Source organism: Protopterus annectens, chromosome 9.part0 (genome assembly GCF_019279795.1).
Source record: "Protopterus annectens isolate FY-2018-M chromosome 9.part0, PAN1.0, whole genome shotgun sequence".
Taxonomy (NCBI): Eukaryota; Metazoa; Chordata; order Ceratodontiformes; family Protopteridae; genus Protopterus; species Protopterus annectens.
In genome coordinates this window covers 1,696,217,522-1,696,289,610 of record NC_056743.1, presented here as the reverse complement: position 1 = coordinate 1,696,289,610, position 72,089 = coordinate 1,696,217,522, and positions in this window count along the sequence as shown.

Here is a 72,089-nt window from a genome sequence, read left to right as displayed (position 1 = left end):
GCTCTGCACATCACCCTTATTCTTAAAGATAGGTACCAAAACACTTTTTCTCCACTCCTCAGGCATCCCCTGACTTTCCAAAATTTCATTAAACAATCTGGTTAAAAATTCCACTGCCATTTCTCCTAAGCACCTCCATGCTTCCACTGGTATGTCATCTGGGCCAACGGCCTTTTTATTCTTCATCCTCTTCATAGCTGTCCTTACTTCCGCCTTGCTAATCTGTTTCACTTCCTGATTCACTATCCCCACATCATCCAACCTTCTCTCTCTCTCATTCTCTTCATTCATCAGCCCCTCAAAGTACTCTTCCCATCTACTCAACACATGTGAGTATGTTTCCCTCACTATCCTTTATCACCCTTACCTGCCGCACATCTTTCCTAGCCTGGTTCCTCTGTCTAGCCAATTGGTACAGGTCCTTTTCTCCCTCTTTAGTGTCCAACCTTTCATACAACTCTCCATACGCCTTATCCTTAGCCTTCACCACCTCTCTCTTTGCCATGTGCCTCATCTCCTTATACTCATGTCTACTTTCTTCATCTCTTTGACAATCCCACTTCTTCTTCACCAGCCTCATCCTCTGTATACTCTCCTGTACTTCCTCATTCCACCACCAGGTCTCCTTGCCCTCCTTCCTCTGTCCAGATGTCACACCAAGCACCTTTCTAGCAGTCTCCCTTACTAGCTCTGCTGTAGTTACCCAGCTATTCGGTAACTCTTCACTGCCTCCCAGTGCCTGTCTTAACTCTTCCCTAAACTCCACTTCACAATCACCCTTTTTTAACTTCCACCATTTAATCATTGGCACTGCTTTTACACTCCTCCTCCTCTTCTTGATCACCAGCGTCATCCTACAGACCACCATTCTATGCTGCTTAACTACACTTTCCCCTGTCACCACTTTATAGTCTCCAATCTCCTTTAGACTGGCCCTCCTACATAGGAAATAATCCACCTGTGTGCATCTTCCTCCACTCTTGTATGTCACCCTATGCTCCTCCCTCTTCTTAAAATACATATTCACCAAAGCCATGTCCATCTTTTTCACAAAATCCACAGTCATCTGACCTTCTGCATTCCTCTCCTTAACACCATACCTCCCATCACTTCCTCATTCCCCTCTGTTCACTTCACCAACATGCCCATTGAAGTCTGCTTCAATCACTAGTCTCTCACCCTTGGGTACACTCACCACCACTTCATCCAACTCACTCCCAACTTGTGGAGCATATGCACTAATAACATTCATCATTACACCATCAATTTCAAGCTTCATAAACATCACTCTATCAGACACTCTCTTCACCTCCAAAACATTCTTGGCATACTGTTCCTTTACGATAACCCCTACCCCATTTCTCCTGCCATCCACACCATAATAAAACAGTTTGAACCCACATCCTATACACCTAGCCTTACTTCCTTTCCATCTGGTCTCTTGCACGCACAATATATCAACCTTCCTTTTTTCCATCATATCAGCTAGCTCTCTCCCTATACCAGTCATACTGCCAACATTCAAAGTTCCTACCCTCACTACTACACTCCTAACCTTCCTTCTCTCTTCTTGCCTTCGGGCATGCCATCCCCCTCCTCTTCTCCTTCGGCCAACAGTAGCCCAATTTCCACCAGCACCCTGTTGGCTAACAGTACTCGTGGCGGTCATTGTTAACCCAGGCCTCGACCGATCTGGTATGGAAATATGAAATGTTTTCCACATAAGTCATTTGGCAGAGGTTTTATGCCAGATGCCCTTCCTGACGCAAGCCTCCCCATTTATCCGGGCTTGGGACCGGCACAAAGAAATGCACTGGCTTGTGCATCCCCAGTGGCTGGGTTCATTTATCCATCTCAGTACTTTATATAAATTTAATAAAGCTGCAAATACCACTGTATTTAATAGTCTTTAGTCCCCCCTTCATATCTATTGATATATAATACTCCTCTCTTTACTGGGTTTAATCTAGATCCTCATATAAATGTAAAAAATACTTCTAATAGTTGGTTTTTCATAAATTCTTGGACTCATAAACGCACTTGATAAATATGCTATCTTTCCCATCAATACTGCATTTATCAAATTAACTTTTTTCTTGTAAGATAATCTTTATGTCCTCAGTAAACAGGAAATGTCTAACACTTCCTTCAGTAGGTTTTCCCATTGTGTTCTACTTACTATTTTATTACCAAATGTTATTCCCAATATTGGCATCTCTTTCATTGTAAATTGTATTCCTCGTCTCTTTATTCTGTCTCCCAAACCATTACTTTTATCCATACTGAGTGTCATACCTATTTATTTTAAACAAACTGCTACACAAAATGTGGCTTCCTTTATCCATAAGCTGTGTTTAGTTATTATAATAATATAATCTGCATATGTCATCAAAACTGGAATGTGTGCACTTTTTTGCATTATGTACTTTGCATTTTCCATTTCACCATACTTACTGTCATATTTGTAACTAAAGCAAATAATATACCACTCAGGATAACCTTGTCTTATTCCATTACTCATCCCAGGTCTTTACTTAATGAACAATGTATTAGAATTCCTATCTTATTATTACTGTAAGCTGTCATACAAACTTTTTTTTTTTAATTTTACCACAAAAATGTTATGCTTCCATTAATTTCCATAATGTCTTGTGTTCTGCTGATTCAAAATGTTTAGTATTATCATCTACCATAAGTTTTACAGCATTTTTTCTATTTAAAATATCATCCACAATTGTTTGCTATCCATAGCAATTATTGACATTCCTTTCTTTTCATACTATATGCATTTTCTTCCATTATATTTTCCATCATATTCCCAATCTTTTTTTTTTTAATTATCTTCTAAAAAAATCTTATAATCTACGTTATTTAATACTATCAGTCTCCAACTTTTATGTCTTCTTTTTCCCCCTTTTTCCATATGAATTTTAATATTCCACTGTGCAGTTCCTTATAACAAAAAAACTTAATTTGACCATGCATTGAAAACATGTAGCAAGTATTGTTTTTGCCATCCATTTACGTTTCATATCCTACTCTATCTGTACCTTCTACTGAATCTACATTTACCTGTCTAAGCACTTTATATAATTCATATATAATAAGTTCTTTCTAAGTTTCGTTATTTACTTGAACTGATTTTTTTCACTTTCCATACTTTTATATAATTTCTTTCTTCCTTTAAACATTTCTTCCTCATAATGAACTGCAGTTCCATAATCTATTTATTTTCTTTCTAATTCTCCCCTCATATTTTTCATTTCTCTCATTACACTATCTTCCTTCACAATCTAATTCAAATATGCTGACATTTCATCCCTTTTTCCCTTGTAATAAGTATCTTTGTTTATATAACAAAGTTTTGATCTTTTCATCATTTCTATAATTCTTTTTTATCACAACACTCTTATTATTGTCTAGATTTTTAAGAGCATTTTATATAACTCTGTATATCTTTCTTTTTCTGTCTTGTTTTTTCTGCTGTTAATTTTTTATATTTATTTTTAAATATAAACCACCATTTGACCAATTAAAATAGAATGTCTGCATAGTAATATGGTCTCTGTATAGTGTATGATTTCTTCTTTTCATTTTTCATTCCATTATTTTTCATTTATTCTTTTTATCTCCTTTCCTATTTTATGTATTCTGTATTTTCATGTATCTCTCCATCCATATTGCTAAATGATCTGTAAATCCTATTACAATTGCCTCCCCTACTTGCTCCCACAGATATTGTAAAATAATCTATTTCTGATTTAAGAATGTCTCTTTTAACATCCAGAGTTTTCTATTCCATATTACCAATGTACCAGATTTCATAACTTCTACCATTTTTCTTATATCTTATTCTTTCTTCTTTTTTGCTTCTTCAATCATAATTAGAATTGCCTGTTATTATAATATTCATATTCACTACTACATAATCCAACAATTGTTGAAATAACTTCTTTCTGTACACATAAGATAAGCATACAAAGCAATAATTCTATATGTTTTTGGTTGCCATCTCATCAATAATAGTTAATCTTCCAATCCTTACTAGGGTTACATCTAATATCTTTACTGCTTTTCTACATAATACTGCTATTTCTAAACAATATTCTTTTCCTAAATTCCAAGTTATATTTCCATCCCATATTTTTTTTTGCAGTCTTTCTTCATTTATTAAGCATCTTACTCCTTCTAATACAGTTTTGTCCACATCACATTTGTTTCACCATTCCTATCCTTCTTACAATGTTTTATACTGTTTACATTTACTGAAAAAATTTTTAAATTATTACTTTCCCTTTTCATTAATTTAAAGGAAATCATTAATCCTTCCTAATTTACGTTACCTATTACCCATTTCCTTTCTTGTTTTCTTTTAAATGTATTCTTTAAACTTCCTTTTCCTATCTTTCTCTATTCATCCAGTAGAATTATTTTCTTCCTTTCACCACCTTCCAGTTTATATCTTCTTCATCACTGATTTCTGAATCTTTCTCTATCTCCTTTCCGTCTTCTTGTTCATCATTTTTATCCTTTTTGTTTTCTAAATTATTTTTTTATTTCAATTTCCAGTTGTTTTTCATTTTGTTGTATATCTGTCCCTTTTTTCACTATCATTTACAGTCCATCCATAAATGGCCAACTTGTTTACATTTATAACATTCTTGTTCACATTTCCTTGCATCATATCATGTTTTCCAGATATATAGCATTTCGTATTATCACAAATGTTCATAAGATGTCCTTCTTTCCCACAAAAAGCATGCTTTTTGGTTGTCCCCAATGTTTTACAACACCCCAATTACCATCAACATTTATAACACTTGGAATATGCAAATACTTTTTAAATCTTTTTCAAAGTCTCTATTTTTACTTCTGTTTGAAAATGTATATTTATTTATTTTTTGTTTGTTTCTCAAAAAAAAAAACTTTTATGACACTATTCCAAGAATTATCACTGTGTCTCTTTTCATACTCCCATAAACATTTTTCCATTCCATGAACAGCCTCAAAATAATGTCACAAAATGTATATTTATTAAGATGAAATATCTTACCTCTTGGACTTTCACACCCAAAGGTAAAATTATAGTTCCCATACTTCATGTCTGTTCAATTCATGTAAAAGTATACATACCTCATATTTGTTTAATTAATTATTCTTACTTTGTATTGTTACCACAAACTTCTTTTTCATGCTGTCATCTTTTTTTTTCTTTTTCCGCAGCACTGCTTCCAGCGGTGTCAGGATGTTTTTTTTTTTTTTGTTAAGCACCCCCTTTTTGGTTTAATGCTAGGTCTTCCTCTTGGATTTTTCTCAATTATCTCTCCCCAGGAAGTCTCTCTCCATTTTCTGTGTCACTGTGGTTCAGCATATCTTGTAATATATCATCCAACAACCTTTCCAACTGGAGAATGTTATCAACACATTCTTCCCTTGCCATCTCCTCAGATTCTGCAAACAGGTTTTCTTCAAAATAAAACTCAGAATCTCTGCAGACATCTTCCTGTGAGCTATCATTTGTCTCTGCTCCTTCAGTCTCTTTCTCCATGCTGTACATTGTCCTCCCAGCCACCACTGTGTTAGGAATGGGATGTGCACACATATTTGGGGTTAGTACTTCCACAAATACCATTCTCTAGTGAGGAGGAGAAGGTCCTCGATGCCCTGGCCAAATATCCCCTAGTAGTATAAATGCCATCTTGGGTCTCCCCTGAAAAGAGGCTACTAGCCTAGCGGGAATAACAATGGTTAAATAAAAATAAATAAATAAAACATTCCCATTTCTAACCTACTGGTACTTTTCCTGTAATAACTTTATAAAATGAACACCCAATTTATTAACTGAAAATAACTGCAGCATAGTGTGGTGTAATAGTCTCAGCCAATTATTCTCTTGGAATTTTCTGTAATCTAATGCAGTGTAATAGTTCAGTCCTTTTCTTCTTCATTTTATTCACTGTAAATATTGTATTTGTTTTTATTTTATTTTCATTTCTTTCTTTCCTTAAAATGTAATTATGATCCATGGGCTCCCATGATGCCTGAAAAGGGTCCTTAGAACACCATGTTTACCCAGTTAACAAATGTTGAAAAAAATAACTCTGTAGTGGGTCTCTTCAAAAACTGAGCAGTCAAAAGATAGGAAAATATATCCTTTTATATTAACACGTAGTGCTTCAATCACAAATACTGTGTAATGATTATTCAGGGAATTGTAACTTATAGAGAGTGGGTACAGGAGAGAATGATTTTTCATGCATGGTGACTGGAAATGAAAGTCTAACAAAGCTGTACTTTGACACTTAGTCATAGCTCAGCATTTATTTTAATGCATTTATGTTGTTTTTTCAGCACTTTTGCACTGTGACAACCTGACTGACCTGACAATGCATAGCAACTTTCAGTAACAGTTCTGTCACTGTCTGTCTGCGAGGTGTAGAGGAATTCAAACATGTGTGTCTTTATTTGCACTGTCCCGAGCAGACAGAGAAACTTCAGAAGAACTGACAAAATCAGTGCAGCAGTCTAGGGGCATAAGAGTGCTGACTGGCCAGTGCCCTGTTTATCTAAAGCTCCATGCCTTGTAATATATCATCCCACAACCTTCCCAGCTGGAAAGTTGTAACAACACAGTCTTCCCTTGCCATCTCTTCCAATTCTGCAAAGGTTAAACAGATAAAAGAAATCTCAATATAAACAGCTTTAAATAATTTACTCCAGAATATTGTTACAACAATATTTCAAAACTAAAAAACTCTTTATGTATCATCAGTTCTTAAGACATTATCAAAATTTCAGAAACATTTTTTTTCAAAATACAGTTATCAAATATTATTTATATATCTTGTCTTTGATATGTTACTCAACAGCCTTCACATATTCTGAAATATTTCCTGTTAGTCTCCAAATCACATCTTTATTTTTAATATGAAAGATGCTGAATAAAAAAGGCCTGTTGTATGCTGAGTTTCCTTGAATGCTGCCGCTATCCCCTTGACAGCTAACCCCCTTCCCATTTTCCAGTTGTACCAGGGCATATTTTAACCATTTTCCTCCAAAAGCGCATTTCCCTGTGTTACTACCCATACTGAAGTAGTTCAGTTTTTAATCATTCTCCATAAATCTCTACCTGCTCTCTCTCTTTGCTCTCCCTACGTTGTTTCGGTTACAACTCACACATTTGCACCTTGGTTCTGTAGAGTACAGCTTCTGTAATTTCCTTCTTATAAATGCATTTGAAATCCTGTTTCCAGTATGACTCACAGACAAGTGAATTAAGTCTTCTGCACCAGTGTAACTCTCATAAACAGTTGGGCTTTAATAGCCCTGCTTATCCTATTACGCCTTATAGGTTATCACGGAATCCATTTTGTTGTAGCAGTCAGCTTTTATTGAAGCCCTTCTTGTTCACTAAGCTTCGTCAGCTTCTGGCTTTGGGAATAAAATGCCTCTCTGATGTCTATTAGAGTTTTGTTCAGCAGATTTCATCCTGTCATTTGTAGTTTAATATATTTTTCTTCGGCCCGTTACAGTGTAATAATTTGCTGATCTCTGTTTTTCTCCTTTCTCCCTAAAGTAAAATCCATTTCAGTGCCTAGTTACAGGCTGTTTTTTGAAGGGTTAGCACTGTAATGATACAGTAATCTAAGTGTACGGAAACATGACCACATACTAAGCATTGGTATTAGGTCATAATTTCACTTGTCATTTGGAGGCAGTTTGATTTAATCTTATTCTGAGTGACTGTGTACATTAAAATATTTTGTTTTGAAAGTTGTCCTGAAAAATCTTCTGACATAATGAGGGAAACAAATACTTATTTATTTAGTTTAGATTTAAAAGATATACATATTTACAATGACAGGTTTACAGTCAAAGTTATGATAAAACAATGTTAATACGAAGGGAAAGGGTGAACGTTGCATGCAAAAGTAAGGGTAATACATACAGGTTTAAAAAGCATTTGTGGATTGTCTCAAAAAATGGTCATGCTTTAAAACAGTAGGGGATTTTCTTTAAGCTGTAGTGAGCCTTTAAATAAACAGTAGTCAGAGAGGACAGAAGAGACCGGGCTTTGTTTTAACAACAGACAAAAGGAAGAGTCAGTCGAGATAGAATCTGCTGAATGCTGTTTTAATTTACTACAATTAAGCTTTAAAAAATATCTTAAATAGTCATAAAATTATCAACATTCTGCTGCTTACAGAATATTTCATGTATTTGTTTTGTCCAGACTCTCAAAAGTGTTAAATCTTACCTAGAAAATTAACCCAGCTCCCCTTGTTTTCCACACTGACATGGACATGGTTGTACAATGACCCTTTTTCCAGGACTGGTTTTATCAGTCACTCTTGTTTCCTATTACTTAGATTTAAGTCAATTTGTTTTTCCTGTCTACATTTTCCTGCTACCATGCTGTCAGAGTTCAGCTCTTACAATGAATGTCATTCTGTCATTAGTTCATCAGCAATTCTAAGATCTTTTTGCATTCAAGCTTTTTTTGCAGTTTTCTCCATGTTTGTATACATGATAGTTTTGTCATTAATACCATCATTTTATTCTCTCTCACCTTTGCATCCACAGTGAGCCTCAGTTTAGTGCACTTTCCTTGCAGACTGACTATAAACAAATATGAATTCACGTAATGTTGGATTCAAAACTGTATCTGAAACTCTTAACTTAAAATGAGAATGTTTTAGATTTACTTTAGACACCTCTGGAACATATGGCCTCTGCAAGGAGGCTGGTTTGCTGCTTACAAAACAGTGATGTATTTCAGCTTGCTGAGGCTTTACTTCCATGGCATGTTAAGTGGCAGTCTGGGTTAAATTATGAAAAGAAGATTTATTATCCACCGAAGCACTGTCAGGTGTTGGGGGTGGTGGGAGTGGGTGGATAATGGATATATGAATTGGCAGATAGCCTCAACTGCAAATAGTGCTAGAAAGTTTAGCACATAAGCCCTTCAGTAATATATTGGCCAGTCAAAATGAAGAGACATGACTGGAATTCTGCATGGCTGGGAGTTAAGAAGGACTCATATTATATTTAAAAAATGAATTAGGAATCCTCATAAGCAGTTAATTTGTACGTGTATCATCTGCACACTAACTGAATCTACATATTTCCTTAAAGTGAATAGGCTGGAATTTTTAGATATGTCAGCGCATTCAAACATTGCTGGAAGGCCTACTTGCAAGTTTTGTTTGTGCCTGAGATTTACTGTCTTAATGTGGTTGCGTGGCCACTATTAACAGTGTTTGTTATAAAAGCTCTAAGAAATAAGTAAATGTGTTATTATTTTGACAGCTTGACTGCTGTATGGGTAACTGTTTAAGTGAAAGGTAGACCTCTTTTTTTCAGCAACCATTACCTATTTAATAAGTAGAATATGCCATTCAGAGGTATATGCTAGACAGCTATCATACATACTTAAAAGAGTTGAATGCACCTAAGCTTTTGGGCACATGCCTTTTAATCCCCTCTAACCAAGCATTTTTACAGTGTAATGCACACCCTAAAGTGTCTTATCCCACATGTCATTGTCTGTAGCTTTCGGCATGCTTTTCAATTGCAGCCTAAGCACTGGCTTTGTCATAGCAGAATGGAAAACAGCTACTGTCATCCTGTTGCACAAAGGGGTGTGTCCATGGACCCTGAGAACTATAGACCCATTAGCCTGATCAGCTTTATATGCACGGCCATGCTACGAATCATCATGGTCCATATTAACAAAGATATAGGAAATCTCCAAATTCACGACACCACCCAGTTTGGCTTTGTCAAGGGAAGATCATGCATGCTAAACATGGTGGACTTCTTTGAGAGAGTCACCAAAGCCCTAAACGAGGACAAATTTGTGCATACGGCCTACCTAGACTTAGCCAAGGCCTTTGACACAAACCCCCACTCAGGCATCATTGATAAACTCACCCAGCTGGGTATCGACCCATTTATTGTTGGGTGGGTTGCAAACTGGCTCACTTTAGTCTGTGTCATAAAGACTGCTCAGAGGTGACCTGTGCCTTGCATACAGAGCAATATCTGACCCAGCTTTAATGGAACCATGCTGAACATTCCAAGTCAAATGGAACATGGGTTACTGGTTCAAAGGACCTTAACCTGGTATGCGATGTCAACAGAACTTGCTGGAGAGACAGATTTGTCTTACAGAGGTTGCCCCACTTTTGGAACAAGCTTCCTATTCATGTTAAACAAAGCCCTCTATTGTCCCTATTTAAGTGTAATTTGGATGATTTGATGAGTAACTCGAAATTCAACCCAGGAGTTCCAGCTTTGTCCATATTGGAAAGGAGCAATAGGTGCTGATTTTAATGTCTGCTTGAACCAGACACCCTTGGGAATATGGGTTGAACTTGGCTAGACTTGTAAGGGCCCTGGGGCTGTTAGCCTAGTAACCTCCTATGAGCCTATGTTCTGTTTTCTTTGCTTTTAAGTTTCATAAGTTTAATTGTATTCCCCCACTTGGAGATGAAAAAATACATGTATGCCCTGTGGGACATTGGAATATGTCTCTCTGCAATATCTGTTGATTCCTCAGTGCTTTATAGAATTTTTTCAGTCTGTCTGCCCAGAGTGTTTGTAATAAATATACAGCTCAGCTATGATGTTAGGTAGCATTCTATGTTGCACAGTGTTGTTGTCTCTAGAAATAAATGAGTTATTTTAAATAAAGTTCAATACAGATAGTGCTGTTCTGTCGTACAGATGGAGGTACATGGCAGCTTTTTTTATCATTACTGTCTATTTATCATGCTATGACCTTTCTGGTCCATTTTATTTATTTATATATTTTAGTTAGTTTAGTCATCTGTAAAGCAGATAATTGAACTGGTCCATCTTTGACCATTTTCAGCCATGACACAGTCCACAAGGGAAGTTCTAAATGCAAGACATATGAACAGTCTACAGCAGCCAATCAACAAATGTGTTTGGAATTACCTCTAAGTTGTTTGTTGTTACAAACTGTCTCTGATTTTATGGAAGATGTTTTAATTCTCTGAATACATTCTCCCCAGGTCTATTTGTGCATTTGGGTTTTCTCTGCTTGCTCCAGTTTCCTCCCACATTCCAAAGATATCCCATAAAACGGATGAGGGACCCTAAATGCCAATAGGTGTGACAGTGGGAATATGTGATACAAAAGAAAGATCTGGCAACCAACTTAAATTCCCCCTTTTCCCTTGAAAACCCATTGGGTAGCAATAGCTGTCCATGGGGTCAGTCTAGGCATTCAATGTGACTTGTAGAGAATGAACGATCCAATGTAACTGAATCTGCCCAACCAAAGCTGGTCAACAAAGTGAATAGACAAATATTTGTTGTCTTTTGCTCATTCAGAAGCAGGATACTAGTGCAAGGAACACTAATACCACAATTCTGTTACCAGAACAACTAACTGAATATTTAGTATATACCATAAACATTAACATCAGATGTGCCACTTATCTCAACAGTTGTTTGCAGTTCTGTACAATTCTTTGCCATTTGAATAAACTCTAGGTTCTACTTAAAATATTCTACCCTCAGTGATTGCCTTATACAGTTCAAATTTTTTTATCATTTTTTTGTCTCCACATCACTTTGTCATTGTGGTTATGCTTTACATTAACCATGCTCTCTGTGAAAAAAAATCTTAGTGTTTCCCTGAGCCATATTCATTCCTCTTGTTTTCACTTTTCTCATTCTCTGAAAGTACAGTAATGATTTCTTTGAATTTGGTGCTTCACCTTTGGTATTTAAATGCATATGAATATTATTAAATCATTAGTGTGTTTCTGCAATTATGGTACAAACCCTAAACATTTGTTACTGTCCTCACCTTCTGTTGCACCTGCCTGTTTACAGACATAAGGTGTCCAAACCTGACTACATCACTCCAACTGAGATTTCAAACATCTGCTTGTACACAGGGATGTCAACTTCCTGTTTACTACTTCTTCCTGTTTACGTCTGTTCCTTTTTCGTACTGTGTGTTCTGTTTCTCCATGTTGCCACAAACCACCTAATAGCCTTACCACACTACTTGCTTACATTTCCATCTTATTTGCCAAACTTCCTTCCTGTTCTTTATTGTGTTGCTGTCACAAATCTGTGCGTTTCCCTGCAGCTTCATTTCCTTATTAAGTACTTTGAATTTCTTGCATTTAAGCTGCTCTACTATTAACAGTTCAAGCAGCCTTGCATTTGCCACTTGACTCTCTTTATCCCCTGCCATTGTATGTTGAAGTTATGCTTTTGCTGCTGAGTCAGTTACCTCAGAGTTCCCTTAGCTTGTCACCATTTGAAGCTGTGATTCCTGCATAGTTATTTAATTGACACTGGATGACAGCATTCTGATGTTCGCTCATTCTGTCCAGATACAAAAATGAAATATCAAATCCTATTAGGTGTCTTTGTATTTTATTACTGGACGATAGATCTGTATAAGGTTGTATAACATCTGCCATGTAAATCTGGGTGAGGTAACTGCATGGCTGAAATGCATATAGCTTGTCAACAACTAATATGTCAAAACCTGTTTAAATGAGTTCACAAGACAAAATGGGTAAACTATTTATTCACTGGACCACTCCAAGTAGGTGGGACGTCTATCTCCGCAAAGAGGCCAGCTGCCAACAAAGTCCCTCAGGGATTGGTCCTGGGACAGCTCCTTTTAGGTGTCTACTTCTCTGAAGTTAAGACAATGCCCAGGGCCTCTGGATAACCACATTTTCAGACAATTGCAAATTACAAGCAGTCATTGATCCTCCTACCAACATTAATGTTCTCCAAGAAGGGGTGACACAAATAACTTGTGTCAGAGCCATGGACTAAAGCTAAATGCCAAGAAATATGTAATAGCATCCTTTGGAAAGTTTGCCACCCCTGGTAACTGGGGGTAAATCCAAAGACATGCATCTGGAGCATTTCACCCCGGGCCTCCGCTGAAAATAGGCTGTGTCCTAGTCGGACTTTCCCAGTCAACAAAATGATAAATAAAAAAAATAAAAAATAAAAATAAACTGCTGTATTGACAACACAGACATAAGTGTCAACCCAGCAGTTAGGGACTTGGGGACATACATAGACAGTAATTTAGCATTTCACCATCATGTATCCATCATGTATCTATGGTAGTGAGAAAATTATTCTATGTTGCTCAATTTAAAAACAAAGATATGGCACCTATGTCCAAGAAGGTCATTGTTCCACAGTGTTTGGCACTCCTCAGACCTATCATTGAGGACAATGACCCTTTGGTATTTAACTCGGCACATCCAACAACTGAAACATCCATAGAGGATCTTCAATGAAAGAATACAAGCAGTAAATAACATGTCCTATGCTAAGCACCTGAGAGCTCTTATCACTGTATTCTGTTTCCTACAGGCTGTTAACAGGAGATGTATATCTGATATGTAAAGCATCTTTGGACCCTACTCTGAAAGAACTCCTACATATCTGCAAAACAAATAACACCAGAATTACATCTTCTAAAGACCTAAATCTTGCCTGTGATATAAATAGGACCTGCTGAAGAGACAGGTATGTATCCCAGAGACTACCCCTTCTCTGGAACAGGCTTCCCATCCATGTGGACTTCCACACTGACAATATTTTAAAACAGAATTAGAATTTTGGCACCAATTCTTAGATCATGTACTTCATTTTGACTTATGGACTTCCAAGAAAGTGAGTACATTTTCTCTTCTTGCCCCTGTTGCAAGATTTCAGCCTGACTGAAGTTTGTAGATCTTTGAAAGCTGACTGATGGATTGCTGTATGTATCTTTTATCCTGGAATGGTGTAGCAGTTTTTCCTTGCTAACAGCTACAGCTGATTGTATGCTTTGTTGTAATCACTGGCCAAGAGCTAGTGTGAAAGATGAATGTTGCCATGGCACTACGTTTTACTTTTTTCATCTATTAAAGCATGGGATTGCATCACTGTTGATATAACCTGTATTTAAACAAAGAAAACTAAGCCTTAAAAACTATTCTTCACATCACTGGATGACACATCCGTTGGAAAACTAGAGCCATATCTTGATAGGAGTCCGCATTGATGAAGGGGGATTGTGAACAATGGTGAATTTGAACAACTTTGAAGTTAATGCATGATGGAAACAGCAGCATAAAGTTGTAAAGGAGATCTTTGGTATTTTAATTTCAATTGTATATCTTTGTAGCAGCCAGTTATAAAACAAATGTAGGTGATTGTGTACCAATAATTATGTCATGGCATGTGTCAAGCTTAAAACACTCAGTGATTTGAAGAAAATAAAAACAGGGTTACTGCTGCCCTTACAAGCACTACAGACAAATAATACCACTCAAGCGACAAGGCTCCTACTGCCATTACAAGCACTACAGACAAATAATACCACTCAAGCGACAAGGCTACTACTGCCCTTACAAGCACTACAGACAAATAATACCACTCAAGCGACAAGGCTACTACTCCCCTTACAAGCACTACAGACAAATAATACCACTCAAGCGACAAGACTACTACTGCCCTTACAAGCACTACAGACAAATAATACCACTCAAGCGACAAGGCTACTACTGCCCTTACAACCACTACAGACAAATAATACCACTCAAGCGACAAGGCTCCTACTGCCATTACAAGCACTACAGACAAATAATACCACTCAAGAGACAAGGCTACTACTGCCATTACAAGCACTACAGACAAATAATACCACTCAAGCGGCAAGGCTACTACGGCCATTACAAGCACTACAGACAAATAATACCACTCAAGCGACAAGGCTACTACTGCCCTTACAAGCACTACAGACAAAAAATACCACTCAAGCGACAAGACTACTACTGCCCTTACAAGCACTACAGACAAATAATACCACTCAAGCGACAAGACTACTACTGCCCTTACAAGCACTACAGACAAATAATACCACTCAAGCGACAAGGCTACTACTGCCATTACGAGCACTACAGACAAATAATACCACTCATGCGACAAGGCTACTACTGCCCTTGCAAGCACTACAGACAAATAATACCACTCAAGCGACAAGACTACTACTGCCCTTACAAGCACTACAGACAAATAATACCACTCAAGCGACAAGGCTACTACTGCCCTTACAAGCACTACAGACAAATAATACCACTCAAGCGACAAGACTACTACTGCCCTTACAAGCACTACAGACAAATAATACCACTCAAGCGACAAGGCTACTACTGCCATTACAAGCACTACAGACAAATAATACCACTCAAGCGACAAGGCTACTACTGCCATTACAAGCACTACAGACAAATAATACCACTCAAGCGACAAGGCTACTACTGCCCTTACAAGCACTACAGACAAATAATACCACTCAAGCGACAAAGCTCCTACTGCCATTACAAGCACTACAGACAAATAATACCACTCAAGCGACAAGACTACTACTGCCCTTACAAGCACTACAGACAAATAATACCACTCAAGCGACAAGGCTACTACTGCCATTACAAGCACTACAGACAAATAATACCACTCAAGTGACAAGGCTACTACTGCCCTTACAAGCACTACAGACAAATAATACCACTCAAGCGACAAGACTACTACTGCCCTTACAAGCACTACAGACAAATAATACCACTCAAGCGACAAGGCTACTACTGCCCTTACAAGCACTACAGACAAATAATACCACTCAAGCGACAAGGCTACTACTGCCATTACAAGCACTACAGACAAATAATACCACTCAGCGACAAGGCTACTACTGCCCTTACAAGCACTACAGACAAATAATACCACTCAAGCGACAAGGCTACTACTGCCATTACAAGCACTACAGACAAATAATACCACTCAAGCGACAAGGCTACTACTGCCATTACAAGCACTACAGACAAATAATACCACTCAGGCGACAAGGCTACTACTGCCATTACAAGCACTACAGACAAATAATACCACTCAAGCGACAAGGCTCCTACTGCCATTACAAGCACTACAGACAAATAATACCACTCAAGCGACAAGGCTACTACTGCCATTACAAGCACTACAGACAAATAATACCACTCAAGCGACAAGACTACTACTGCCCTTACAAGCACTACAGACAAATAATACCACTCAAGCGACAAGGCTACTACTGCCATTACAAGCACTACAGACAAATAATACCACTCAAGCGACAAGGCTCCTACTGCCATTACAAGCACTACAGACAAATAATACCACTCAAGCGACAAGACTACTACTGCCATTACAAGCACTACAGACAAATAATACCACTCAAGCGACAAGGCTACTACTGCCATTACAAGCACTACAGACAAATAATACCACTCAAGCGACAAGGCTACTACTGCCATTACAAGCACTACAGACAAATAATACCACTCAGCGACAAGGCTACTACTGCCATTACAAGCACTACAGACAAATAATACCACTCAAGCACAAGGCTACTACTGCCATTACAAGCACTACAGACAAATAATACCACTCAGCGACAAGGCTACTACTGCCATTACATGCACTACAGACAAATAATACCACTCAAGCGACAAGGCTACTACTGCCATTACAAGCACTACAGACAAATAATACCACTCAGCGACAAGGCTACTACTGCCATTACAAGCACTACAGACAAATAATACCACTCAGCGACAAGGCTACTACTGCCATTACAAGCACTACAGACAAATAATACCACTCAGCGACAAGGCTACTACTGCCATTACAAGCACTACAGACAAATAATACCACTCAAGCAACAAGGCTACTACTGCCATTACAAGCACTACAGACAAATAATACCACTCAGCGACAAGGCTACTACTGCCATTACAAGCACTACAGACAAATAATACCACTCAGTGACAAGGCTACTACTGCCATTACAAGCACTACAGACAAATAATACCACTCAAGCGACAAGGCTACTACTGCCATTACAAGCACTACAGACAAATAATACCACTCAAGCGACAAGGCTACTACTGCCATTACAAGCACTACAGACAAATAATACCACTCAAGCGACAAGGCTACTACTGCCATTACAAGCACTACAGACAAATAATACCACTCAAGCGACAAGGCTACTACTGCCATTACAAGCACTACAGACAAATAATACCACTCAAGCGACAAGGCTACTACTGCCATTACAAGCACTACAGACAAATAATACCACTCAAGCGACAAGGCTACTACTGCCATTACAAGCACTACAGACAAATAATACCACTCAGCGACAAGGCTACTACTGCCATTACAAGCACTACAGACAAATAATACCACTCAGCGACAAGGCTACTACTGCCATTACAAGCACTACAGACAAATAATACCACTCAAGCGACAAGGCTACTACTGCCATTACAAGCACTACAGACAAATAATACCACTCAAGCGACAAGGCTACTACTGCCATTACAAGCACTACAGACAAATAATACCACTCAAGCGACAAGGCTACTACTGCCATTACAAGCACTACAGACAAATAATACCACTCAGCGACAAGGCTACTACTGCCATTACAAGCACTACAGACAAATAATACCACTCAAGCGACAAGGCTACTACTGCCATTACAAGCACTACAGACAAATAATACCACTCAAGCGACAAGGCTACTACTGCCATTACAAGCACTACAGACAAATAATACCACTCAGCGACAAGGCTACTACTGCCATTACAAGCACTACAGACAAATAATACCACTCAAGCGACAAGGCTACTACTGCCATTACAAGCACTACAGACAAATAATACCACTCAGCGACAAGGCTACTACTGCCATTACAAGCACTACAGACAAATAATACCACTCAAGCAACAAGGCTACTACTGCCATTACAAGCACTACAGACAAATAATACCACTCAGCGACAAGGCTACTACTGCCATTACAAGCACTACAGACAAATAATACCACTCAGCGACAAGGCTACTACTGCCATTACAAGCACTACAGACAAATAATACCACTCAAGCGACAAGGCTACTACTGCCATTACAAGCACTACAGACAAATAATACCACTCAAGCGACAAGGCTACTACTGCCATTACAAGCACTACAGACAAATAATACCACTCAAGCGACAAGGCTACTACTGCCCTTACAAGCACTACAGACAAATAATACCACTCAAGCGACAAGGCTACTACTGCCATTACAAGCACTACAGACAAATAATACCACTCAAGCGACAAGGCTACTACTGCCCTTACAAGCACTACAGACAAATAATACCACTCAAGCGACAAGGCTACTACTGCCATTACAAGCACTACAGACAAATAATACCACTCAGCGACAAGGCTACTACTGCCATTACAAGCACTACAGACAAATAATACCACTCAGCGACAAGGCTACTACTGCCATTACAAGCACTACAGACAAATAATACCACTCAAGCGACAAGGCTACTACTGCCATTACAAGCACTACAGACAAATAATACCACTCAAGCGACAAGGCTACTGCCATTACAAGCACTACAGACAAATAATACCACTCAAGCGACAAGGCTACTACTGCCATTACAAGCACTACAGACAAATAATACCACTCAGCGACAAGGCCACTACCGCCATTCCAAGCACTACAGAGAAATAGTACCTCTCAAGCGACAAGGCTACTACTGCCATTACAAGCACTACAGACAAATAATACCACTCAAGCGACAAGGCTACTACTGCCATTACAAGCACTACAGACAAATAATACCACTCAAGCGACAAGGCTACTACTGCCATTACAAGCACTACAGACAAATAATACCACTCACCGACAAGGCTACTACTGCCATTAGAAGCACTACAGACAAATAATACCACTCAAGCGACAAGGCTACTACTGCCATTACAAGCACTACAGACAAATAATACCACTCAGCGACAAGGCTACTACTGCCATTACAAGCACTACAGACAAATAATACCACTCAGCGACAAGGCTACTACTGCCATTACAAGCACTACAGACAAATAATACCACTCAGCGACAAGGCTACTACTGCCATTACAAGCACTACAGACAAATAATACCACTCAGCGACAAGGCTACTACTGCCATTACAAGCACTACAGACAAATAATACCACTCAAGCGACAAGGCTACTACTGCCATTACAAGCACTACAGACAAATAATACCACTCAGCGACAAGGCTACTACTGCCATTACAAGGACTACAGACAAATAATACCACTCAAGCGACAAGGCTACTACTGCCATTACAAGCACTACAGACAAATAATACCACTCAAGCGACAAGGCTACTACTGCCATTACAAGCACTACAGACAAATAATACCACTCAAGCGACAAGGCTACTACTGCCTTTACAAGCACTACTGACAAATAATACCACTCAGCGACAAGGCTACTACTGCCATTACAAGCACTACAGACAAATAATACCACTCAGCGACAAGGCTACTACTGCCATTACAAGCACTACAGACAAATAATACCACTCAGCGACAAGGCTACTACTGCCATTACAAGCACTACAGACAAATAATACCACTCAGCGACAAGGCTACTACTGCCATTACAAGCACTACAGACAAATAATACCACTCAGCGACAAGGCTACTACTGCCATTACAAGCACTACAGACAAATAATACCACTCAAGCGACGAGGCTACTACTGCCATTACAAGCACTACAGACAAATAATACCACTCAAGCGACAAGGCTACTACTGCCATTACAAGCACTACAGACAAATAATACCACTCAAGCGACAAGACTACTACTGCCATTACAAGCACTACAGACAAATAATACAACTCAAGCGACAAGGCTACTACTGCCATTACAAGCACTACAGACAAATAATACCACTCAAGCGACAAGGCTACTACTGCCATTACAAGCACTACAGACAAATAATACCACTCAAGCGACAAGGCTACTACTGCCATTACAAGCACTACAGACAAATAATGCCACTCAGCGACAAGGCTACTACTGCCATTACAAGCACTACAGACAAATAATACCACTCAGCGACAAGGCTACTACTGCCCCACAAGCACTACAGACAAATAATACCACTCAAGCGACAAGGCTACTACTGCCATTACAAGCACTACAGACAAATAATACCACTCAAGCGACAAGGCTACTACTGCCATTACAAGCACTACAGACAAATAATACCACTCAGCGACAAGGCTACTACTGCCATTACAAGCACTACAGACAAATAATACCACTCAAAACAAGGCTACTACTGCCATTACAAGCACTACAGACAAATAATACCACTCAAGCGACAAGGCTACTACTGCCATTACAAGCACTACAGACAAATAATACCACTCAGCGACAAGGCTACTACTGCCATTACAAGCACTACAGACAAATAATACCACTCAAGCGACAAGGCTACTACTGCCATTACAAGCACTACAGACAAATAATACCACTCAAGCGACAAGGCTACTACTGCCATTACAAGCACTACAGACAAATAATACCACTCAAGCGACAAGGCTACTACTGCCATTACAAGCACTACAGACAAATAATACCACTCAAGCGACAAGGCTACTACTGCCATTACAAGCACTACAGACAAATAATACCACTCAAGCGACAAGGCTACTACTGCCATTACAAGCACTACAGACAAATAATACCACTCAGCGACAAGGCTACTACTGCCATTACAAGCACTACAGACAAATAATACCACTCAGCGACAAGGCTACTACTGCCATTACAAGCACTACAGACAAATAATACCACTCAAGCGACAAGGCTACTACTGCCTTTACAAGCACTACTGACAAATAATACCACTCAAGCGACAAGGCTACTACTGCCATTACAAGCACTACAGACAAATAATACCACTCAAGCGACAAGGCTACTACTGCCATTACAAGCACTACAGACAAATAATACCACTCAGCGACAAGGCTACTACTGCCATTACAAGCACTACAGACAAATAATACCACTCAGCGACAAGGCTACTACTGCCATTACAAGCACTACAGACAAATAATACCACTCAAGCGACAAGGCTACTACTGCCATTACAAGCACTACAGACAAATAATACCACTCAGCGACAAGGCTACTACTGCCATTACAAGCACTACAGACAAATAATACCACTCAAGCGACAAGGCTACTACTGCCATTACAAGCACTACAGACAAATAATACCACTCAGCGACAAGGCTACTACTGCCATTACAAGCACTACAGACAAATAATACCACTCAGCGACAAGGCTACTACTGCCCACAAGCACTACAGACAAATAATACCACTCAGCGACAAGACTTACTGCCATTACAAGCACTACAGACAAATAATACCACTCAGCGACAAGGCTACTACTGCCATTACAAGCACTACAGACAAATAATACCACTCAAGCCATTACAAGCACTACAGACAAATAATACCACTCAAGCGACAAGGCCATTACAAGCACTACAGACAAATAATACCACTCAAGCGACGAGGCTACTACTGCCATTACAAGCACTACAGACAAATAATACCACTCAAGCGACAAGGCTACTACTGCCATTACAAGCACTACAGACAAATAATACCACTCAAGCGACAAGGCTACTACTGCCATTACAAGCACTACAGACAAATAATACCACTCAGCGACAAGGCTACTACTGCCATTACAAGCACTACAGACAAATAATACCACTCAGCGACAAGGCTACTACTGCCATTACAAGCACTACAGACAAATAATACCACTCAAGCGACAAGGCTACTACTGCCATTACAAGCACTACAGACAAATAATACCACTCAGCGACAAGGCTACTACTGCCATTACAAGCACTACAGACAAATAATACCACTCAAGCGACAAGGCTACTACTGCCATTACAAGCACTACAGACAAATAATACCACTCAGCGACAAGGCTACTACTGCCATTACAAGCACTACAGACAAATAATACCACTCAAGCGACAAGGCTACTGCCATTACAAGCACTACAGACAAATAATACCACTCAAGCGACAAGGCTACTACTGCCATTACAAGCACTACAGACAAATAATACCACTCAAGCGACAAGGCTACTACTGCCATTTCAAGCACTACAGACAAATAATACCACTCAGCGACAAGGCTACTACTGCCATTACAAGCACTACAGACAAATAATACCACTCAGCGACAAGGCTACTACTGCCATTACAAGCACTACAGACAAATAATACCACTCAAGCGACAAGGCTACTACTGCCATTACAAGCACTACAGACAAATAATACCACTCAGCGACAAGGCTACTACTGCCATTACAAGCACTACAGACAAATAATACCACTCAAGCGACAAGGCTACTACTGCCATTACAAGCACTACAGACAAATAATACCACTCAAGCGACAAGGCTACTACTGCCATTACAAGCACTACAGACAAATAATACCACTCAAGCGACAAGGCTACTACTGCCATTACAAGCACTACAGACAAATAATACCACTCAAGCGACAAGGCTACTACTGCCATTACAAGCACTACAGACAAATAATACCACTCAAGCGACAAGGCTACTACTGCCATTACAAGCACTACAGACAAATAATACCACTCAGCGACAAGGCTACTACTGCCATTACAAGCACTACAGACAAATAATACCACTCAAGCGACAAGGCTACTACTGCCATTACAAGCACTACAGACAAATAATACCACTCAGCGACAAGGCTACTACTGCCATTACAAGCACTACAGACAAATAATACCACTCAAGCGACAAGGCTACTACTGCCATTACAAGCACTACAGACAAATAATACCACTCAGCGACAAGGCTACTACTGCCATTACAAGCACTACAGACAAATAATACCACTCAGCGACAAGGCTACTACTGCCATTACAAGCACTACAGACAAATAATACCACTCAGCGACAAGGCTACTACTGCCATTACAAGCACTACAGACAAATAATACCACTCAAGCGACAAGGCTACTACTGCCATTACAAGCACTACAGACAAATAATACCACTCAGCGACAAGGCTACTACTGCCATTACAAGCACTACAGACAAATAATACCACTCAAGCGACAAGGCTACTACTGCCATTACAAGCACTACAGACAAATAATACCACTCAAGCGACAAGGCTACTACTGCCATTACAAGCACTACAGACAAATAATACCACTCAGCGACAAGGCTACTACTGCCATTACAAGCACTACAGACAAATAATACCACTCAAGCGACAAGGCTACTACTGCCATTACAAGCACTACAGACAAATAATACCACTCAAGCGACAAGGCTACTACTGCCATTACAAGCACTACAGACAAATAATACCACTCAAGCGACAAGGCTACTACTGCCATTACAAGCACTACAGACAAATAATACCACTCAGCGACAAGGCTACTACTGCCATTACAAGCACTACAGACAAATAATACCACTCAAGCGACAAGGCTACTACTGCCATTACAAGCACTACAGACAAATAATACCACTCAGCGACAAGGCTACTACTGCCATTACAAGCACTACAGACAAATAATACCACTCTGCGACAAGGCTACTACTGCCATTACAAGCACTACAGACAAATAATACCACTCAAGCGACAAGGCTACTACTGCCATTACAAGCACTACAGACAAATAATACCACTCAAGCGACAAGGCTACTACTGCCCTTACAAGCACTACAGACAAATAATACCACTCAAGCGACAAGGCTACTACTGCCATTACAAGCACTACAGACAAATAATACCACTCAAGCGACAAGGCTACTACTGCCATTACAAGCACTACAGACAAATAATACCACTCAAGCGACAAGGCTACTACTGCCATTACAAGCACTACAGACAAATAATACCACTCAGCGACAAGGCTACTACTGCCATTACAAGCACTACAGACAAATAATACCACTCAGCGACAAGGCTACTACTGCCCTTACAAGCACTACAGACAAATAATACCACTCAAGCGACAAGGCTACTACTGCCATTACAAGCACTACAGACAAATAATACCACTCAAGCGACAAGGCTACTACTGCCATTACAAGCACTACAGACAAATAATACCACTCAAGCGACAAGGCTACTACTGCCATTACAAGCACTACAGACAAATAATACCACTCAAGCGACAAGGCTACTACTGCCATTACAAGCACTACAGACAAATAATACCACTCAAGCGAAGGCTACTACTGTACAAGCACTACAGACAAATAATACCAGCGACAAGGCTACTACTGCCATTACAAGCACTACAGACAAATAATACCACTCAAGCGACAAGGCTACTACTGCCCATTACAAGCACTACAGACAAATAATACCACTCAGCGACAAGGCTACTACTGCCATTACAAGCACTACAGACAAATAATACCACTCAGCGACAAGGCTACTACTGCCATTACAAGCACTACAGACAAATAATACCACTCAGCGACAAGGCTACTACTGCCATTACAAGCACTACAGACAAATAATACCACTCAAGCGACAAGGCTACTACTGCCATTACAAGCACTACAGACAAATAATACCACTCAAGCGACAAGGCTACTACTGCCATTACAAGCACTACAGACAAATAATACCACTCAGCGACAAGGCTACTACTGCCATTACAAGCACTACAGACAAATAATACCACTCAAGCAGGCTACTACTGCCATTACAAGCACTACAGACAAATAATACCACTCAAGCGACAAGGCTACTACTGCCATTACAAGCACTACAGACAAATAATACCACTCAAGCGACAAGGCTACTACTGCCATTACAAGCACTACAGACAAATAATACCACTCAAGCGACAAGGCTACTACTGCCATTACAAGCACTACAGACAAATAATACCACTCAAGCGACAAGGCTACTACTGCCATTACAAGCACTACAGACAAATAATACCACTCTGCGACAAGGCTACTACTGCCCTTACAAGCACTACAGACAAATAATACCACTCAGCGACAAGGCTACTACTGCCATTACAAGCACTACAGACAAATAATACCACTCAAGCGACAAGGCTACTACTGCCATTACAAGCACTACAGACAAATAATACCACTCAAGCGACAAGGCTACTACTGCCATTACAAGCACTACAGACAAATAATACCACTCAAGCGACAAGACCATACTACAAGCACTACAGACAAATAATACCACTCAAGCGACAAGGCTACTACTGCCATTACAAGCACTACAGACAAATAATACCACTCAGCGACAAGGCTACTACTGCCATTACAAGCACTACAGACAAATAATACCACTCAGCGACAAGGCTACTACTGCTACTGCCATTACAAGCACTACAGACAAATAATACCACTCAAGCGACAAGGCTACTACTGCCATTACAAGCACTACAGACAAATAATACCACTCAAGCGACAAGGCTACTACTGCCATTACAAGCACTACAGACAAATAATACCACTCAAGACTACTACTGCCATTACAAGCACTACAGACAAATAATACCACTCAGCGACAAGGCTACTACTGCCATTACAAGCACTACAGACAAATAATACCACTCAGCGACAAGGCTACTACTGCCATTACAAGCACTACAGACAAATAATACCACTCAAGCGACAAGGCTACTACTGCCCTCAAGCACTACAGACAAATAATACCACTCAGCATTAAAGACTACACTACTACAAGCACTACAGACAAATAATACCACTCAGCGACAAGGCTACTACTGCCATTACAAGCACTACAGACAAATAATACCACTCAAGTGACAAGGCTACTACTGACATTACAAGCACTACAGACAAATAATACCACTCAGCGACAAGGCTACTACTGCCATTACAAGCACTACAGACAAATAATACCACTCAGCGACAAGGCTACTACTGCCATTACAAGCACTACAGACAAATAATACCACTCAAGCGACAAGGCTACTACTGCCATTACAAGCACTACAGACAAATAATACCACTCAAGCGACAAGGCTACTACTGCCATTACAAGCACTACAGACAAATAATACCACTCAAGCGACAAGGCTACTACTGCCATTACAAGCACTACAGACAAATAATACCACTCAGCGACAAGGCTACTACTGCCATTACAAGCACTACAGACAAATAATACCACTCAGCGACAAGGCTACTACTGCCATTACAAGCACTACAGACAAATAATACCACTCAGCGACAAGGCTACTACTGCCATTACAAGCACTACAGACAAATAATACCACTCAAGCGACAAGGCTACTACTGCCATTACAAGCACTACAGAGAAATAATACCACTCAGCGACAAGGCTACTACTGCCATTACAAGCACTACAGACAAATAATACCACTCAGCGACAAGGCTACTACTGCCATTACAAGCACTACAGACAAATAATACCACTCAAGCGACAAGGCTACTACTGCCATTACAAGCACTACAGACAAATAATACCACTCAGCGACAAGGCTACTACTGCCATTACAAGCACTACAGACAAATAATACCACTCAAGCGACAAGGCTACTACTGCCATTACAAGCACTACAGACAAATAATACCACTCAGCGACAAGGCTACTACTGCCATTACAAGCACTACAGACAAATAATACCACTCAGCGACAAGGCTACTACTGCCATTACAAGCACTACAGACAAATAATACCACTCAGCGACAAGGCTACTACTGCCATTACAAGCACTACAGACAAATAATACCACTCAAGCGACAAGGCTACTACTGCCATTACAAGCACTACAGACAAATAATACCACTCAAGCGACAAGGCTACTACTGCCATTACAAGCACTACAGACAAATAATACCACTCAGCGACAAGGCTACTACTGCCATTACAAGCACTACAGACAAATAATACCACTCAAGCGACAAGGCTACTACTGCCCTTACAAGCACTACAGACAAATAATACCACTCAAGCGACAAGGCTACTACTGCCATTACAAGCACTACAGACAAATAATACCACTACAGACAAATAATACCACTCAGCGACAAGGCTACTACTGCCATTACAAGCACTACAGACAAATAATACCACTCAGCGACAAGGCTACTACTGCCATTACAAGCACTACAGACAAATAATACCACTCAGCGACAAGGCTACTACTGCCATTACAAGCACTACAGACAAATAATACCACTCAAGCGACAAGGCTACTACTGCCATTACAAGCACTACAGACAAATAATACCACTCAAGCGACAAGGCTACTACTGCCATTACAAGCACTACAGACAAATAATACCACTCAAGCGACAAGGCTACTACTGCCATTACAAGCACTACAGACAAATAATACCACTCAAGCGACAAGGCTACTACTGCCATTACAAGCACTACAGACAAATAATACCACTCAGCGACAAGGCTACTACTGCCATTACAAGCACTACAGACAAATAATACCACTCAAGCGACAAGGCTACTACTGCCATTACAAGCACTACAGACAAATAATACCACTCAGCGACAAGGCTACTACTGCCATTACAAGCACTACAGACAAATAATACCACTCAGCGACAAGGCTACTACTGCCATTACAAGCACTACAGACAAATAATACCACTCAGCGACAAGGCTACTACTGCCATTACAAGCACTACAGACAAATAATACCACTCAGCGACAAGGCTACTACTGCCATTACAAGCACTACAGACAAATAATACCACTCAAGCGACAAGGCTACTACTGCCATTACAAGCACTACAGACAAATAATACCACTCAAGCGACAAGGCTACTACTGCCATTACAAGCACTACAGACAAATAATACCACTCAAGCGACAAGGCTACTACTGCCATTACAAGCACTACAGACAAATAATACCACTCAGCGACGAGGCTACTACTGCCATTACAAGCACTACAGACAAATAATACCACTCAAGCGACAAGGCTACTACTGCCATTACAAGCACTACAGACAAATAATACCACTCAAGCGACAAGGCTACTACTGCCATTACAAGCACTACAGACAAATAATACCACTCAGCGACAAGGCTACTACTGCCATTACAAGCACTACAGACAAATAATACCACTCAGCGACAAGGCTACTACTGCCATTACAAGCACTACAGACAAATAATACCACTCAAGCGACAAGGCTACTACTGCCATTACAAGCACTACAGACAAATAATACCACTCAGCGACAAGGCTACTACTGCCATTACAAGCACTACAGACAAATAATACCACTCAGCGACAAGGCTACTACTGCCATTACAAGCACTACAGACAAATAATACCTCTCAAGCGACAAGGCTACTACTGCCATTACAAGCACTACAGACAAATAATACCACTCAGCGACAAGGCTACTACTGCCATTACAAGCACTACAGACAAATAATACCACTCAGCGACAAGGCTACTACTGCCATTACAAGCACTACAGACAAATAATACCACTCAGCGACAAGGCTACTACTGCCATTACAAGCACTACAGACAAATAATACCACTCAAGCGACAAGGCTACTACTGCCATTACAAGCACTACAGACAAATAATACCACTCAGCGACAAGGCTACTACTGCCATTACAAGCACTACAGACAAATAATACCACTCAGCGACAAGGCTACTACTGCCATTACAAGCACTACAGACAAATAATACCACTCAGCGACAAGGCTACTACTGCCATTACAAGCACTACAGACAAATAATACCACTCAAGGCTACTACGCCCACAAGCACTACAGACAAATAATACCACTCAGCGACAAGGCTACTACTGCCATTACAAGCACTACAGACAAATAATACCACTCAAGCGACAAGGCTACTACTGCCATTACAAGCACTACAGACAAATAATACCACTCAAGCGACAAGGCTACTACTGCCATTACAAGCACTACAGACAAATAATACCACTCAGCGACAAGGCTACTACTGCCATTACAAGCACTACAGACAAATAATACCACTCAAGCGACAAGGCTACTACTGCCATTACAAGCACTACAGACAAATAATACCACTCAAGCGACAAGGCTACTACTGCCATTACAAGCACTACAGACAAATAATACCACTCAGCGACAAGGCTACTACTGCCATTACAAGCACTACAGACAAATAATACCACTCAGCGACAAGGCTACTACTGCCATTACAAGCACTACAGACAAATAATACCACTCAAGCGACAAGGCTACTACTGCCATTACAAGCACTACAGACAAATAATACCACTCAAGCGACAAGGCTACTACTGCCATTACAAGCACTACAGACAAATAATACCACTCAAGCGACAAGGCTACTACTGCCATTACAAGCACTACAGACAAATAATACCACTCAAGCGACAAGGCTACTACTGCCATTACAAGCACTACAGACAAATAATACCACTCAGCGACAAGGCTACTACTGCCATTACAAGCACTACAGACAAATAATACCACTCAAGCGACAAGGCTACTACTGCCATTACAAGCACTACAGACAAATAATACCACTCAGCGACAAGGCTACTACTGCCATTACAAGCACTACAGACAAATAATACCACTCAAGCGACAAGGCTACTACTGCCATTACAAGCACTACAGACAAATAATACCACTCAAGCGACAAGGCTACTACTGCCATTACAAGCACTACAGACAAATAATACCACTCAAGCGACAAGGCTACTACTGCCATTACAAGCACTACAGACAAATAATACCACTCAAGCGACAAGGCTACTACTGCCATTACAAGCACTACAGACAAATAATACCACTCAAGCGACAAGGCTACTACTGCCATTACAAGCACTACAGACAAATAATACCACTCAGCGACAAGGCTACTACTGCCATTACAAGCACTACAGACAAATAATACCACTCAGCGACAAGGCTACTACTGCCATTACAAGCACTACAGACAAATAATACCACTCAGCGACAAGGCTACTACTGCCTTTACAAGCACTACAGACAAATAATACCACTCAAGCGACAAGGCTACTACTGCCATTACAAGCACTACAGACAAATAATACCACTCAGCGACAAGGCTACTACTGCCATTACAAGCACTACAGACAAATAATACCACTCAGCGACAAGGCTACTACTGCCATTACAAGCACTACAGACAAATAATACCACTCAGCGACAAGGCTACTACTGCCATTACAAGCACTACAGACAAATAATACCACTCAAGCGACAAGGCTACTACTGCCATTACAAGCACTACAGACAAATAATACCACTCAAGCGACAAGGCTACTACTGCCATTACAAGCACTACAGACAAATAATACCACTCAGCGACAAGGCTACTACTGCCATTACAAGCACTACAGACAAATAATACCACTCAGCGACAAGGCTACTACTGCCATTACAAGCACTACAGACAAATAATACCACTCAAGCGACAAGGCTACTACTGCCATTACAAGCACTACAGACAAATAATACCACTCAAGCGACAAGGCTACTACTGCCATTACAAGCACTACAGACAAATAATACCACTCAGCGACAAGGCTACTACTGCCATTACAAGCACTACAGACAAATAATACCACTCAAGCGACAAGGCTACTACTGCCATTACAAGCACTACAGACAAATAATACCACTCAGCGACAAGGCTACTTCTGCCATTACAAGCACTACAGACAAATAATACCACTCAAGCGACAAGGCTACTACTGCCATTACAAGCACTACAGACAAATAATACCACTCAAGCGACAAGGCTACTACTGCCATTACAAGCACTACAGACAAATAATACCACTCAAGCGACAAGGCTACTACTGCCATTACAAGCACTACAGACAAATAATACCACTCAGCGACAAGGCTACTACTGCCATTACAAGCACTACAGACAAATAATACCACTCAGCGACAAGGCTACTACTGCCATTACAAGCACTACAGACAAATAATACCACTCAAGCGACAAGGCTACTACTGCCATTACAAGCACTACAGACAAATAATACCACTCAAGCGACAAGGCTACTACTGCCATTACAAGCACTACAGACAAATAATACCACTCAAGCGACAAGACTACTACTGCCATTACAAGCACTACAGACAAATAATACCACTCAAGCGACAAGACTACTACTGCCATTACAAGCACTACAGACAAATAATACCACTCAAGCGACAAGGCTACTACTGCCATTACAAGCACTACAGACAAATAATACCACTCAAGCGACAAGGCTACTACTGCCATTACAAGCACTACAGACAAATAATACCACTCAGCGACAAGGCTACTACTGCCATTACAAGCACTACAGACAAATAATACCACTCAAGCGACAAGGCTACTACTGCCATTACAAGCACTACAGACAAATAATACCACTCAGCGACAAGGCTACTACTGCCATTACAAGCACTACAGACAAATAATACCACTCAGCGACAAGGCTACTACTGCCATTACAAGCACTACAGACAAATAATACCACTCAGCGACAAGACTACTACTGCCCTTACAAGCACTACAGACAAATAATACCACTCAAGCGACAAGGCTACTACTGCCATTACAAGCACTACAGACAAATAATACCACTCAGCGACAAGGCTACTACTGCCATTACAAGCACTACAGACAAATAATACCACTCAGCGACAAGGCTACTACTGCCATTACAAGCACTACAGACAAATAATACCACTCAAGCGACAAGGCTACTACTGCCATTACAAGCACTACAGACAAATAATACCACTCAAGCGACAAGGCTACTACTGCCATTACAAGCACTACAGACAAATAATACCACTCAAGCGACAAGGCTACTACTGCCATTACAAGCACTACAGACAAATAATACCACTCAGCGACAAGACTACTACTGCCATTACAAGCACTACAGACAAATAATACCACTCAAGCGACAAGGCTACTACTGCCATTACAAGCACTACAGACAAATAATACCACTCAAGCGACAAGGCTACTACTGCCATTACAAGCACTACAGACAAATAATACCACTCAGCGACAAGGCTACTACTGCCATTACAAGCACTACAGACAAATAATACCACTCAGCGACAAGGCTACTACTGCCATTACAAGCACTACAGACAAATAATACCACTCAAGCGACAAGGCTACTACTGCCATTACAAGCACTACAGACAAATAATACCACTCAAGCGACAAGGCTACTACTGCCATTACAAGCACTACAGACAAATAATACCACTCAAGCGACAAGGCTACTACTGCCATTACAAGCACTACAGACAAATAATACCACTCAAGCGACAAGGCTACTACTGCCATTACAAGCACTACAGACAAATAATACCACTCAGCGACAAGGCTACTACTGCCATTACAAGCACTACAGACAAATAATACCACTCAAGCGACAAGGCTACTACTGCCATTACAAGCACTACAGACAAATAATACCACTCAAGCGACAAGGCTACTACTGCCATTACAAGCACTACAGACAAATAATACCACTCAACCGACAAGGCTACTACTGCCATTACAAGCACTACAGACAAATAATACCACTCAGCGACAAGGCTACTACTGCCATTACAAGCACTACAGACAAATAATACCACTCAAGCGACAAGGCTACTACTGCCATTACAAGCACTACAGACAAATAATACCACTCAAGCGACAAGGCTACTACTGCCATTACAAGCACTACAGACAAATAATACCACTCAAGCGACAAGGCTACTACTGCCATTACAAGCACTACAGACAAATAATACCACTCAGCGACAAGGCTACTACTGCCATTACAAGCACTACAGACAAATAATACCACTCAGCGACAAGGCTACTACTGCCATTACAAGCACTACAGACAAATAATACCACTCAAGCGACAAGGCTACTACTGCCATTACAAGCACTACAAACAAATAATACCACCACTCAGCGACAAGGCTACTACTGCCATTACAAGCACTACAGACAAATAATACCACTCAAGCGACAAGGCTACTACTGCCATTACAAGCACTACAGACAAATAATACCACTCAAGCGACAAGGCTACTACTGCCATTACAAGCACTACAGACAAATAATACCCACTCAGACAAGACTACTACTGCCATTACAAGCACTACAGACAAATAATACCACTCAAGCGACAAGGCTACTACTGCCATTACAAGCACTACAGACAAATAATACCACTCAAGCGACAAGGCTACTACTGCCATTACAAGCACTACAGACAAATAATACCACTCAAGCGACAAGGCTACTACTGCCATTACAAGCACTACAGACAAATAATACCACTCAGCGACAAGGCTACTACTGCCATTACAAGCACTACAGACAAATAATACCACTCAAGCGACAAGGCTACTACTGCCATTACAAGCACTACAGACAAATAATACCACTCATGCGACAAGGCTACTACTGCCATTACAAGCACTACAGACAAATAATACCACTCAAGCGACAAGGCTACTACTGCCCTTACAAGCACTACAGACAAATAATACCACTCAAGCGACAAGGCTACTACTGCCCTTACAAGCACTACAGACAAATAATACCACTCAAGCGACAAGGCTACTACTGCCATTACAAGCACTACAGACAAATAATACCACTCAAGCGACAAGGCTACTACTGCCCTTACAAGCACTACAGACAAATAATACCACTCAAGCGACAAGGCTACTACTGCCATTACAAGCACTACAGACAAATAATACCACTCAAGCGACAAGGCAGGATGCAAGACAAACAATAAAACCCTGCATAAAATAAAATAATGATACATTCACAACACTTACATGAATCATGCTAGTTTTTGAATTTACTGAAAATTTAAGAATGACCTAGCTAATTCTTGTCTGGCAAATGATTATCCCTAATGAGCTATCACTTAATACTACAAATTTAAGCACCATTGGATTTGCTTGCTCTGCCTGGTCCTCTGTGGTGTAGAAGGGCAAAGTATGGACAATACCCTAGATGACCCAAGTACATATAGTGGCACAGCAATTAGAATAACTAGGCAGGGGTAAGTGGGAATGCTGGCTTGTCCAATTTTTTTTTTTTTTTTTTGGGGGGGGGGGGCATTGCTTTTAGCTAGCCAGTCACCACCAAGCATGCAAAGATTTGCATTACACCAAATGGTCAGGAATGGGGATGGACATGTGCTTGGAAATCCCAAGCCAGTTATTGTGGCCCTTATTAACATGACCGTAAAAGATCATTCATGCATAAGGCCAGAGGGTATTCCACACTGGTGCTGGTGATCAGGACAGCCACCAAAGACAGGGTTGGGACCTCTGTAAAAAGGCCATTGGTGCAGCAATATCAGTGAGAGCACAGACCACCTCCATGGCTACTTAGATGACAGTATTTCCAGTCAGCTCCAACCTGTCTGTTAGAGATATCCAATACAGGAGAACTACAGACCTCATGACTGATAATGGGGTAAGAGCTTGTTGTCCGGCAGGAATAATGGTGAATGTCATGTGCAAAAACTTATAAAGAGATGAAAAGTTCTTACAGTGTTGCACTGTTCATTTAAATCAAAACAGTAGGAGTTTTGTGAGCTTTACCACACTCAAATTTAACAGGCTAGATCTTGCAATCTACAACAACATGTACACATATGGTCTATTCACTTATGCAGGTAATTTTGTCAGTATACACATTAAAAAAAATCTCTCATATCTGAATGTTGCATGCTGTCTTATGAATACCTAAAGTTAACATTTAGCATTTTGCTTAACCTGAATAACATAATTGATTTCTGTATCTTAAAGACGTTTCATACAAGATGCACTATTTTACTAGATCATTGTGTTTGTTTCACAGCTGGGAATGCATCCTGTGTGGAGTCTGCATGTTCCTCCTGTGTCAGTGTTCTAGTCCTGCCTGTGTCAGCATTTTTAATATTATTTCCCAGTGTCTTCAGCTTCCATGCACATCCCAAAGACAGGCCTACAGAAAATTACTTTGGCTTCTAATATATGCACACATGTTGTGCATTTTTCTGTCTGTCCTGCAATGGTCTGACATTCTGTTAAGAATTGGTTCTCTGCCTTATACCCACTGACTGACATGATATACTGCATCAACACCTTCACCAGACATAGAATGAAATGGGTATAACAACATGCCTTTTTAGTGAGTAGGCCCATTATATTAGTAAGTCTTATGTGATTTACATTTCTTCACTTAAAATAGCTAAGCTAGTGTGCCCATAGCTCTCAACCTTCCATCTCCAAAATGAGGAACACTTGCCTTCATAATGTGGAACAAATGGGCAAAATGTGGAACACATACTAATGGCTTACTAGCAACTTCAACTAGAAAGGTCATAGGATGGTTAAAATTTACTTATAAAGAAGATCCTTTAATGAATTAATATGATTAATTTCTATTTACCATGGATTTCACTTAAAAAATTTCCTAACACTGAATGTGTGACAGACTGATTCAATGTGGAACTTTGAGGAACTTCGAGGAACATGAACGTTTTAAGACCCCATGTGAGGTATGTTCCTCATAATGAGGTACACTTGAGAGGTATGTGTGTGTCGTTGTTTCCATGGGTTACCTTTACACTTTGTTTTCAAGATTTTCTCTTACAAGAAACAAGTAAAGGCATAACAGTAGCTCTGATGCCCTACTAACTAGCATTACTGCTCAGTATAACATCTAAAATTCTTTCGATAACACAGCAGCAGTGTATGCAAATGATTCCTTTACTGTTTAGTTTCAGAAGACTCTGTGTATTACCAACACATGGGATGGAATCAAAGCTAGACTCAGGTACACAATGAGGTTCACCATGAATGAAACTTACTCATAGAAGGCCATGAGGTTTGGTAAACATGACTTATCATTAATAAGGTCATGCTGGCCTCAGTCTAATAAACTGTGGTCCCAATATTTCCTCTAGTTAGTGAGAGAATTATTGTTTCTGGAAATTTGCATAACGTGCTTGGGCAGTTTGTATTTCTGGAATGGTAGTGTAATAGCCAAATCAGAGTTTGGAGACTCCCTGCAGTAGATAACTTGGAAGTCCCACTATAATTATTCCTCTCGTGTCACTATTTGCTTGATTTCTGGCAGTGCTTAGTGTGACAACACATGCAAAACAGGGGATTTAAATCCTCTCCATCTGCGCTCTTTTCTGTTCTTCATAGAGTTGAGGTTTTTATCCTAATGCACGTTATTGGAAAGTTACTAAATTTGATGCATAGAATAGATCACTCTCTTAAGTTATTGTCTGATCACATCAGACTTCTGCTGGATATACTACCGGGGAGAGTAACACGATGCTAAAACAGTTTGGTGCCAACATTTCAACCCAGCCACTCACAAGAAGAAAGAGAGAAATAAAAGAAAGATGCCTGAGGCTTTCATCATTTTTCTGAATGTGGACAGTGCAGACAGGAAGGCATTTTACATGGTTTTGAATTCGTTTTCAACAGATGGGATAAGGTAAGAGATGAGCAGGCCATGCTAAAGTAACTTTATATAAGGTCCACCCTAGAGATGGCAAACTGCTGCCAGCTGGTGTTTCACTATCAAAAAAAGACAAGCTTGCATACCTCTCAACTGTCCAGATTTCTGCAGAATGTCTAGATTTTTGCCTCACATTTTTCATCTATTCCTCATAAAATTTATGGTTTTCTGGCAAATCACTAAAGACTGAAGTAACTAAGTAATGGCATACATTTGAGTTTCAGACTTCATATCTTTAACAAAATGCATGGTAACACAAATCCTGTTATTTTTAGCAACTTTCTAAGTTTATAACAGCAATATTTAATATCTGTCCCTATTTTTGGGCATTTGTCCCCTCATTATTTTAGGCTCTGTCCAGAGTTCTTTAAGAGGTTGAGAGATCTGCAAACTTCTGCACTCCCTAGTGTCAGTCAACCACTAATTGATGTTTATGTCTCATAAAACTCAGCCCGTACTAGTGAAACATTCAAAGTCTGAACATGCCCAGACAGCTCTTGTGCAACACCCCTTTAAATCTCTCAGTGCAGAATCCTTGGTAAAACTCAGGATTGAAGGGTGTGCTCTTCTGGCCTTCCCTTAGGATGGCAAAGGCTTTTTGTACTATCAGTGTAGGACATGGTGGTGCAGTGGAAGCATTGTCACCTCACAGCAAGAGATTCTCCCATTCGATTCTCTACTAGAGCACCTTCTGTGTGGAGTCTGCATGTCCTCCCCGCAGTCAAGTGGCATTCAAAAGACATGCATGAATGGGCGTGCCTTCATTGAAGGTTGGGCATTGGGCTGACACCTCGGCACCATAAAAAATCAACTGCCAATCATTAGCAGACTGGATTTCTGCTGTGGCAACCCTTAACCGGGAAAAGCCAAAAGAAAACAACAGTGTAGGACATGGTCAGTGTTACTTCCATATTAGTTGGACTCACAGGATTACTGAAAACACTGAACTTGTGTACCTTGTTCACTGGTTATTGGAATCGGTCCAAGTAGGTATGGAAATTCGCTTTGAGAAAGAACAAATAAGTGCTTGTGCAGAGCCCCATGAAGGCCTGTCATGACCAGACATTGCCTCTAGCATACATCCCTCTATACACTGAAGCCGTAAACCTAACTCCCAGTTTCTCCTTTGCTTGCTCATCACCATGTGACTTCAGCCCCTTGACATTTCTTCTCAGTTAGTAAATGCATGGTTTGGGATGCTCAGTATCCAGAGTTCCTTGTAACAGAGGCAGACAAAAATAATGCACTCTGTCTTTGCTTTAGCTTAGTTTCTCAGAATGTGTCCTTTGAGGAGGGTCTCAGGCTTCTGAAGTCTGATCCTATCTGCCTTTATGTAAGTAATGGTTGAACCAATGTCTGCATTAGAAAGATGAGGAGCCTTGAATCATCCCCCAAAAGAGTGGAGTGATAGCATTACAAAGTTTATACACATCTCTCTGAGTCATGATTAATAAAAAAAAACAGTTTTAGTGAATCACTGAAATATGTACAGGTTAATTACTGATCTTGAGAATTTATTGAAACAATTTTGATATAATGAGTTTTGTACGGTCAGGATTAAATTAATGACTATGAACCCCTGCAAATTCCTTTGTGTTTTTTTGTGGTTCAGCACAGATCCCAGAAACCAAAGAACCCTTGTACCTTGCAAGTACAAAGCCGAGGATAAGATTAGTGACAGGGTGTTCTTAGATACCTCTTTGGGCTTTAGGTTCCTTAACTTCCAGTCTCCGTGTGTCTCAGCTCCAGTTGCCCCTTGTGGTCCATGTTCTGGAAAAACTGGCAGAGTTTACTGTTTCTGGATTCAAAGAGGATGGTTGTTATGATAACCTCATTAGTGGGGTTAGGGATAGCTTGCTGTAACTTCAACTGCTGTGATGATATGGCCAGGGTAGAAGCCTAAGGTATGTGCCCTCACCTGATGAAGGGGCTCACTTTCTGTTTTTGTTTCTTTAAGGATGGACTGAGACAGGCTATTCTGTATCCTCACTTCCAAGGTGAGTTTCTATAAAATTCCAAAGGCCTATGAAATCATTTCAGAAGAGGAAACAGACACTGACCATCACGAGAAGTCTTTGTGATGCCCCCAGGTTATTTATCTTATGTTCGGCCACCTGCTTGGATAGGCAGACTAAGTCTATCATGAGGGTGACTTCACTGGTGTTGCCAGTACAGTCCTTACTGCCCAGCAGATTACTCTTAAGAGGCCAGCCATTTGAAGTTCCCTCATATTAGAGAGCTATTACCATGAAATAGTTGGGTGTAGACTTGTTTGTAAATGGCAGCCTGTAAGGACTGACCACAGAGTACACTGTTAAGAAGCCTGCCTGTCTTCATATGCCTGCTAGAACAGGCCCAGATTTTATGTCTCAAAGGAGTCATGGATTTGTTCTGGCTTTGAAAGAGACAGTGGGATGTGTTCATACTTTTTCCTTGTCAGGCAGCCTCTCTTCTACTTGGACCTCAACAACTTCCATGAGCACATTGTGTGCATAAAGGTCCAGATTTTGAATCTCTTGGAGAGGAGGGGAAAGGTCTTAAGGTCATATCATGCCTCTGTTACAGTCAAGTCTCTGGTAGATGCCACTGGACAGAATTAATGCCCCTTATGACACCCTTTGTTTAGGGGCAAGACGTAAGGCTCTTTTGTTTCCCACAGGATGGACTTCACTTCTAGTACAAAATATTACTATTTGGTCTCTTTGCTACACCCACTGTCTTCACCAATGTGTTGTCTATAGTGGCAGATACCTTGTATGAGAATTAGACTTTGTGAACTCTCTTACCTGTATGAACAGCTTCAAATGGCCCTATCAACAAACTCCATTGAACCTGTTGTTCCTGGGGTTCTTGAATGGTAGCAGGTCCCCAGAGTCAATATAAACATGGAGGGGTCCTCTCTAGTTCTAGCAGAAAATTGTTCTCAGTGGAGAAGAGTTTGGGGTTCTTTATTGTTTGTCTTTCCTGCTGACTAAGCGTTGACAGTAAGGTGCAGCCTTGAAACCTGGGTGAGATGATAGCAAAAGGTACAGCTGTGGACACTCCTGTGCCTCCCTATTCTCACAGTGACCACTGTATTCATACTTCTGTTTTCACACCTGCCTGCTGATAGCACAGTTCATACTGAGGTTACAACAAAGGTCATTACCCATCACAGACCTGCTTTACATGTCTCAATCCCAACACTGGTTTGTAGAGCAGAGGACATCTCCCACTAATTCCAAAGTGGGCTTTCCCTTCCTGTAGCCCTACTCTTAACAGTATCTAGGAACAGATTCTTTGCTGTTAAGGTCAATTGGGGATTCTGTCCTGTGTAAGGAAAATGGAGGCTTTCCTGTTTCAATTAAGCCACAAAGGCTTTGTGTAGTATGTGAATAAAAATATATTTGGGGGTGGGAATAGCATAATGGTTAAGGTCCTCACCTCATAGGTATAAGATGCAGGGCTTGGGTCTGACCTTAGTTTATTGGCTAGGTTTAAAGTGTCCCTTCAGGGCAGTATTAACCTATGAGCCTGTTAAAACTGTGAGCACACAATCACACCACCAATGGAACGAGGTGATGAAGGTGATGCTGAAGATGAAAGATCGCAGCATTTCTGTTACAGCGATTCACAGTCAAGGAAGGTGAGCGCCCTGTCAAACTGTATTAGCTGTACCTCTTATCCTTTTCTGCAGCTGAAGATAAGAGAGGCCTGTCTGGTCGGTGCTGTCCAGGTATCGGGTATGTCAGAGAGTGAGTTCCTCACCACATTCTCCTTCCCATGGCAGGGAAGATTCCTGATCATTTCCACACCTTTCCCTGTGATTCTATAATGTTTTGAATTCAGGTAAGAAAGACCACCGTTTATCTGGGTTGTTCTGTAGTGGCCAGGAGACGTGAGGTTTCAGAATGTCAGCTATTTGGCAGTAGTGAAACCTATCCTAACATAAGTTAAGGAAATCTCCATCATTCTGCAAGACAGCAGTTTGCAACTTATAACTTGGTTGTCCTTGTTAAGCCCCCTGTTTCCATCACGTTGCCTGACAAAGGTTTCAGCATTTACTTAGGCTTGTATGAAAGCCTCCTCTTATTAGACAGTGTGGTAAGTGGGAGACGTTCTTCATCTGATTGACAGGTATTCCATATCTCCTGAACTGTATTAATTTGTAGGTGGTCCTGAGGTATCTCACACATCTGTTTGACTTAGCTCTCAATAATATCAAAAAAGTCAAGATACATGTTCATCTGATGTCTGCTTATCAAGTGTTGAAGGTTTCCTTACTAGTTTTCATTGGTAATCTGATTGGATTCCAACTGTCCCATCATTTCTGTTCGGGTTTCACTTGCTTGTAGGTTAAATCTTTGTAATGTAGTCACTGCAGGATTATTTTTTATCAGAGACTGCTGCATGTTGTATTGGTGAGTTTCTTCTTTTCTCACAGCTGTGTGACTCTGGAGTTAGAATATATACCAGCTTGCGCTAATGCTTTTGTCAGTGAGTGGCTGTTGGCTAAGCTGTATTCTGTTAGCTGTGATCTATGAACGGGTTTAAAAATTGTATTGTCTTGATCATTCATAGGGGAAGCATTGTAGAAGGTAAACTAGTGGTTAACATTAACTGCTTACACAATGTTACACACTCCAGTGGATTTTGGAAAATCTGTAGGACTTTAATGTCACATTTGATATGTCTGCCTGTCCATCATTTGAACCAATTAGTTAGTGGGTTTAAAGGCCATTTCTTGAATGACAATTTTCTTGGAGGCCATTACCCTTTGCATGTAGAAACTCTGACCTGCAGGGCCTTATCCACAGGGAACCTTATTCGCTCATTAAAAAGAACTAGGTATCCCTTAGGACTAGTACACATTCTATCCTAAAATAGATTTCCAAACTGCCCTTGAAACTAGTATTTAGCTGCCTGTTTAATTTTTGGTGGAAGACTAAAGCAGAAAGTGAAAATCGTACTCTGGAAGTGCATTACCAGTTCAAGTTTAATATAAAAATTGTGCATGAGTTCATGTAGGCAGACCATTTGCCTGTCCGCACATGAGGGGCTTACAGTGGCTAAATAATATTTTTAACAATTTTCCCCATTGCCTGCCAACCATTAGTCTTCTTACTGCTTGCCCCTTAGTTTTATAATTAGCATTTACATTGTCCTTAGTCATTTGCTTTTGGTAATGGGTATGACCACTGATAACTATAAACACCCATTTCTAGATTTGATCATGAAGGCAATAGCATAACAACAAGGAATATGACACAGTTGTACTCAAGTAGAAGGTTTTGTAGTCTATGAGGAATTAGTCGTGAAATACAATACGTAAACATAAAACCCTCCTCTCTGTTTTTGATGTTTTATAACATCATTTTGATGTTACAGTGGTGGCTGCAGTAGGTCTCTAGCTGGTCCTTATATATAAATACAGATTATCTAATAATAGGTCTTTATATACAAATACAGACTAGCTCAAATCATTTGGTATTGGAAGTTAAAAACAAAACTGCATATGTTGGGAAATATTGTTGGTTTACAACTTTGTAGACATCCTTAGACGTGATACCACAGCTGATCATATTGGATTATAAATGTATGATGTTTAATTACAGTTCTGGCAATTTATCACATAATTTTAATTCAGTCATTGTTGTGTTTGCTGACTTGTTTGATGCTCAGAAAATGGATATGCAACAGTCAACTGAAGATCTTTTTATGAAAGTCTTATTTGTCAGCTAATCCAATGAAACTACCTTTCCCTGAACATATATATATATATATATATATATATATATATATATATATATATTATATGTGTGTGTTGTGTGTGTGTGTGTGTGTGTGTGTGTGTGTATATATATATATATATATATATATATATATATATATATATATATATATATATATACATAGATATATAGATATATAGACAAAACCTAGTACTGAGGAAACGTACTTTTGCAGCCTTAAGGATAGTGAACACTTTCCTTAAGGAAGAAAAAAAGATATGGAAAACCAGTTGTATAGGAACAAAAACAGCATATGACAAGTTAAAATTAACTGTTGCCATAAAAACTAAAGTAAGACCCACGTTAAGGATCACCTTGCATTCTTCTTCTTCTTCTTTCAGCTTTTAGGGGTCGCCACAGCGGATCACCTGTCCGCTCATGGTTGGCAGTAGAGTTTTTAACTAGAAAACTGGATTCAAGCTGGTATTGCTTGTTTAACCCAATGTTTATTAAGTAAAAACAAAAGATGAGTGCTTTTACTCTTGTCAGAACTTCATCAGATCTAAGTTACACACATAAGTAACAAGAAATGTATACTTTTCAATTTACCATAAAAAAGACATGTAAATTACAGTGAAGGCAGTAATCCAAGAGCGCATAAACAGATCACGTTCAGTGGCAGTGACTGAAACACTGGTACATACTTAGTTTGCATTTCTGTTGTGTTTGGTGCTGTATCCTCAATAAGTAAGTACAAAACCATTATGTATATGTTAGTCAGTATGATGTGTAAGTGACAAATAGTGTAAACATCTAATCTTTATCTGTATTTATGTTATAGTAAATAATAATCAAACAGAGGCAGTGAGATTCACTTCTGTGTGAAATACTGTGATGCTAGAGGGGAAGAGCACGGTGGTTATCTGAACTCGGCAAATTTATGCTGCTAAAGGCAGAGGTGTAATTAGAACTTAGCAACTATGTGTGAGTCTTGGAAGTATTTGAAAAAGAAAAAAAAAAAGAGAATTACCCTTATTTTCTGATTTTGGGGATGGGTACATTTGGGGTTACAGTACCCCGCACTCCCTCATGTATTTCACTGAGCTATCTACACCTTTTCATATGTAACACAAAGAATAAGAACTTCATAACTCTTAAAGAATAGTTTGTTTTTATGACTGTAATGATCTTGTCTGAAGAACATTTTTTTTACCTTGGAAACAATGTTTCTCAAATGAGAGGGACTGATGACTTTAACTTTAATGAAGCTGTTTATGACCAGTCCTCATACAACAAACTTTGTTTCTCTACTGAACTGTAAAACTGTTACATTTTTCCCATACCTTACAACGTGGGCAGTAATTAGCATTGTCAATGGTGCAACAGGTAGCACACTGCCCATTGATGCTGAAAGTCCAGATGGCTGTAGTTTCTATTCACACTGCAAGTGATCGGATCGCTGACATTGTGCTGCTCTATGAGGCAGTGCTGTACTTATCCTACAGATGAGTTAAAATTGATCGGATCGCTGACGTTGTGCTGCTATATGAGTTGGTGCTGCACTTATCCTTCAGATGAGGTGTTAAAAGTGATCAGATTGCTGATGTTGCACTGCTGTATGAGGCAGTGCTGCACTTATCCTTCAGATGAGGAGTTAAAAGTGATCAGATTGCTGATGTTGCACTGCTGTATGAGGCAGTGCTGCACTTATCCTTCAGATGAGGAGTTAAAAGTGATCAGATTGCTGATGTTGCACTGCTGTATGAGGCAGTGCTGCACTTATCCTTCAGATGAGGAGTTAAAAGTGATCAGATTGCTGATGTTGCACTGCTGTATGAGGCAGTGCTGCACTTATCCTTCAGATGAGGAGTTAAAAGTGATCAGATTGCTGATGTTGCACTGCTGTATGAGGCAGTGCTGCACTTATCCTTCAGATGAGGAGTTAAAAGTGATCAGATTGCTGATGTTGCACTGCTGTATGAGGCAGTGCTGCACTTATCCTTCAGATGAGGAGTTAAAAGTGATCAGATTGCTGATGTTGCACTGCTGTATGAGGCAGTGCTGCACTTATCCTTCAGATGAGGAGTTAAAAGTGATCAGATTGCTGATGTTGCACTGCTGTATGAGGCAGTGCTGCACTTATCCTTCAGATGAGGAGTTAAAAGTGATCAGATTGCTGATGTTGCACTGCTGTATGAGGCAGTGCTGCACTTATCCTTCAGATGAGGAGTTAAAAGTGATCAGATTGCTGATGTTGCACTGCTGTATGAGGCAGTGCTGCACTTATCCTTCAGATGAGGAGTTAAAAGTGATCAGATTGCTGATGTTGCACTGCTGTATGAGGCAGTGCTGCACTTATCCTTCAGATGAGGAGTTAAAAGTGATCAGATTGCTGATGTTGCACTGCTGTATGAGGCGGAGGCATTAAACTAACATTCCATCTGCTTGAGATGGTGGTTGCCTGGGTGGGTGTAAAAGATCTCATGATACCTATTGACCCCTGAGTGTGTTGCTCTATGGTTGAGACATTAAAACAATATCTCATCTGCTTGAACTGGTGGTAGCTCAGGTGGGTGTAAAATATTCCACAGCACCTATCAAAAAGAATAGGAAAAGTTCCCTAATACCCTGGCCAAATATCCCATAGTAGTATAAATACCACCTTGAGTCTCCCCGAAAAGATGCAACTTGTCTACATACAATAAATAAAAATATTACAAAAAAATAAAAATAAGTGATATAATTACAGTGAATTTGTTTTTTTTTTCATGATGAAGTAGATGTTTGGTATGGGAACCCATTTGCCAGTGATAATTGAAATTAATACACTTATTCAGTATGTTTTCCCCAACATTGTTGTCTTGATGCTGCTGTGTAAAAATATTAGCACATTTCAGGTCCATTGTTTGTGAGGTACTGCTTTTTCTCAAAACTGTTACATTGAAAGGCTAGTGGCAGTGTTGCATTCTTCGGACATATAAAGCAATGGATGGCTCCGTGTCACCTGTGGGACTTACACTTTTTTAAATTCCATTTCAATTAAAAAAGAGGGCACGTTTGTTATCAGTGGTGTTTGTGTAAGTGATCATTGCACCTGGCATATACTACTTTTATGACATGCTAATTTCTTACCTAGTGATTGTATACAGGTGTGTTATTGAGTTAATATAATGCATCACTAGTTCACGAGAAAGGCTGAGTTTTCCAATATCACTATTCAAAAAAGTGAAGAAAACCAAAACAACCATCACATTTATGTAGCTGGAAAACTTCATCCCAGTCCAGCTGTTATTATATGCATTTGCTTTTACTCAGGCATGTGACTCTTTCCCTATGTAGCAGGCAGCTGTCAAATACAATACTGCTCCCAGTGGGCCTTGTACTTTCAAGCCAAAAAGCTCTGTGACAAACCAGTACAGAAAAAAATAAATAAATTATAAACCGTGAGTCAACCAATATTGAGAACAAAAACATTTGGATGAGATCAAGGAGAAAATCAGTTAGCGATGTTCAGTCATGAGGAAATTTGTGCATGCTTCAGACCGATTCACTTGTCCAAACCTATCAAGCTGATTGGATGTTTTTTTTTCTTTCACCTGATTCTAAGATGATGCTATATTTGGGTAAGTGAATGTCCATATAGGCTTGAAAAATTAGGCTGTGATGCTGAAAGTCTGCCTAATGTGCATTTGTGGACAGCAAATGCAATAAGGACATTGTAATTTTATCTTGACCTGCAGAATGGCCGAAGAACTAACTAGTGCAGAGTTAGAATAGAATTATGATATATAATTATTTTATTTATTAATTACAAGTTGCAGGGTTTGCATGCCATTGCAGATGACTAGCATGCATATTAGGAGTGTGTACCATGCTGTCATTTGACCTTGAAATACAGCTGCATATAAAAAAGGTTAACAGAACATTGCACAGTTGTTCAGGGTAATTGATTTATGGTAGAGGTGCAGTGACACCCGCAGTCTGGCCCATATAGACTAAATCTGGAGAACAGTAATCAAACCATTTATGACACCAGTGAGAGTATGTATAAACAATGCTGCTTTTAATGATCCATGAGAAAAGCCCCCCACCCAAAAAAGAAAAAATGTGGAAAGAATCAATATGGAACTAGAAAAATAAGGACATAGACAGCCTACAAACTCTTCACTGTACCTACCTGACCTGCACAACTTCTTCAAGAGTGTTACTGAAGCAATGCATAACAGCAAGTCGGTGCACTACATATATAGACCTTGCGAAGGCATTCAGTACCATCCCAGATTCAAACATCTTATATAAACTCCATGTTAAATGTAAATCCCTCTGTAACTCATTAGATAGCAAACTGACACCTTCATAAACTCCTCACAGGGCACAAAAACTAAATACCAAGAAAAGTGCAATGGTATCTTTCAACAAGCAGGACTTCCCTTATAACTTTCACAATGACAACACACCTCTGAAAGTTGATCAGATAGTCAGGGATCTGGGAACATGTGTTGATAACAAACTGTCCTTTGGTCACCATATTTCCACTATTGTAGAGAAGTCATTTTATATTGCACAGCTTATATCTAAAGGTACGATGTCCATGTCCAGGGATGTAATCATTCCACTGTAATTTGCTCTCATTAGACAGGTTATTGAATATAATGCCCCTTTCGGCATTTACCTGTCCAAATACTTGTCAGATCAGGAATAATCACAATTATTTCCCATTAAAAAAATCAAGAGTCTAAATCATAATAATTATGTAAACCATCTTAAAACTTCTTGGTACAGCCTACCAAGAGGTGACGTCTGCCTTGCATATAGAGCCTCAGCAGACCCTATGCTGTCAGACCTATTACACATTCGATAAACACCTGATCATGGGATCTCAATATTATTTGCAACATAAACAGGACATGTTACATAAAGAGTTATGTATCAGAAAGAATACCACTTCTATGGAACCATCTTTCGCACCACATAAAGCAAAGTACTTCCCTTACTGTTTTCAGATGTAATTTGGAAGACTAGATGGGAAACTATAAATTCACCCCTGGTTTAGCACCCGTGTTCTTCATGGAAAGGGGCAACAAGTAAATATCCCGACATATCATTGCACTGCCCACCTCTGGGTTGTTCATACAAAAAAATATAAGGACTAAAAACTACCATGGGAATGTAATGCTAGGCTTCTTAAGATCTTCACAGATCAATAGCCATGTAAGTATGTATAAACCTAAGTGAGAAAGATATTCACTGGGAGGAAACAATGAAAGAGTAAAACGAAGCTAGAAAAGTTGCAAAATGTTTCCATTTTAACCTATGCGCAAAAATGCTGAATCATATATAAAATCTTTGTGTATCCAAATGTTCTACTTTGTTTCTATCACCACTGCCTTTCTCGTGTGTTCATTATTTTATTGAACGTCTCGTTTTGCTATAGTATCCATTGCCTTACATATTGCTAAAGTGCTGCTGTGAGTATTTTGTTTACTTCTCCAATTCTTTACATACATACTTTTAATTACTGTGTTTTGCTACATATTTTCAGAGAGCCAAAAAGCTGTAATATTCATCCATGTGTATGAAACAGTACTGAATTAGAAATTGGATTTGTCACTGAAAATACTGCATGGCTCATTTTGTTATACTCAACTGCGGGATGACACTGGAGTAAAAAGGAATCGGCTTACACGTGGTCTGTTGTTTTTTCTCTTTCGTTTTCCCTTTGGGAACTGGTGTGCTGCATTGTCATTCCGGATATCGTTGTGATTTTTCTTTGATATATGTAATTTGTACATCATGGCAAACACGAAATACAGAGCTGCACACCACTTTTCACATATAATTGATCAGCCCCTAGTAAGATGAATGGTTACATTTTCAGTCATGAATGGTCAAAGATGCAGCAATGGCTAGTTATATTTTTAGCTTTTATTTAACAAATAAATAAATGCAATAAAAAAAAAAATTAAAAATGCAGCTACCAAAAAACAAGAAAAAATGTGTTTTTCTGGAGGGACTATCCCTCGTGGACCCAAACGTGGGGCCTACCACTCCTATGGTGAGAGGAGAATGATCCTGAAATGGTCACCATGGTAGCCACATGAACTGCAGTCTTGCAGTCCCAATATAGTTAATATGGGTAGAGAACATAAACTCAGGGAGCCACAAATGGGGGAAATACCTATCCAAACATTAATCACAGGTATCTTAGTACAATGTGTTTTTACTTACTACTTCACTTGTGCAGCTGATTCACCCAAAGAATCTTGACATTCAAAGATTAGCTGTGCACAGTGTTAGTTACGAAATGAACTGATACATGCTTCCCATTTACTTCCTGACTGGGGAAGGGGGTGCATAGCCATGAGCAGCACTACGTCATCACTTCATATCAGTAACTTTGTATCTTTGTATTACTCTGATTAAAACACAGTTACCTAGATGGGGTTTGTATTCGTATTTCTGTTTCAACAACCATAAATTCCAGTAAGCATATTTTTAAGTACAAATATTATTTCATTTTTTTACATATAATTATATCTTTACTGGTCTTATTAATTGATAATAACAACTCTGATATTTATTTTAAATAACACTTGTAAAATTTCTCAAATTAGGCAAAGGCTTCCACACCTGTACGTTCAGCCATGGGAGGTGCATTTTTTTTTCAAGCATTCAAAATAACAAGACAGTGACCCCCACGGAGCTTGGAACGGTGACTTATGTAAGTCCTATGGGTATTTGCAGCATCAACATTCTAGTCACTTGTTGCTTCAAGGCAGTTTTAACCATTTGTCACAATTAGGTGAACGATCTGGTCTGTCATCCATCTTTGGGTACAGATGTAGTTGGTCATCTTCCTGTAGAAATACTTCTATTTGAAAATCCAGTGTAGTGCCTGCCTTTGGGTGCAGAACTTTTTGTTTCTGTCTCTCTCTCTGTTTGAAAGCTCATGCTGAGTCATACATTTGTGGTTAATGGTCAGACCAAACCCCAGTTACGTAGTTAAGACTTTGTGTGGTTGTTACTAACTACTGAGTAGCAGCATTCATCAGTTCTATGATGCCAGTTTGAGTATCGGTTGATTTTTTTTTTTGTTGTTGTTGTTTTTTAAATTTTGATGTCTGTTAACTAGTTCTGGAACATCTTCCCTTGACCAACCTTAAATGGTTTCTATATTTTTTCTTTGCATCATGTACAGTTTAACTACATAAGTAGTCAAGTCCTTGAAACAGTAGAGCCCGGCTGCCCTTTACCAGTTTTGCAGTTTCTTTTCAGTACCTGCTAACTTATAGAGAAAACTATGAAGTTGTTTTTCGTTATCCATCTGGTTTTGTTAAGTCCTGACCAGACTGCAGTTCTCTGTTGAAGAATAACCTTCTTGACATTGCTGGATATATGCATTATATATATGGGCCAAATGGGTCCCTTAGCTTACACAGTTTTCTTAAGCGTTTGTAGAAATCTGTTATTCAACCCATTTATGACTGTATGATTAGCTATTAACTTAAAGTTATTAATGCCACTTTACTGTCTAAATGGCTTGAATTTGTTTAATGTAGGTTGCAAAGAATCTCCACTGACAGAAGATTTCAGCATGGATGCACAATCAGAATAATCAGAAGTGTTCTGATTACTCTCACTGTGCATCCATGCTGAAATCTTCTGATTACTCTCACTGTGCATCCATGCTGAAATCTTCTGATTACTGTCAGTGTGCATCCACAGTAGGCAGGAAAACAAGTGTACTAAGACACTCAGAAGGTCAGTGTGAGTACATCACCATGGTACCAGTGGCCATTCTCAGTGATGTGTGGGCGCTAGCAGTGCTGTATTGCGGGAAGTATAACATGGAACACAACTTTCAGTTAATATCAGGCCACCATACAAAACTCTGGACAAGAGGTTTCACATTGGTTATACTCACATCCACCTCATGCATTGTATCCAGCATTGCAGAATATGTTTTCTTTGGACTGACTATTTATGTACCATATAGTACCATATAGTATCCCTATGCTATATATAGTATTCCTTTAAGTCCTTGAGATGCTCACAAATTTTCTTTATTAACAGATAAGTCAGGGTATAATGAGTCATTCTGCTTAGGACATTCTGTTACAACAATGCCAGTAAACTAGTGGTTGGGTTTGTGGCAGAAATGGAGCCCAGAATATGATTAAGAAAGCCCAGGTTTGACTCTAGGCCCAGGCTTGGCAGGACCCAGCTGAGAATGGACAGGGATGTAGTTTACACATCTCTACTGGCAGAAAGTTGAGGGGTATGTTATGAGGCACATGGTGTTGAGACCAGAGCTCATCAGTAGCCAACTCATAATGTACTCATTGCATGACCTTCTTGATTGCTTACTTAGCAAGCATAGGGGATATTAGGGTTGTACAACAATCCCCTCTTGGTTGCCTGCAGAACTAGTGTGCTGTAGTGGGATCTCACCCATCATGGAATGAACAAGCAGAGTTGGTTTGCAGTACTAGTGTGCCGTTGTGGGATCTCACCCATTATCGAACGAACATGCAGAGTTGGCCTGCAGAACTACTGTGCCATAGTGGGATCTCACCCATTATGGAACGAACAAGCAGAGTTGGCCTGCAGAACTAGTGTGCCATAGTCGGATGTCAGCCATCATGGAATGAGCATGCAGAGGTAAGTCTACAGTGATGGATGTATAACACATGTTAGCTAGATCCGCAGTCAGTAGTTCTTTAGGCATTTCACTGGTCATGGTTTGTAAGTGAAGAGATGTGTCTGTTCCATTTGTACAGGTCACAAAGAGTCTAAGTAGTTTGTGAACCTAGAAAATGAGAAAGAAGACTTAAGCTTCACAGAGATTCCAGCAGGTTTGCTACTATTGCTTCTGAATGTACCTAAAGAAGCTGCAGTTGAGAAAATGGTATTTTTGTCCGTTATGCTGACAGTAGTTCTTGAAGACCCATCAGCCTAGACAAGGGATAAATATTGTTTAGTTTTACATTTTCTTTCATCATCTAGCTGTTTCGTATGTGAAGGGCTCTCTACTACCTTACTGAAGAGTATGTGTTAGATAATGGAAAAATATTTTTCCTAAGAAAGACCATGAATACGCTCTGTTTCATTGAAAGCCCAATAGTCGTCTAACCAGACTTTCTGTTTTATAGATCACAGTGTTACCCTGACACTGTAAAATCCAAATATTCTTGATTTATATTGAAGTATGTACAAAGTTTAAATTTCCAAAATGTGTGCTCCTGGACCACAGGTTGATTGGTTTAAATATTACAATTATTCAGGGAGTTCTTAGCATAAAAAAGGAGTGAGGTCATAGTACATTGTCCTTTAAAGGGGAACCTAATTGGAACCGGCTGGTATACAACAGAAAGAGAAATATTCTGTTCTGATGTGCATTTGCACATTTTAAGAAATAGTTCTATGTTTTAAGTCTCTAAGTATTTCTGTAGAATATTATTGTCTTAATTTCATTTTTTGTTCTGAGTCTTATGCTTCTAGCAGGACTCTTTATGTAGGGTTCATGTGAGTACATTGGTCATTGTCATTAAGTCTGTGTATTGTGAGAAGGTGGTTAATACATTGTTTTGGGGAATTTGGGCTTTGTTTTCCACATTTCAATCAGGTGCAGTCAGCTTAGATTTTGGCTTTCCTACATCTGCTTGATAACCACTTGATTGGGTTCTAACTGCCCAGAGTCCTCTAGCCATATTTACATTTCCCCATGGTCATATCACTGAATAGTAGGCACTCCAAGTTGACTGTTTGTAGGAGACCATAGTATGAGTTTTGGGGAGATTATCCTTTCTCCACTGCTATAGAATTGTGAAGTCTTTCGCCCACATGGGGACTGCATTTGTCCTTTAGATGAATACTTCTAATCAGCTGTCATCAGGTAGTCAGGTTTTGAGCATTAATCTGTTGAGGAAGAATTTCTAACATTAAGTACAGCTAATAGTTTCCATAAACCTGCATTCTTCTTGAGTCAAGCCACCTCAACCGAAATTATTAGCTAGAATATACAGAGCAGGTCAAATCTGCCTGGATATAAATTGTTTTTAAATAATAATAATAGTAATAACAATAATATCTAGACTGGACACAAAGTCCCTTCTCAGGGGTAACCTGGGAGCAATTTCTGGTTAAGTGACTTGCTCAAAGTCAAACAGTAGGCAAATAAGGGCTGTGGAAATCAATCCTTGTACCACAGGAACTGCTGCAAGTAGCCTTAATGTCAGTGACCAGCATTTCTAGCTGTCGACACTTCTGTTTTGTTACAGTTATAACAACCTGAGCAAAACACTAAGAAAGTGCTTCAACAGTTTTGGCAAAAAGTTACATAGTTGTTAAAACTCTAATCACCACTTAAAGTCACTCACTTTACTTGTTTGCTGTAATAGTCAACAATTTGAAAGATCATGTAATTAGAACATTTGGACAATTCTGTTTTGTTCAGATATCCATTTTTATCACATTACAAAAGTTTGTTTTTTTATGTTAATGGGGCAGCTGGTGAGGGTAGCCATAAAGAGAACCTGCATATGACAATAAAAGGTTTATGGTGATCAGGGTGTGGGATTTGCTACAGGTGAGTGAGGTTAACAGGAGGAAGCCTGCATGTCGAAGGTTATGTCAGGAATTGAGAACCCCAAAGATTCAGCCAGCTATGTAAGATGGTCCTTATTTCTTGCAACCTCTTCCTTCTTATTAACCAACCCGTCCCATACTCATACGTATTACTATGTTCAGGTTTACCTTTGCAATTGTAATGCATTTTAAAAAAGAAAGCTTTACCTTCCCACTGTATCATTAAAGCATTAGGATTCCCTATGAGTAACTCATATGAAGGGGAAAATGATAGCAATTTAAAACCTGAGCCATACAGAGTTAAATAAAAAGAAAAAGCACAGATAGAAAAAGTAATTTTAACTGCTTACTACATTTCCTAGGTAATTGGTGAGAGTCCTTATTACTAATTATAATGTCATTACATGTTCTCATATTATTAATGTAAGTGAGATCGGTATTGCACACAGTCAGTTTAATTTCTTTAAAACGTGATTTATATATATCACATTTACTTTTTCAATATTACATTGTACTCTGCTGCTCGTTAATCAAGTTTATAAATTTACACCAAAGAACATAGGAGTTACCAGGAGTTTGAAACAAATCCCTGTACAATTAATTACAAGGAGCTCACTCTTCTGCCCTGTGCAAGGCAGGTATATTCAGTTGTTTGTGTATTTTTTTTCTTCTAACAATATCATGAATATTCATTTAATTACTTGAATGAAGTAGAGCCTGAGTCAAAGAGTGTACACTCCATGCTATTACTGCAACTAATGTAGTTTGCAAATCTCAGAGCAGTTTTTCTGTGCAAAAGTAATTGAGGAAGCACTGTAAAGCATGTTAACATTTCAATGAATTCTCCAGAGTTTCACCAAGAACATGGCGTACTGATAATATTATCCTGCTTTCTAAGAATTAACTGTGGCGACAATAATTTACTTAAGTAGTTTGTTTTCATCAACAGAGAACAACACAGAACATTACTGTTAATGAAATATTGCAGAACTTGCAGGTATGAATGCCTGTGCAGCAGATATGTCAAGTACCTTTCATTCTTTTATTTTTCAGCACTTAATGTGCCTAATTCTGGGTTATGGTGGTTTCAGACCCCATCATAATAAGCAGTGGAGATAGGGGAGAGAGCCAGTGCTGGATGCTACAGCAGTCTATTATAAGATGCGCACACACACACACACACACACACACACAAACTTGTGCATGTACACACACACACACACACACATACACACACACACACACACACACACACACACACACAAACTTGTGCACGTATATATACACACACACACACACACACACACACACACACACACACACACACACACACACACACAAACTTGTGCACGTATATATACACACTCACAAACACACACACACACGAATGCAGGTGCAGTCAGATAGACACATACACATCTGCACATTACATACATTTTTACTGCTTCAAGGATTGCCATTTTGCATCATAGCATATATTGGGATGTAAAGGACCTCCAACCCCTCCAAAGTCCACATAGATACAAGATATCACACAGACTGTGCAGGAAAGATTTACAGATCAAAGGGGCAGCAGTGCTAACCAGCGAGTTGTCCATCTAAAATACATCTACAAGTCAATTTCTTTTTTGCCTGTGATGTGGAAGTTCATTTACTTCTTCATCAAGAACAGTAAATGTTACATAAATTGTTTGGAATGTGATAAGTTGCAAATATTCAGTTACCATTTTTATGAACAATTGTAAATATCCTTCCAGCATAGTGCATAAATTCATCAGTTACTTAGATAAATATTTATTGACATCTACTACTTGAGATATGAAGAGTTGGTCAATAGCTAAACTTAGTGCAAAAAAATAAAACTTTAAAGAAAAATCCTTAAAAGGTACAGAATGGAGGTCTCAGAGCATGCACAGAACCATCATCTGTCTGGGACTAATGCTGGCTTGTACTAGAGCTGGACTGCAGGGATAGTGGTTAAAGATTTGTTGTCTTCTCCCTACACCCGCATGCAAACACTGTAAATATATTTGTAATTATGTCAAACGTTTTGGGGGATGTTTTGCTGATTCTGTTTGACTGTTATCTTTCAGTGCTATACCTTTTTTTTTGCAGGTACATATAATTATTTTCAGCATCTTTCTGCTGTTAGCGAGCAGATAGTTGTTATGCATTAAAATGCTTGATTTATTGTTTTATTTATTTTCTTTTACATTTGTTTATCTGAAAAGTCCGACTGGACACAGTTCCTTTTTTCAGCAGAGGCCCGGGAAGAAAAGCTCCAAGAGTAACAAATACATACAGTAGAGAAACAAATACAGCCAAGTGAGAAGCAAATATATACAAGTTAGTGATTTCAGACTCAATAAGCAGAACAACAATAATTTACATAAAAATGGTTGTTTACATTTAGTGGGTATATCCAAATGATTATGTACAGTTAAAGTGAAACTACCATTAGTGGTAGATCATGCTAGTAGCGTAAGAGTAATGATAATAGAGTGAAAAGGAGGAGTAGGTTAGCCAGGGGACTTGCAGGTGCAAAGCCAGGTGTTAGTAAGGTGTGTTTTTAGAAGTTTTTTAAACTGAAGTGTTGAGTTAGTTACTAGTGAGTTAGGTACATTATTCTGGTGTTTGGAGATGTAGTTGGAAAAAAGTGACTCACCTGCTGAATTGTTAGCTTTGGCGATGTGCGGAAGTAGTTTGTTGCTGGAGCAAAGGGGCCTTGAGGAGGAATATGGCTGAATGATATCTTTGAGCACAGGGTTTTTTTCCTGATTGAAAGAATATTTTTTGGGCAAAGGTAAGCTGATTGAAGAGAAGATTTTAACGGAGTTCAAGCCACTTGAGCTGCTTAAGTGTTGAGTGATGTAACTTGTTTGAGGCATTAGTGGCAAACTTGGAGATTTTATTATAATGGGCTTTGACTTTGGCTAGATCGGTCTTGCAGAGGTTGGTTAAGATTGGAGAGGTGTACATGAAAACTGAGAGGAGGTAGGTTCTAGCAATGGTGGCTTTTGTGTTATTTGTCAGAAATCTGTTGTTTCTATAAAGGAGACCTCATTTTTTGTCAACGTTTTTAATGTATTGGGCAATGTGAATATCAAATTTCAGGTTATTGTCAATTTCCACTCCTAGTAATTTGGTATAGTTTGTTGGGGGTGATAACAGTTTTATTTTTAGAGAGGATACTGAAGGTTGTGGATGGGGAGGTTTATCTGGTTGGGTAGAAGAGAAGAAGTTTTGTTTTGTTGGATTTAGGATACGTTGGGAGCTAGTGAACCAGGATTCATTGGATGAGAAGGAATCTTGAGTAATGGTATGGAGGTCTTTGAGGGAGGAAGCTGAGCAAATCCAGGTAGTGTCATCAGCATACTGATCCACTGAGGCCTGGGGTGTAGCTGAGTGGAGATGGATGGTAAAATGAAAAACAAGAAGGGGACTAAAGATGGAGCCTTGGGGAACCCCTAAGGTCACAGGGAGAAGGGGTGAAAGATCTTGTTGCCAGTGCACAGCCTGTTGATGTTCTGCTAGGTAACTTTGGAACCAGGTGATAGTGGGGTGACCGAGTCTAAGGGAGGAGAAGAAATAGATAAGTTTGGAGTGGCTGACCATGTCAAAGGCCTTGGACAGGTTCAGGAATATGGCTGACACAAACTGACCATTGTTTCTATGCTGGTTAACTGTGTTAATAAAGGACAGTAGGGCTGTGGTAGTGCTGTGACAAGGGCAAAAACCATGTTGGGTATTAGACAGGAGTTTGTGTGTATGGAGGTAGTCCATAAGTTGGGTGTGTACGACCCTTTCCAGATTTTTTGAAAGAGGGGATAGAATTGCAACTGGGTGATAGTTTGTTAGTTCGGTGGAGTTACCTCCTTTGTGTAAGGTTAAGATATGGGAGATTTTGTAGATGATGGGGATGTAAGCTTCAGATAATTACCTGTTTATAAGTATGGATACAGGATATATATGCGATTGCCACTGCTGCAGTTTGCAGGAAGTCAGCAGGAAGACTGTCGGCAGCTAAGGTAGTGGGCTTAAGTTTATTTAGTAGTTTTTTATGGTGTTAGTGGAGACTGGGTTTAGTGTAAACTGGTTGTTGCTTTTGGGAGAGTGTAAACTGTTGTGGTTTGTGGTAGGAGGGGTGTGGTTGGCGCTGGTCTGGGTCATTGCAAGTTGTTGAATTGATTCTGTGAAGTAAGTATTTCACATGAAAAAGTACCCTCACCCAGTGATGGTCTTACAATGCATAAGCAGCACAGTGGTCGTTCAATACTTGTCAGATCACCTCCTAAATCTGTGAAAGTGAACTGAAACAAGACAATATTTTCTGAGTGAAACAGAGTAACTGAAATCAGCAATGGTTCAGGCATTGCATACTTAGAAATTGTCAAAATGTTTATCATCCAAAATGCAACAGTGATTCTCTTAAGTTAACAGATAGAAGCCAGGCTTACGAATGTTTATTGTGGAATGCGGTACATTATTTCATTCCTAGCTTTACTACTTAACATAATTAATATCATACATGGGAAAGTGAAGAATTAGACAGACATGAAAATATAATGGCTGAGCACTTCGATGCTCTTCTGAAGTACTGAGTATCTTAGTGTAAGGAGTTATTGTGGATTTAGAGAAAGCATATGACAGGGTGCCTAGAGAGGAGTTGTGGTATTGTATGAGGAAGTCGGGAGTGTCAGAGAAGTATGTAAGAGTGATACAGGATATGTACGAGGGTAGTGTGACAGCGGTGAGGTCTGCGGTGGGAGTGATGGATGCGTTTAAGGTGGAAGTGGGATTACATCAAGGATCAGCTCTGAGCCCTTTCTTATTTGCAATGGTGATGCACAGGTTGACAGATGAGATCAGACAGAAGTCCCCGTGGGCTATGATGTTTGCAGATGACATTGTGATCTGTAGTGAGAGTAGGGAACAGGTGGAGGAGACCCTGGAGAGGTAGAGATATGCTCTAGACCGAAGAGGAATGAAGGTCAGCAGGACTAAGAGAGAATATGTGTGTGTGAATGAGAGGAAGGGCAGAGGAATGGTGAGGATGCAGGGAGTAGAGGTGGCAAAGGTGAATGAGTTTAAGTACTTGGGATCAACAGTTCAGAGTAATGGTGAGTGTAGAAGAGAGGTGAAGAAGAGAGTACAGGCAGGATGGAGTGGGTGGAGAAGAGTGTCAGGAGTGATTTGTGACAAACGAGTACCAGTAAGAGTGAAAGGGAAGGTCTTCAAGAGGGTAGTGAGACCAGCTATTTTATACGGGTTGGAGACAGTGGCATTGACAAAAAGGCAGGAGTCAGAGCTTGACATGGCAGAGTTGAAGATGTTAAGATTTGCACTGGGTGTGATGAGGATGGACAGGATTAGGAATAAGTATATTAGAGGGTCAGCCCAGGTTTAAAGGTATGGAGACAAAGCCAGAGAGGCAAGATTACGGTGGTTTAGACATGTGCTGAGGAGGGATGCAGAGTATATTGGGAAAAAAATGCTAAGGATGAAGCTGCCAGGTAACAGGAAAAGAGGAAGGCCTAAGATAAGGTTTATGGATGTGGTGAGAGAGGACATGCAGGTGGTTGGTGTGACAGAGCAAGATGCAGAAGACAGGAAGAAATGGAAACAGTTGATCTGTTGTGGCGACCCCTAACGGGAGCAGCTGAAAAAAAAAGAAGTAGAAGAAGGAGTTAATAAATTAACAGTTTTTATTATTCATCCACTGTTATTTTTAACAAATTATTTATTCTTTGCACTTTAACTTTCAAAATTTCACATAACTTAATGATACAAATTCAAGGATATTTTCCATTGTCATCTTTATGAATTATATAGTTTTCCTCAAAATGTTAATATTTTTCTTTAAAACATGCCTGATTTTTCAGTAACAACTATGCAGCCCTCCCAGATCACTCATCTTCTTGACTATAATTCTGTATGTATTTATCCCAAATATGCCATTTATCTTATTTCCCCTTTTCAAGATCCTACCTCGATTTATTTCATTTCTTTTACAATGTGGAAGGAATCCTCCAAAGTCAGTTTAGTTATAACAAGACAAGTCTGTGTAAAAAAGCTATATTATATACAGTAGCAATGATCAACTCGATGAAACATTGACAAAGAAAAGTCTCTCCCTTTCTCTGTCTCTCTCTCTCTCTACACACACACACACACACACACACACACACACACACACACACACACACAAACTCCCCTTGAGTACCTTGTTCCCAATTGGCCCTTTTTTCAATTATAAAGGAATTCCCAATACTATTCTAGCATGTCCAAAGGTCAGTTGTCAATCTCCTCTCTGGTCCAGCTGGTGAATCTGGGAATCTTGAGGCAATGTTACAACTGCCTCATGTACACAGACAACCCTCTCCTCCTCCCAACAAATATCAACACATGTGAGAGATGCAACCATATAGCCAAACTGGAGGCTAAGCTCTCTCAACTCAGTACTGGCGTAACCAGTCAGGAGGAGAAGGAAACCACACTCACTACAATTCCAGTCTCACATAGACCTACCACGACAGCAAACCAAACACAAAAACACACAAAAACATACTCGGAGGCTCTAGATAAAAATCTGACTAAGCAGCAGAGACCTCCAAAGCAGACACCCAAGCAACCACTACGCCAAAACAAAACACGTGCAACACATAGCTCACAAAGCCAGTGTGCCGAACAGTCACAGCCCTTAAGGCTAAACAACACACCTGATACACTTGTAATAGGTGACTCTATCATCAGGCACACTGACATCCCGCTCACCAGGCTGAACATGGAGAAGGTCATGGTGAGCTGCCTTTCGGGCGCTAGGATCCGCCGCATAACACAAGCACTCAGGTCACTCCAAGGCAAGTACAAATATGACTCAGTCATTGTCCATGCTGGTGTGAATGACCTGAGACGTACCTCCCTGGACTACATGAAAAGAGACATAGAGGAGCTCTCTGAGCATGTAGCCCAGGCCGGTATGACCCTGACCTTCAGTAGCATCTTACCCTCACCAAGAATGATGCCACAATATAAAGACAAGATGATCAATTTCAACAATTGGCTTAAGTATTGGTGTCATGCAAAGGGGATCCAATGCCTGTCAGCCTGGGATGACATGCTCGACAAGCCACGATGCTTCGCTAGGGACGGCTTGCACCTGTCACCCCTGGGCTTTTGGATATTGGCAAAGGCTCTTGCTACCCCCATAGTGCCTTTTTTAGGCAAGGCTCAAAAGACAAACCCACCTCCATAGGCATCACAAGGGATAAAAAACTAAGAGTAATGCTACTCAATGCCATAAGTCTAAACCTCAATATGCATGCACTCGAAACTCTCCTTAGCATGGAGAACATCGATATCTGTGCAGTAACAGAAACCTGGTTCAAGGCTCCCGAGAGCACCCCAGCACTACCAGGTTATACCTCATACCATGCTTTTCGGCCCCAAAACTTGGACCGAACCACAAAAGGAGGGGGAGTATCAATATTCTTCAAAGATACCCACACCTCCAGGTTGGTGACACAGCACGAAGCATCAGAGACTATCCATGTGCAACTAACAGTGGGTAAAACTGCCTTCCAGTTTATAGCCTGCTACAGACCACCCTCCCAAACCTAGGAACACCACTCGGCCTTCCTGAGAACACTGGAAAATATGAAGGTCTCTCCAAACACCATTATATTGGGCGACTTCAACTACCCAAACATAGACTGGGAGCATTACTCTAGCTCCAACACCCTAGCCCAAAGGTTCCTAGAATTTATACACTCAAATGCTATGGAACAACTTGTTACCACTCCCACAAGAGGGGAAAACATACTGGACCTGATCATCACCAACATGGGGACTCTATACTCCAGACCAGAAGTGTATCCCTCACTGGTAAGATCAGACCATAAACTAATCTCACTGGATATTCACATCAAGACCCCACCCCCTGCCTAGAAAACCACAGTGAAAAACTTTTCTAAAGCAAATTTCACACTCCTCAAAACCGAGGTGGAATCCTTCAAAGCCCCCGGGCCTGTGGAAAATACGGCTCAGACTGCAGAATCCTTTATAAACGCATTCTATGAACACCTTCAGGAATGCATGGATCATGCAATCCCAAATAAAACCAAGACACAATACTCCAAAGGCAGACATCCTGTCTGGTGGACCCCAGCCATAAACAAACTATACAATAGAAGGAGGAAGCTACTACATGATAGAGCAAAATCCCAAAAAGGGAAGGCATCTCTGATCAGTATTAGCAAAAAACTACGGGCACTCATAAAATTGTCTAAGGCCAGCTTTGAGAGAAAAATTGCACAGGACACAAAGGATAATCACAAGGCTTTCTTTAGTTATGTTAGGAACCTGGGTGGGAATTCCCAGATATGCTCAGAATTAGTCCAAAATGGCAAAAAATACACCGAACCCACAGACATTGCCAACATCCTAGCTGACAGGTTCAGCGCAAACTTCTCTGCCACTAACCCACCAAAAGGGCAAATATCTATCCCAGCAGAGTGCTGCCCCTGACATCTCAGATGCTCAGGTAAGAGCCACCCTCTCCAAAGCAAAAAACACAGCATCAATGGGACCAGACGGTGTCCCGGGCTGTGTCCTACATGAACTCAAAGAAGAGCTAAACCCAAACATAAAACTACTGTTCAATCTCAGCCTTACTACAGGATATGTACCCAAAGAGTGGAGTACAGCAACAGTGGTCCCTCTCCACAAAGGTGGTGCCTCAACAGATCCTGGAAACTATCGCCCCATAAGCCTGACTAGCTTGGTCTGCAAAGCTATGGAAAGGATCATCATGGACCTCATCAGTAAAGATATTGGGAACCTACAGACACTGGATCCTACCCAGTTTGGCTTTGTTAAGGGTAGATCCTGCCTCTTAAACCTGGTCGATTTCTTTGAAACAGTCACCAAGGCCATTGACGAGGGGAAGGTGGTCCACACAGCCTGCTTGGACCTTGCAAAAGCCTTCGATACAATACCCCACTTGAGCAGTATAGATAAGCTCACCAGCTTATATATAAACCCCTATGTCACTAGATGGGTTGCAAACTGGCTCAAGGACAGAACTCACATGGTTAGAATTGCTGGAGCCATGTCAGACTCCAAACCAGTTACAAGTGGCATCCCACAAGGCTCAGTCCTGGGACCTCTCTTGTTCGGTATATATTTCTCGGAGGTACAGGCCAACACGGAAGGACTGTGGCTGACCAAGTTTGCAGATGACTGCAAACTGGGCACCACAATCGACTCTCCAGCCAACACAAGCATCCTCCAAAAGGGCCTCATAGAAACAGACAACTGGTGCCAGAGCCATGGCCTCAAGTTAAACGCCAAAAAGTGTATAGTCATCCCCTTTGGCAAAACCAAAGTGCCCACAAATTACCACATAGGTGGTAATCCATTAAGTACAGAAGAAATAATTAGGGACTTGGGGACTCAAGTTGATAGCAATCTCTCATTTAACAACCACATGGCCAAAGTGGTTAAAAAAACATTTTATATAGCCTACCTAATCATGAAGGGATTCATATCTAGATCAGGGGAGGTCATCGTGCCTCTTTACTCATCCCTCATCAGGCCCATAATTGAGTACAATGCCCCTTTTGGGATGTACCTTACCAGACACATGCAGCAACTGGAAAGACCCCAAAAGTACCTCACCAAGAGGATCAAAGGGCTCAAACAGATGCCATATGCTGCCCGGTTAAAGAAACTCCAGCTCTACTCAGTGGCATACCACCTGTTCAGAGGCGATCTGTGCCTGCCGTATAAAGCCATGTCCAACCCGGAATTAATGGACATGCTGCACCTCAGAAAATCGAAATCCCATCGAGCTATGCACTCGAGAGACTTAAACTTCAGCACTGAAATAAATAGGACATGCTGGAGGGACAGATTCATAACCCAGAGGCTCCCTTCACTCTGGAATAAAATCCCAGTCCAGGTTAGGCAGAGTCCCTCATTGACTCTCTTCAAGAGGAATCTTGCTGAGTGGATGGGAGATCGTAGGTTTACCCCGGGTATCACTTCTGTGTCACTGTTAGACAGAGGCACAGTATACTAACCTCGAAAAAGGGCATAGCAAAATTTATTTAAAATGGGTGGCGAAAGCCAAACACACTCTGGCTAGGCTTATAAATGCCCTAGGGCAGATAGCCTAGTATGAACCTATGAACCTATATATATATATATATATATATATATATATATATATATATATATAGAGATATATCTATATATATATATATATATATATATATATATATATATATATATATATCTTGATGTATGTGTGGGAGTGCCTGTGTGTTTGTATGTGCTTTAAGATTATTCTCCAAACCATGCAAGTTTTAAAACCACATTTTTGCAGGGGACAAGCCCAGCTGTGCACCCACACCCCCTGCTAATATTTTATTCCATCTCTGAAATCTCATAATCAGCAGGGAAAGAGCATTTCCCCGAGCACCAGGAAATGTATGCTCGCACACAACTGTCAACCATCTGTATTGTTGTCCAAAGTGTATTAACAAAACGGTTTACCTTCATATCGTTGATCACATATGATCGACTGGCCACATTATCAAACCGTTTCTGCGAAATCAGAACCGCAACATTTTTAAAAGGTCAAATAAATGTTGAATTTTGACATTTCTGGCTGCACCACACCTCCACACCAGTGCTACCATGGGTCAAAAAGGGGGCAAGATTTAGCCATTCGCATATGTGGTTTTCGTTGTTTGGGACATTCGCACTTCGGTGTTCGCAGAAGTGGGGTCAACCATATTGAAGGTAAACCAACAAAACAAAGGTCAATTTAAACTTCAATCAACTACCTCAACACAAACACAAACATACAACTATCTAGCTATCTATCTGTATGTATATAATATCACAATACAGTGCATCTCACCAGATTGTTATGCAAATAGTTGTAAAAAGAACTGTTGCTTTAAAACATAAAATGAATGGATGTAAATAAAATGTTGCTGAACGAAGGTAGAGACCACGTTTGCATTTGGTAGAGAGGTTTTTTTGCATTATTCAGTTAATAGAAATCATTATGCAATTAAGTGTTATATTAATGTTTGTAGCCCTACCAAACCAGAGAAGATGCCTTCCATGAAGGTAGAATGGTGCCTGGAGTATTGGTTCTGGATGTTATGCTGCACTAAGGAAAAAAATTCTGTGAATTATTTCTGAAAAGACCTGAACATCTCCTGTGAAGAATTCCAGAGCTGAGAGATTCAACAGGAGAGTATCTGTATGCTATGGGTATTGATCCCTGCCTTTTACAAACTGAATGATATTACTGGACTGTTTGGAAGTAACTGTTGCCTTTTTTGGAAGGGGGTGGAATTTGAGGACTTTTAATCAAAAGTAGCTTGTATCTTTTCTCCTTTTATTCAGAAAGTTCTATATCTTTCTATGTATAGATAGACAGATAGATAGCTATAGATGTAAATGTATTCATTAACATTGACGGTATATTTAAATCATACCTCACACCATTGAAATACGATCATAAAAGGAAGCCTAATAGTTTGTGTGTGTGTGCATCTGATAGGCATGGGGGAGAATCTGACCATCACTTGGGACTGGTGATAGACTCAGGACAGTACAGTCTGCAGAGCTGGAAAGCATTTTGCTGCAAAAAAAAATATTGTTTCTGAGTATGACCAACTTTCCTTTCAGACAAAGACATGCTAGCAAATTTGTCAGTTCATAAAATTAGTCTGCTAAAATAAATCTATGTAAGGACCCATAGAACTAAACCTGGAGGCTTTTGACTTTGAAAATTGAAATATGTTTTAAGGTTCATTAGATAAAACTCTTCTTTTCCTAAAAGAAAATATCACAGAGACAGTGTGTTCTCAGTCACAGCATGGGCTGTCTGAGATAAGCTTAATTGATTCATGATCATTTTCTCTTTAGTGTGTTTGATGATCACACTTTCCTAAAATATTCGTTGAGTTAAGGGGGTATCTGTTTCAGACATACAGACAAATCAGTCTGATCTCTATACTATTACTGTTTCTTCTTTCACAGAACACAGTAAGTGAAGATGTGATGAATTGAATGAAATGCTACAGTAATACGGAGTGATATTCTTGCAGAGAAACCCTTCCCCATGGAAATTAAAGGTTAATTTATAGTCTGATTGTGAGCTGTTTGTCTTTCATTTGCTATACTATTTTGGGAGAATCCTGGATTGGCATTATATTGCTACTGTTAAAATTTAAAAACAAATTATGCTGCTGCTATAATACTTCTAACAAATGACAGAAAACTGTGATGTGATGGTTTCACAGTTTAACACATTCAGACATGTCATCACAGGCTGTTCTCACATAATTTTAATATTTGCTAATTTGTAAAACAAAAAAAAAAAAAGACAGATGTCTGTGATACTACTTACAGAATGTTGGCTGCTTGTCCTCCTCTCTTCCCTCATCCCCTTTTCAAATGGTTGTAATGTAACACTCATTGTAATATTGTACATATATGAAGAATACAGAGTATTACCGCAATTACAGTAGTTAAAGTAGCAAAGCTGGATTCCCAGGATTGAATCCTATCACCTTCCAGTTTTGTACTCTGGGCCTCGAGCATGTCTGATGACTTTATTTTGTTCTAAGATCTTCCCTAAATAAAACCCAAGTCGTGAGTACCTCAGAAATAAATCAGCAAGGAATGGTTTGTGAGAGCACCCCAACCAAAGCCACAGAAAGATACCTAGGTGGTCTACTGAATATGTGTTGCTTAACTGGCCTTTGACGTCCATGAGAAAAGTCTATATTTTTGAGTATTTGGGCTTTAAATAGTTTTTCAGACTAAGTAGGAAATATGCATAGATATATATATACATATAGACAGAGATGCATGTACTGACAGAGTGAGAGATATAGCTATAAGTATAGATATAAATATCAATAAGAATAGGGATGCATTTGCAGATGTAGATAAAGATAGGGATATGGATGCAGAAATAGATACAGATATAGACACAGAAACAGAAACATATATGGATATGGGTACAGATAGTGATATACATATAGACAGAGATACAGATATGGATATAGATATGGATTTAGATACAGATATAGATATAGATACAGATGTAGTTATTGGTTTGCAATAAGGTGCAATGGGATATGCATGGAACACAAATGACCTTCTTCTCGGGCATTATTAATGTATGGCAATATTGGCACTAGGTATATCCTACTGCCTTATCACATTTGTAAAATAGCCATCTGTACTTTTTGCAGTGTGAATATTACACTTCATAATTTATGTAAGATGCAAAGGATTTTAAATGTTTACACACCGCTGTTAAAATGCCAGTGATGTGATATAAAAAAATTTCAAAACTTTTCCCACCATTAATATGACTTATAACCTGTACAATCCAATTGAAACAAATCTGTTAGGGGAAAAAATATAACAAATGTACAATAAGCTGGTTGCATAAGTGTGCTTACCCTTAAACTAATACTTTATTGAAGCACCTTTTGATTTAATTACAACATTCAGTCTTCTTGGGTAGGAATCTATCAGCATGGCACATCTTGACTTGGCAATATTTGCCCACTTTTCCTTGCAAAATCACTCCAAATCTGTCATATTGCGAGGGCATCTCTTGTGCACAGCCTTTTTGAGGTCACCCCACAGATTTTCTATTGGATTTAAGTCTGGGCTCTGGCTGGACCATTCCAAAACTTTAATTTTCTTCTGGTCAAGCCATTCTTTTGTTGATTTGGATGTATACTTGGAGTCATTGTCATGTTGAAAGGTGAAAATCCTCTTCATGTTCATCTTTCTAGCAGAAGTCTGAAGGTTTTGGGCTAGAAGTGACTGGTATTTGGAACTGTTCGTAATTCCCTCCATCTTGACTAAAGCCCCAGTTCCAACTGAAGAAAAGCAACCCCAAAGTATGATATTGCCACAACCATGCTTTACCGTGGGGATGGTGTTCTTTTGTTGATGTGAAGTGTTGTTTTTGTACCAAATGTACCTTTTGGAATTGTAGCCGAAAAGTTCATGTGGTATGTTTCACTTTTGTGTAGTGTACCTTCTGATTTACCACTTAGGTCAAATGTGTGTGTGTGTGTGTGTGTGTGTGTGTGTGTGTGTGTGTGTGTGTGTGTGTGTGTGTTGGTGTGCATATGTAGGTGGGTGTATGTGTTTGTGTGTGTGGGGGGTGGGTGTGTGTGTGTCTATGTTTTTGCATATGTGTGTGTGTGCATGTGTGTGGGGGGGTGTCTATGTTTTTGCATGTGTGTGTGTGTGTGTGTGTGTGTGTGTGTGTGTGTGTGTGTGTGTGTGTGTGTGTGTGTGTTCATGTGCATATGTAGGTGGGTGTATATGCTTGTGTGAGTGAGTGCGTGTGTGTCTTTGTTTTTGCACATGTGTGTGTGTGTCTTTGTTTTTGCATATGTGTGTGTGTGTGTGTGTGTGTGTGTGTGTGTGTGTGTGTGTGTGTGTGTGTGTGTGTGTGTGTGTGTGTGTGTGTATGTGTGTGTGTGTGTATAAAAATGTTTCAGCTCACCTTTCACTGAACCATGGATAATGAGAATACTCTATTGCTTTCTCTCCCAGAGAAACCCCTGGATAAGCTTTACCATGTGTCCAACGGGCATTAAAAACAAAATCACTTAAATACCTTCACCCTGAGAGTAACCCCACCTTACAAGAGTCACATGATTAATTAATAAGCAAATAGATCATTGATAAATGAATCAATTAATAAACTAATGAGCTTAGAGCCTTGGCAATAAACAACTCTGTACTGAAAATACCTATATGGATAAAAAATACAAAATCCACAATTAAATATACTGCTATACATTTATATATATATATATATATATATATATATATATATATATATATATATATATATATATATATGTGTGTGTGTGTGTGTGTGTGTGTAAAAACAAATAGGTAAAAATTGTGTACATGTTAAAAATACATACAATATACTGCATTGAAAATACAAATCAAAGTCGCTATCTAATTAAACTCTTTTGTTTTAATATGCAAGCTATAGAGCAAATGTCATTGATGCCTGGATACCTAAAGGCATCACACCTGAGTTGCCACAGGAGCTCATATCTTTCCAGCCATAGTGAAATGGGGCCACCTTATGGACCCACTGACTTGTTCAATGACCCTAAACTCAAGGATATGGTCCAGATGGTTAATAATATATTTGTTTATTAATTAATCATGTGACTCTTGTAAGGTGGCGTTACTCTGAGGGTGAAGGTATTGAAGTTAATTTGTTTTTTCTGATGACTTTTGTCTGAAGAAGTGCAGGTATTGTCCGCTACGAAAGCACTAACATTAGTGCATTTTATTAAACTTCTGATTTGGATTTCCTTTTGAGTGCTCTCTGTCTATTGCCATTTTTTGTTTATATATATATATATATATATATATATATATATATATATATATATATATATATCTATATATATATATATATATATATATATAGGTTGTTGTTGTCTTTCGGCTTTTCCCGGTTAGGGGTGACCACAGAGGAACTCCGGTCCGCTAATGATTGGCAGTAGATTTTCACAAACGCCGAGGTGCCAGTTCAACCTTCTACGAAGGCACGCCCATTTACGCATGTCTTTCGAACGCCCAACCAACAGCGGGGAGGACATGCAGACTCCACAAAGAAGGCACTCCCCACGACTTACAACTGTAGGTATAGATTAAATATTATATAGGTGTATATGTGTGTGTGTGTACTATCAAATTGAGGAAAATCCAAATAACTTTCCACCTTTTGACTGAATTGGTTTGTCGAAATTGGTAATACCGAATTAGCAAAATTTCAGAAATGGTAACACAAAATCGAAATTTGAACACTGGGAATTCTAATGTCAAAAGTCTGTGTAGCCAGTAATGTTTTTGCAGGGGGACAAGCCCTCCTGCACCCCCCACACCCCCTGCATATTATAGATTCCAGCTCCAAGATCGCATTATAGTGAGAAAAGAGTACATTTTTTGATCACCACTGTAGTGCAATCTGTCAGAATGTCAATTCCACATTAGCAAACGCACACTACCATTCACTAACGTGGAGTCAAATATTTTCCTAATCGGCATTATGAAAACTTGAAAACAGCCTTTCAGCCTTCCCAGCTTCGCATATGTGCCAATCTAAGTTTTGATAATAAATCTATGTGTATATACATATATACATAAATATATATGTAGGTGCAGATATATATATATATATATATATATATATATATATATATATGTAGGCGTTGCGGTAGCATTGTCGCCTCACAGTAAGACACTGTCCTGTTCAATTCTCAGCTAGAGCGTCTTCTGTGTGGAGACATGCGTGAATGGGCATGCCTTTGTTGAAGGCTGTGCTTCAGGGCCGGCAACTCGGCACGTAAAATTCTACTGCCAATCATTAGCGGACGGAGTTCCACTGTTGCGACCCCTAACTGGGAAAAGCCGAAAGACACAACAACAACATGTAGGTATATATATATATATATATATATAAATATATAAATATATATATATATATATATATATATATATATATATATATATATATATATTGCGATTGTTTTTGTTTTGTTGTGAAGCGACTCCTTGCATGAGTTCTGTTCAAAAAGTTATTTACAGTTTGGACAGGGACATCTGAAGTGGGAGGGCTTTATTACTTCAAGCATATCAATAGCATGAAACTATGTAGTAATAAAAAAGAATGTGTGTGGTGGCCATGCATGGTAGAAGTGAGATTTACATATTCAAGACAGCAAGTTCTATCAAGGAGCAGCAGGGCAGACATCGGGATGTACTTTTTAAGGTCCCAATCCATCAAGGTCCTTATTGGAAGAACCTGACTTCAATGCTGTGTGTGTGGTGGCCATGCATGGTAGAACTGAAACTTCTGTATTCAAGGACTGCAAGTGCTACCAATGAGCAGCACTGTAGACATTGGGATGCGATTTTTGAGGTTCCAGTGCATCAATGTCCTTATTGCAGGAACCCGACATCAGTGCTTTTGCTGTAAAAGATTGTAACCTGCTTCAAAATGCCATCAAACCCATCATGTGGATGTTTGTGTATTTTAAGTATATACATATTTGTTTGCTGTGCAGTTAATATATTCTTCCAACTCACAATGGTCTGCAGACACACACACACACACACACACACACACACACACACACACACATGCATGCAGACACGAGGCAGCAGTGTGATCACTATAGTAAACCTGCTTTGTGCAGAGAGATGCCCCCTCCTGCAGTTAACAGCTGAGAGGAAGTGCAATTTGTCTTGCATTTTCTAGTTTTGGAGGGATGTAATGCAGTCGATTGTGTACTTGTTTTTCCTCAGATGAAGGCTGAAACTGGAGAAGTGGAAACTGGCTACCTATTTTCTAGACTGGCCTGGAAGGTATGTGTGTGTATGTGTGTGTGTGTGTGTGTGTGTGTGTGTGTGTGTGTGTGTGTGTGTGTGTGTGTGTGTGTGTGTGACTGTGTTTGACACAGGCTACCTATTTCTAGAGTGTCCTGGAGGATGATACATAGTCCCGTACTCATAGTCTGTGTGGGTATGTGTGTGATACAAGATTCACACACTAAAATATCGGCACTGGTTTGTGAAATATACAATGAGTGGTCCTGTATGTTTGTCCTCCGCAAACAGATTACACCTGTTTCTCTCTCAGATTTATCATACTGTGTAGTAGCTTACAAGAGTAGAAAATGTAAGACAGATTGCATTTTGTCTCAGCTGTTAATTGCTGCAGAGGGCACAATTCAGATTCTGCATGAAGCAGGTTACCGCTCCTCGCTGACTCATGGTTCAGCAGCAGTAGGGCACCGAATAGGATTACCGTCCGGAGGAGTTTCACTTCCGTTTCCCTTTTTGTTTCACTGCAAACTAGCAAAAGAAGTTTGACTTGAATAATGCTATTTATGGCTCAGGCAGTTTCCAGCTGGGTCAGTTTCCAGTTTTCTACACTGTTTCAAACTTTAATTGTATGTAAAATATCTATCCCCTGATGACTTCTATCATCCCAGTGGCTTTCCTTCTCTTTTGTTTTACTCACTTTATTTGAAATTCTTCTAAGAAAGTTTTTTTTTGTTTCAATTCCAATTACTGGCTGTATACTACACTTAGTCTTTTTAACTGTACAATTTGAGTCTCATTCAGGATGTTTTCTCACTTTCTTTCTCTCTAGCTCTGTCTCTTTAACTTTGTATATTAAATAGGACTTTCTATTTCTAGTTAAGTTGCATACTTTGATGTGCAAGGCAAGTAGAAAGAAAATAACCTTCATCTGTGTTGGAACCAATTCCCACTTTATTCTGTATAACTGATTTTTTAAAGTTCATGTTTTCATAGGTTCATATGCAAATACTAATCCCTTTTAGGGCATTTTAAGCCTAGCTAATTATCCAATTTGGTAATACAAACTTAACCCACTTCACTGGGGTTTAGATTTATAGGTCCACAGGTTCTTAGGTGATTACTAGGCTAACAACCAGAAGGGCCTTTTTAAGCCAAGCCATGCATCCAAAATCTCTGAGAAGTTCTGGAACCCTTGATAAGTGTAAGCAGGGGCTTGGGTGGTGGAACACTTACAAGCAGGGGCCTGGGAGATGAACCATTTACAGGCTGCCTGTGTCTATTAGAGACATAGATGCCAAACAAGGGATGAATTTCCTGTTCCTCATCCAGTTGTTCAAGTTACACTTGAACTGAGTTAGGGAGGAACTTTACTTCACATGGATGGGGAGCCTGTTCCATAGATAGGGTAGTCTCTGAGATACATACCTGTATCTCCAGCAGGTCCTATTTATATCAGAGACAAGGTTTAAGTCTTTAGAATGGGTAATTCTGGTGCTGTTTGTATTGCAGATATACAGGAGGTCCATCAGAGTGGGGTCTGACAATGCCTTGTATTCCAAGCATAGAGCCTGTATGGGACAGAATACAGGTATAGGTCCTTGAGGTGGTCTGCATAGGGCATGCTACTTATGCCCTGTATTCTTTTAATGAGGAACCTCTGTGAACATTCCAGTTGTTTGACATACCTGGTCAGGTGCATACTAAAGGTGGCATTGTACACAATGATAGGTCTGATGAGTGCTGAATACAGTGAAACAGTGGCTTCCTTACACCTAGATGATATAACTTTGTTTATAAGTT